At 40.0% G+C, this 60,948-nt stretch overlaps 6 protein-coding genes across 11 annotated transcripts; 2 read left to right on the plus strand and 4 right to left on the minus strand.

The window, feature by feature from the left end:
* Positions 1 to 12,794: 12,794 nt before the first annotated feature.
* Positions 12,795 to 18,462, plus strand: ABC4 (UbiA prenyltransferase family protein). 2 transcript variants are annotated; one of them, XM_088246321.1, is made up of 12 exons: positions 12,795 to 12,992; positions 13,351 to 13,443; positions 13,725 to 13,971; positions 14,921 to 15,024; positions 15,538 to 15,609; positions 15,730 to 15,868; positions 16,958 to 17,064; positions 17,145 to 17,244; positions 17,338 to 17,376; positions 17,473 to 17,583; positions 17,716 to 17,781; positions 18,163 to 18,462. In XM_088246321.1, the coding sequence occupies exons 2-12, from the start codon at positions 13,358 to 13,360 to the stop codon at positions 18,295 to 18,297; spliced, it is 1,206 nt and encodes a 401-aa protein (XP_088102447.1). In that variant the 5' UTR covers positions 12,795 to 12,992; positions 13,351 to 13,357; the 3' UTR covers positions 18,298 to 18,462. The 2 variants fall into 2 exon arrangements, with proteins under 2 accessions (XP_088102447.1, XP_088102448.1); XM_088246322.1 differs by having other exon boundaries at positions 13,358 to 13,443.
* A 17,559-nt stretch (positions 18,463 to 36,021) lies between these two features.
* LOC148292339 (uncharacterized) lies at positions 36,022 to 36,552 on the minus strand. Its single transcript, XM_088245782.1, has one exon. It carries the CDS (start codon positions 36,550 to 36,552, stop codon positions 36,022 to 36,024), a length of 531 nt encoding a protein of 176 aa, XP_088101908.1.
* A 1,835-nt stretch (positions 36,553 to 38,387) lies between these two features.
* On the plus strand, positions 38,388 to 41,069 carry LOC110774226 (14-3-3-like protein 16R). Its single transcript, XM_021978764.2, has 4 exons — positions 38,388 to 38,972; positions 39,563 to 39,685; positions 40,569 to 40,685; positions 40,803 to 41,069. Exons 1-4 carry the CDS (start codon positions 38,487 to 38,489, stop codon positions 40,863 to 40,865), a joined length of 789 nt encoding a protein of 262 aa, XP_021834456.1. The 5' UTR covers positions 38,388 to 38,486; the 3' UTR covers positions 40,866 to 41,069.
* A 1,036-nt stretch (positions 41,070 to 42,105) lies between these two features.
* On the minus strand, positions 42,106 to 44,405 carry LOC110774223 (putative H/ACA ribonucleoprotein complex subunit 1-like protein 1). Its single transcript, XM_021978762.2, has 4 exons — positions 44,157 to 44,405; positions 43,535 to 43,686; positions 43,327 to 43,442; positions 42,106 to 42,432 (listed from the first exon to the last, which is right to left on the minus strand). Exons 1-4 carry the CDS (start codon positions 44,293 to 44,295, stop codon positions 42,255 to 42,257), a joined length of 585 nt encoding a protein of 194 aa, XP_021834454.1. The 5' UTR covers positions 44,296 to 44,405; the 3' UTR covers positions 42,106 to 42,254.
* A 7,958-nt stretch (positions 44,406 to 52,363) lies between these two features.
* LOC110747419 (uncharacterized) lies at positions 52,364 to 54,600 on the minus strand. Of its 5 annotated transcripts, none has more exons than XM_088245079.1 (3): positions 54,397 to 54,600; positions 52,850 to 53,047; positions 52,364 to 52,744 (listed from the first exon to the last, which is right to left on the minus strand). In XM_088245079.1, the coding sequence occupies exons 2-3, from the start codon at positions 53,033 to 53,035 to the stop codon at positions 52,652 to 52,654; spliced, it is 279 nt and encodes a 92-aa protein (XP_088101205.1). In that variant the 5' UTR covers positions 53,036 to 53,047; positions 54,397 to 54,600; the 3' UTR covers positions 52,364 to 52,651. The 5 variants fall into 5 exon arrangements, with proteins under 5 accessions (XP_088101205.1, XP_021803291.1, XP_088101204.1 ...); XM_021947599.2 differs by having other exon boundaries at positions 52,850 to 53,036; positions 54,400 to 54,599; XM_088245078.1 differs by having other exon boundaries at positions 52,850 to 53,065; positions 54,397 to 54,599.
* Positions 54,601 to 56,293: 1,693 nt separating this feature from the next.
* LOC110747420 (splicing factor) lies at positions 56,294 to 60,531 on the minus strand. Its single transcript, XM_088245496.1, has one exon. It carries the CDS (start codon positions 60,277 to 60,279, stop codon positions 56,473 to 56,475), a length of 3,807 nt encoding a protein of 1,268 aa, XP_088101622.1. The 5' UTR covers positions 60,280 to 60,531; the 3' UTR covers positions 56,294 to 56,472.
* Between the last annotated feature and the right edge of the window lie 417 nt (positions 60,532 to 60,948).

Genomic DNA, 60,948 nt, shown 5'->3' on the forward strand with positions numbered 1-60,948 from the left:
TGCCCTGCCAATCGAAACGTCGGCCACCATGTCTCTGTCATAATTTCGCGTGCTCTGAGTGCGCTATCAGGCCGTTTCATCTTTCGAGATCATACCTCTGTTTGAACTCCAGCGCCAGTATAAAACCCAAACTCCTTCACATTTTCCTTCACACTCCCAAGATCTCTGAGTTTAATTTCTTCGAAGGTTCATACTGACCTTCCCCAGTTTTCTTAACCCTCGCTCCTCAAACTTAAAATTATTATCCAGCGAACTTCCTTCTTGCTTCAATCGCTCTGGAACCCTTCTTTGATTCCTGGGCTTCGCCCTTCTCTTATTTCCAACTGCCCTAATGATCTTTATTGCAGCTTCCTCAAAACCAGGAAACCAAACCTGCTAAGTCGCATGACTTGGCAATTTGGCCTGGTCCAGATGACTTGGCAGTTTGATGAGGGCGAGAAGATCTGGGATGATGACCTCGACGTGGCCGAATTTATGCGGCCGAATACTCGGGTCACATCCATGGCCGGAGTGACGGCCTTCACCAAGGCTGAAGTGATGGCTCCTACCATAACCGGAATGACGACCGCTTACCATGTCCAGAGTGATGGCCGCTACCACGGCCTGAACGACGGCCGCTGCCACTGCAGGAATGGCGACTGCTTACCACGGCTAGAGTGGCAGTGGCCTTCCGTGTCCGGAGTGACGGCCCTTGCGCTTTCCACGGCCTGGAGTGAGGCCCTGGGTTTAGGCTGGCCGTGGCTGATGGCGATATAGGGTGCGAAGGTCCTGCCTCGGGGGAAGGCATCTGATTGTCTTGCAAGAAGACCAAGGAGCCGAAGCGCGTAAGTTTAGGATGTGATTTTTCTTATGTGTGTTTGTACTCGGCCAGGACCTGGCCGTCTCCTTATAAACGCACCCCCCTTTTCAACCCAAATGAATAAAATGAAGTATGATTTCCTTTAGTTTGTCTTTGTTATGTTGCATACTCCACTTTGATATTTGCAAATCTCATAACCTCTCTGCGGCCGTCTCCCACAATGACGGGATATATCTCTTCAAATATTGGCCGTTGATCGGCAAGTAATGCCATTCCCCATCTCTATCTTTTAACTGAAATGCACCTCGGCCAAGAATTCGTTCGATAATGAACGGTCCTTCCCAGTTGGGCGAGAATTTGCCGAACCGAGGGTCTTTTGTCCCGATAGGAAGCACGGCTCGCCATACAAGGTCGCCTTCGGTGAAAGCCTTTTGCTTAACCCTTTTGTTGTAAGCCCTCGCCGCGATTTGCTTTTGTGCCTGCATCAGGTTATAGGCATCGAGTCTAGATTGTTCCAAATCTTCCAACTCCTGAGCCATGGCTTGTGCATAACCCCCCCCCCCCTTCACGCTCAGGCTGCTCGGCCACACGGAGAGACTGAACCTTTAACTCCATCGGGACGATGGCGTCGTGACCGTAGGTTAAGGCGTAAGGAGATGTGCCCGTGGCCGACCGCTTTGAGGTTCGGTAAGCCCAAAGAGCTTCGGGGAGTAAGTCGTGCTACGCCCTAGGTTTTTCCTCGATCATCTTCTCTAGGATGCCCTTGATTACTTTGTTACTTGCCTCGGCCTGTCCGTTAGATTGAGGGTAGTAAGGTGTCGAGTGGATCAATTTGATCCCCATTTTTTCGGTGTACTCCCGTGTCTCGGCCGATGCGAATACCAGGCCGTTGTCGGCCGTGATAGTTTCTGGAATACCGAACCGATGAACGATGTGATTGTCAAAGAATTTGACCACCTGTGCGCTGGATATCGACCGATAGGACTCGGCCTCGACCCATTTGGTGAAATAGTCGGTTGCCACCAAAATCCAAGCGTGTTGGTTGGATGCGGCCGGATGAATTTTGCCGATGATATCCACGGCCCACCCTCTGAATGGCCATGGTTTGGTAACCGGGTGAAAGGCTTCAGCCGGTACCCTTTGTATGGGGCCGTAGATTTGACACTTGATACATCCCTTCGCATACTCTATGCAATCTTTCAAAATGGTCGGCCAGTAATAGCCGTGCCTCCGAACCAACCACCTCATCTTGACCCCAGACTGGTGAGCACCACAAATCCCCTCGTGAGATTCATTCATGATGACCTTGATGTCCTCGGTGCTGGGACATGGGAGTAATAAACCATCTGATCCCTTTCGGTACAGGTCATTCTGATAAATCAAATAACACCGAGCTTGGAACCGTGTAGTCCTTTCATGGCTGCCAGAAGGGTTACGCAGATACTTCACTATGGGGTAGCGCTAGTCGGCTTCGGCCGTGTCGATCTCGTCGGTGATGTCGACCGAAAACACTTGCGCTGTCATTCCTCGCTCGGCCAAGGCTGGCAAGGTACGCCTCTCGATTCTTATCACGCGATCATGGTCGGTGCTTGGGATGTTTACGCCAGACCCTACCTGGGCCATCTCATTGGCCTCGCCGTTTTCGGTGCGCGGTATATGAACAAAGGAAATTCAAGAAAATTCATCGGCCGTGTTGAGGGCCGTCACATAATACACGGCCAAATTCTCCCTCATGCATTTGTATTCCCCAGTTAACTGGTTAATCACCAGCTGAGAGTCGCCGTAGACCAAAACACGGGTTGCCTTCATTTCTTTCAAAATCTCGAGACCAATGATGAGCGCTTCGTACTCAGCTTGATTATTAGTGCATTTGAAATCGAGTTGGAAAGCGAACTGCCACTTCTGCCCTTGAGGAGATTCAATCACAACTCCGGCTCCTGACCTGGCCTCGGTGCTGGAGCCGTCAAAGTACATGGTCCAAAAATTCTTTTCCATGTGGGACATACCGATCTCGACCTCCAACTCCTCTTCTTGTCCCTGGGCCGGGTGATGAGCCAGAAAATCAGCCAAAGCCTGACCCTTGACCGATTTCTGAGCCCCGTATGATCGGCCGGGTAAGCATATATTTGATGAGATCGGTCTTAGAGATGATTTGAACAACCGAAGGAAGCATATAAATGTTGTGTAGATACAGCTGCACCAAAATGGATTCAGTTGCATCCTCAACTTGTGATACTCGCAAGTGCACGAGCCGTTCGGTAGTATAGCGTATGTAAGTGCGAGGTCGATCCCACGAGGATTGGTGATTGAATGATCCAATTCATTTCTCCTACACAAAACAGAAATAAAAACAAAGAACATGAAAGAAGGAAGAAAATAAGAAAGTAACTCAAGCAAATAAGTTCCCAAGTTCAATTAGATTAACGGATTGATTCTAGCTAAAGTATGATTAAGCCATGGTGTTTGGTCATAACCTTGTGTTCCTAATTCCCTAATTTGATCATTTGTTGTCTAAGCTAAAATTAAGCATTAGGAACCCATTAAGCATAGAAGAACAATTTAAACAACCAAGCATGTATCTAATCCCTGTTGTCGAATGTCCATACATACTCTTCCTATTCATAGTTCAATTCGAATTAAAGCATGGTGTCTACTCTTAATTCAAACCAAGATAGCTAACATGCAAGCCTAAATGGTGATCAATCATTCAAACCAGCATATTAACTTATAAGCATAATGAATAAGAACAAAAATCATAATTGAAACTTGGAAACTAATCAAACTTGAAACTAAAGAAAAGAATTTACATAACAATGAAAATTAAGTAGAACTTGGAAAAACTTAAGGAGAATTTCAGCACAAAGATCTCATTATAACAATTGAAAACTAGAAAGAGAAACTAAGAGAATTTGAGGGAGAGAAGGGAAGGGAGCTCTAGAGAAGTGTTTGAGAGCTCCCCCCCTTGGGGTGTGTTTACAAGCTTAGAGAACTTCCCTATTTATAGGCCTAGGGGAAGTGAAAATCTGAATTCAATATGGCTAATGCATACAACACTTGTTTTATAAAATCTGAAATGGTTGATGCACTTGTATTAGAAAATCTAAATTGGGTGATGCACTTGTATTAGAAAATCTTGAATTGGTTGATGCACTTCACCAATAGATCCCACCAGCAGCCCTAGCTCATCTTCATGTCACCATGACCAAGCTTCCAACCAGAAATGATAGCTCATACCTAGCTCACCATGACCAAGCATCCAACCAGCACAAGCTGAGGTCAGCATGACCAGCAACTTCAAGGGCTTACAACTTGGGCTTCTCTTAATCAAATTAGGACTTTAAGCACTCGAAATTGAAGTTCGGAATGTCTTCTTTCCAGCCATATGTTATTTGGGCCAATCCAAGGTCGGAGGAAGAAGTTAAGGCCGAAACAAATTGCTAACTCATTTTCCGCGCTGATAAGATCCATCCTGAGCATGGTTCTGTGTTTGCTAGGTAACGGACTCCAGATTTATCCAATGGGGCTTAATTTTGGATATGTTATAGTACACACCAATTTAAACAACTTTCATGAAGAATGTGGCCTCATTCGAGCTATGTAGGTTGTTGAAACAAAGCTTGCAATATGACCTACGGAACTGGACTGGCAAGGGGCTGTAGCCAAAATGAGTTTGTCTTTAAGCTCTTCATCCATTCATCCAAATTAGGCCTTAACATGCTTGAATTGCATGAATTATGCTCTCTAAAGCCATCATTATTACCTAAAGCTCAATGAACTGAAAGATAAACACAAAAAGGATTAAAAGCACAAGTTTAACTCAAAAACATAACCAAATCATAAGCTAGAAGGGTACAAAATGATATACAATTATGAACCGATCAATAATGCCGCAACTTGGTAGCCGCGAAATAAAGGGCTAGGCATAGTTTTTCGATCGGTGAATAGTTCAATTCGGCCGTGTTGAGGGTGCGGCTTGGATAGTACACTGCTTGTTCGCGCCCAGACTCGTTGTTCTGAGCCAGCAGACAGCCGATAGAGCCCTCTGAAGCCGAAATGTAAAGCCTCAATGGTTTCCCCCTTTTCGGCGGCATAAGGACCGGCGGTTGGGACAAATATTTCTTGATGTCGTCGAGGGCCGCCTGATGCTCTGCTCCCCATACGAACCGTTCAGTGTCTTTGAGTTTGAGCAAGGGAGACAACGACCGAATTTTTCCCGCCAGATTGGATATGAAACGCCGTAAAAAGTTCACCTTACCGAGGAAGGACTGGAGCTCCTTCTTAGTCCTCGACGGAGGGGCCGCCATAATGGCCGTAGCCTTATTTTTATCTACCTCGATTCCTCGTTGGTGAACCAAGAAACCGAGGAAATTCCCGGCGGTGACACCAAAAGCACATTTCTTCGGGTTCATTTTTAGGCCGTGCGCTCGCATCCGGTCAAAAGCCTGTCGAAGATGTCCTACGTGGTCGGCTCTGGACGGGGACTTTACAACCACATCGTCGATGTAGACTTCAACGGTTCGGCCTATAAGGTCGTGAAAAATAAGGTTCATGGCTCTCTGGTATGTCGCGCCGGCATTTTTCAGCCCGAACGGCATGACCACCCACTCATAGGTTCCGATTGCTCCTGGACATCTGAACGCCGTTTTGTGAACATCTTCCTCGGCCACAAAAATCTGGTTGTAACCCGCATGGCCGTCCATGAAAGACAGGAGTTCGTGCTTTGCGGCTCCGTCCACCAGGAGATCTGACATAGGCATGGGATATTCGTCTTTGGGGGTCGCGAGGTTCAGATTTCGGTAATCGAGGCAAACCCTCAAAGCCCCAGACCTCTTCAAAACTGGTACAATGTTGGCCAGCCATTCAACGTACCGGGCCGATCGTATGAAGCCGGCTTTAAGGAGCCGTTCAATCTCCTCCTTGACCCTAAGCTGTACCTCGGTCGAGAAACGCCTTGGCGGCTGTTGGAAAGGCTTGAACCCCTCCTTGATTCTTAATTCGTGCTCGACCAAACTTCTTGGCAACCTAGGCATCTCATGATAATCCCAAGCAAAACAATCCTTATATTCATGGAGCAAGCCGATAACCTCGGCTGCTAACTTCGGATCCAACAGATGGCTTACAAAAAGAGGCCGTGGTTCGGCCTCGGACCCTACATTAATTTCTAACAAAGGGTCTTGGATTTTAGGGTAGTCATCCTCCATTTCGGCGGGCGCCGTTTCTAGGTCGTCCAAAGTCAATGCGTCCGTTTCGTCCGCTTCGTGGAGGAATTCGATCAGGTTGATTGGTGAATTTGGCCGTAAGGATTCCGCCGCCCAGTGTTCCAGCAGACGCTCTACCCAATCCCTCACGGCCGCTGACCCCTCTTCTTTAGTGGCCTTGTCTGTCATTTAAAGACTGATGAGGTCGATCAACACTTCGCGCGCCGAATCCTGTCGGATATTCTCGGCGCCTAACTCCAGCACTTTCTGGGCCGTCGTTCTGGTTGGTCGGCCGTTTGCATCGTGGCCGGTGAGGACAACCCATCCAACATCGTCGTCGTAAATCCGAGCTTGCACGGCGTTGGCCTCGAAAGGTTTTTCGTCGGTCGGGTGTATAGACACCTTTTGGCCGTCCCAGAAGAATAACAATTGGAAAAGGGAAGACGGTATACACCCAGATTGATGGATCCAATCACGGCCGAGTAATATGTTGTAGTCGACGCTTGATTCGACCACGTAGAAGGCTGCGACCCTCGTCTGATCGGCCACGGTAATCTTTAAGGGCAATACGCCAATGGTTTTTGACTTATCGCCGACAAAATTACTCATGACCACGTCGCTGGGGATGAGGTCCTCCTTCGACTTGTCCAGCTTTCTCATCAAGGAATAGAGAAGGATGTTGACCGTCGCCCCACAGTCAACGAAAACCTTGGATATGGGCACACCCTCTATGTGAGCCGAGATATACAACGGCTTCAAGTGCCGGTATTTGTTCGGCTCGTCTCTTGGTATTACTTCGTTAAACGCGGCCAGCAATTCCTCCTTAGTTTTTAGTCTCTGATCAAATTGCTCCTCGGGCACGTCATCCTCTAAGCCGCTGGTCTGTCCTCCTGGGGCTGAAAACTCGAATGGCAGCACCAGGACCATGTTGATGCCGACTTCCTCCGGCTCCTGCGGGTTTCCCCTACCGGCTTCTTCTTCGGTCTCATAGCCATCTTTGGCGAGAGCCGTTTCCTCGACCATCTCGAGGATTCCCTCATATTCTTCATCGGAGATTCCTATTGTGGGGCCGTCCTCGGCTTCATGCCCGAAGAGAGGATCTCCGAAACCCTCGTCCATAAGCCTCACGGCCCTCGGACTATCGGTTGTGGACGCTTTGACCTCAGGGGGTTCTGAGGTTTCGACCTCCTTTTTGAGGGCCCGTCTAGCCTCTGCCAATGCGTCCCTGGCTGCTAGGTAATCGTCTAGGCGGCTTACTCGGCCCTTTTCCTCAGTCGTCAAACCAAAGAACGTGTCCGCCGGCGTCACAACAAAGTACCAGCGGAGATATTCCAAATCGCCCCTGCTGAAGGGGATTTTAGCCTCTAATCCGCCGAGGTTGGGCTCGTAACTTGGCAGGCCTCTTGCTCTGGACTCCTTGTTCACCTGGTATACGGCCTTAATGGCCGAGTCAGAACCGCTGGTGATGACGAGCGCTTCTGCCTTTGTGTTCTTGAGGGCCAATTCTACGATTTCTCGGCTCTCAGGGGTCATACCGTACAGATCCAAGGCCGAATGGTCCTTATGGAATTCTCTGAGGAAGGACAGACCGTTGGCCGAAAAAGGGGGATCCCTCCCGTGGTAGATGTCGACGACACCTTCGTCCGTTCTTTCCATGACCGCGGCCTTTGGCTGGGCTGAATTGGTTGACGAACCAAGGGGACTTTCGTCTTGCCTAGGGCGCCACGCCCTCAGAGGCTTGGTGCTGGCTGCTCTCACGGCCGGGGAGACAACTGGTTTGGATGACAGCCCGTCAGCAGTTGCCACTTTCTTTTGGCGTTTGAAGCCCTCGACCTCGGTTGTCTGCATCCTGGCCTGCTGAACCTGCCTCTGCATTCTTCTCAGCTGGGTTTTCGTCAGTGGTTCGGCCCTGCCCCCAGGCCGTGCATGGTACCAACGGTCATCCTTTATGACTGGTGGTTTGAAAGTTTTTATCGACCTTGGGGCGGCCTCTTCTTCATGGCTGGCCGAGGCGCTGGGGTTTTGTGGCCCTAGTCGGCTGAAAACAGCTCTGTTGGTCTGCTGTCGACCGTACTAACCACCGAATCTTTTTACGGTCGTTCGAGATGGCTCGGCGGCCTTCTTCTTGTTCTCCTGCGGCCCGGGCTGACCGATCTTACACTTGCATCATTCGCAAAGGACCGGCTCAAATTCAGCCAAAGGCTCCTTTCCTTTCGCCGAACTGCGAACTTCTCTATCCCCGACCGGGAGTTGGGCGTCAACCATGTTAACGACAGGTGGAGGGAACGGCTTGAAGTCGACTTGCATGGCCGCCTTCTCCGGAAACTGGAGCTTCTTCTCATCTATCAATTTCTGGATAACGTCTCGCAAGACAACACCGTTGTTGGTGTTATGAGACCAAGAACTGTGGTACTTGCAAAACGTTTTCCCTTTGAGCTCTTCGGGCTTTGGAGTCTTATGGCCGAAGGACAATTTTACCTTCTTCTCGGCCACCAGCAGGTCGAAGATAGCCTCGGCCCTTGTTAAATCAAAAGTGTATGCCTTCGTTTCCCGGATCGCGAACTTGGCGTCGGGGACCTTTGTGCGGCTATTGTCAGTTTTAACAAGCCCTCTGCAAATGAAGGGTTTGTCTATGCTGACTTCGGCCGAACTCATCTCGACCTCATCGCCCTCGGCCTCTGCGGAGCCGTCTGCTTCGGCGTAGCTGACGATGGGATTCCTGTAGTAGGTCCCCTTTGAGGCCGTCTTCTTCTGCATCTCCTCTTTCAACAAGGACGCATATCTGTCCACCTTGTTGGTCAAGTCATGCATGTCCCAAAATTCGATTCCCTGGAATTTCTTCCGGTATTCGAATTCCAATCCTTCCTCGGCCATCTTGACGAACTCCCTCTCTGGTAGGTTCGTGCGGCACCAATTCCTACATGTTTTGAACCGTTGTAGGTAATCGCGAGGTGATTCGTCCGATGCTTAGCTCATTATTGCCAACTCGGCGACCGTTATCTCTGGGTTGGTCTGATAGAAATGTTCGTGGAACACCCGTTCCATATCAGACCAATCCCTTATTGAATTCGGTGGAAGGTTTATGAACCATGAGAACGCCGCGTCGGTCAAAGAATGAACAAATAGTCAGAGTCTCTGAGCGTCCGAATCGGCCTCTCCCCGCTGGGCCGTGAAACGGCCGATGTGTTCAATGGAGGAGGTCTGCCCATCCCCAGAAAAAAGCATGAACTCTGGCAATCGATAGTTCCGGGGGAGGAGGATCCGGTCAATTTATGGCGGGTACGGCCTCGTGTATCTTGGCATGTCCGGCCGCCTCTGAGCTAGGCCGTCTTCGATCATCCGCCGGACATCTTCGAGCCGGATCCCTTGAGGTGGTGCCTCCTGTTGGGCTGCATACGGCCGCGTGGCCTGTAGCACCTCGTTCTGAGGCCTTGCCTGCTGGGCCATTTGAACAAAGGGCTCGGCCGGGATGACCGAGCTGGTTGATGCCAGATGAGCACCGTGGGTTTGACCAAGGTGCGAATGCGTTGTTGCTGGAACGGCCGACTCATAGTGAAGGTGAGAGCCCAACAGACACGACGACGCCTGCAAAGGTGGTGAGACGGTCAGGCTGCCCTGACCGTACTATTGTGATGATACGGCGGACGCGTTGCTTGGGCCAGGATGGGTGTGGACGGCGGCAGTATGAACTGAGCCGAGTGGGTGGATCGAAGGATGCGTGAAGCTGCCGTGCCCTAGTGATACGGCCAAAGCATGGAGCGGTCCGCGCGCTGTCTCCGCCGAGTAGGTTGGTCCAGAATTCATCCACACGGGCTGGGATTGCCCCGAGCTGTTTGTCGGTGGCAAAGAATGCTGGCCGTAGCCTAATGCTTGGTTGTGGGCCGAGACGCCGAGGCTGCTGCTTTCGCCGTAAGGCTCGATTCTGTCGCGCTCTTGGCTCCTCGGTCCGGCTCTGGGAGGTGTTGCGGGCGAGGCCACCGGCATCCTCTCCTGAAAGAGCGTTCGCAGTTCTGAGGAGAACCTGTCCATCGCGGCCATGAAGGATGTTTCTATCCTGTAGGCCTGCTTGGACATCAGTTCCTCCACCACTGCCTGTTCCTGCATGGATTCGGCCGTGCGATCCGTCGTTACTGGAGCGCCGGCCGAGATCCCAACCGTATGTTCGGTCTCGATACTTGTGATTGGTGAGGTGGACTCAGGAGTCTCAGAAGTCATTTCGACTGCTTTATTTTTGAGCTTTGCCTGTGCCCTAGTTTCCACCATAAGTATTTGACAAGAGTCCCACTGGGCGTGCCAAAAGTGTCTGCCGCGCAAATCTCACGGCCTGGATTTCCGGGCCGAGGGGATGTGCGTTAACACGCGGTTTCCTGCTTTTGGGTGCGGTGCGGTTGTGCGCGGGCGTGCCCGCACGGTCTACCATGCGTCGATGTGTTGATGAGTGTTGGATGAATAAGTGGTGCGCCTGTTTGAACTCGTCTTCCTAATCAAACGATTGTAGCCGAGAGAGGAACTGGTCTCGGCTGTTAGGTTCACGGCCTGAACTACAAGGCCGTTGAGTGATGGTGTTGGTGGTGGGTTTTGGGCGGTGCTCCGGCGCGCTGCTCAGGGAGCGACGGTCGTGTGATATATGGGGTGAGTGAACGAACAATAAGGATGGTACTCCGGCGCCTTGAAAATCAAGGGTCGTATGATATATTGATGAATAGATTTTCCTTACAATCTAACACTACTCCTAGGAAAGCAAGTAAAGATATTGAAAGTGCATTACAGGAAAAAATAAGTTGCTCCGTGGGAGGCTTTGTTTTGGTGTTGAACCCTTTGAATGTAGCTCGAGTCTTGTATTTATAGGAAGAGTCATTGGATGAGTAATCGAGGCTGAATTTACGCATAGTGGAGTCTGATTAGCGCAAGTGGGTGTCCAATCGACATTTAGGATCGTGAAGTATGGTGGTGTGACCCCAGAAATCCCGGTGAATCTCGACCGCCGCTCTTGATCGTGGGTTCTGAGCTTCTGGCCGTGGAGACGCATTTATGGCCTGGATAGCTGTTGAACCAATATCTCAGGCTGTTAGAATTTTTGTGAGAATGTCCACGTCTAATCACTATGATTCTCATCACCAAATCCTGACTTCAGTCACTTCCCACCTTCCCTCATGCATTAAATGCTTCTTTGTGGCCAATAGGTTTGCTGCATTAAATAGGCACTACTTCATTAAATGAAGCCTGGGACCCTGCTGTCACGTGACGATTTGCCTTTAATGCCTTGACCGAGATTTTGTTCGGCCTCGGCCTAGGCCTGCGCTTGAGGCCGAGATGATCATGCCCTGGCATTTCTTTTTTTATCTTTAGGAAGGCGAAGTACCCTGGCGAAACACTGCGTTTCAGTTTTTACGAACAAGTGTCAGGGCCGAGAGAAGGGGCTCCTTCGGCCAGCTTATGGCCGTGATTTATCAGGCACAAACAGGAAGTACATCCACTCTAGCCAACTTGACTAAGCCCATATCTTCTAAAGTTCCTAAAAACTTAACTGATAAGTAAACAATAAAATCCTACACTTTATAAGAACAAATATATTTTATCAGGAAAATAATATCCTACAAACCTATTTATTTCATAATAAAATAAAATAAATATAAATATTGCCAACAATTTACTTGAAAGCTGCTGATATAACATGAAAATCCCAATGATCAGCTTTTTCTTTTTTCTAGCACAAGACTTGACGCTTAAACATAATATTTTCATTTGACAAAAAAAAAAGCATAATATTTCGAAATGACTGGGCACGATCTGGTTCTTCATTAGAATCAAAACCTGAACCAAAAAAGAGCATCGGTCCAATTTAGGTCAAAAATCACTGGGAGAACTGAACCAATCCGGACCTGCCCGGTTCTGATTTGATTCTTGCCATTTTCTAGTTTGGGCCTTAGCCCAAAATTTTATTCAGTAAAACATACTGGAGCCCACTTCATTTCACTTTCTCCTATTTTTCAGCCTTATCTTGAGCCCATTAAAATTAATTTTTCCTAACACAACTTTTCAACCTTCATTCTCTAATAGGCCCAAGCCCAAAGTCATTATCCAGCGAAATTTTTAACACAACAAAAATAAATAAAAAAATGCAACCAAATTACAATCCAACACAGTATAACATAAATAATTACAATCCATCTTCAGAACTACAATCCTCCATCATAACAAATTATAATCCTGCCACATGTATTAAATATACAAATATAATACATAAAAATATATATATAAATATATCGGTCTAGTTTCTGGAGGTGGAAAATCGAAATTGGACCCATTTTTGTGCCGATTTTGACACGGTTTTTTCCAGCTCGATTTAGTTTTATTTTGTGGTTCCAATGCCCACCTCTAATATTTTCTTCTTTTGTGATATATTGCTAACTTTGATCCCTTTTTAATTTCATTTTGTCACTTAAATTGACAAATATCTTGTCCTTCATCATAACGAGAGGATTGCATCACTCACGGAGAGGACGGAGCGGTGTTGATGCCCAGCATATAAGGGTGTTTCTATTTTATTTTATTTTATAAAAAGTTTATACAAGCGTTAAAATTATTTACGAGACTAGAACTGAGTGGAAGAGAACGAACTCACTACCATAGACAACTGGCTCAACCCACGCCCTGCCAATGTATCAATTTTAGAATTTTTTTTTCTTTTTCTTAAGTTTTGTTTTTAGGGCAAAATTGGTTTTTTTCTTTTTCAATAAAGATTTTCCCTTTAAAAGAAACATAAAATCCAGCTATAATTATCTGATGTGGCATTTGGACAAACCAGACAGACAGATACTACAGTTATCTTATCCCATGCTAAGATTTTGTTGGCGACTCAGCGATGGTGAGTCTAAAAGACTCTGAAGTGAACTCTCAGGTAAATGAAGGAAGCTACTGAATCAAAAATAAGAACCCAAATATGATGCTGCAGTTGCTGCTTCTACAGCCTTGACCCCCCAGCTACAACCAAGGTCTTCGCTCCTACTTTTTCCTTGTTCTAGCAGAAGAGCTGTCTTCCTTTGTATTTGATCTTTTTTCTTTCTGTTGAGATTTTTCTATGTTTTAAACTATTTTATAGGAGAACGTTTGCTTACATTTTTTTAGTGTTCCAGCTCTAATCTATGCTTTTTTTAAAACTAGTTTTAAGTGAAAAGGCTTGAATGGGGTTGTGGGTTGGCTTCAAATTCTCTTCTTGGAATACAGAACACCAAAGTCTAAGCTTGCACTAGTCAGTTTGATGTATTTGTAGGCTGCTTTGGGTTATTTTGATGATTTAGTCATATACATATGTTTGTATAAGAATTACAATTATCTTTCCCTTGATTGTAGATAACAGATGGCAACCACATTCTGCAATCTTAACACTGGGTCTGGTCTGACAAAACTAAATGAGTACCACCTGAAGCAGATAGTCTCCAAAAGGCAAGTTCCAATATAATTAATTTTCTTCAATTTGGGTGCTTGGTTTTTGTGATTTCTTAGTCTGGATGAAAAGATAATGAGCTTTTTGTGAATCTGTTTTCCCTTTTTCTTGCTATGTGGTTAAGATTTTTGTCTTTAAGAAGTTGATATTATAATTTGCTTATTAGTTTCTTTTGAACCTAACTGCAAATAGCAATTCAGCTTAATTTGGATGTAATACGAATCGCTGACGTGTCTGATGTTACCCCGTTATCCAATTACTGACATTTCTCATATCTCAGGTCTTATGGAGGCTATGGAAGATTATCCTGTTTCTCCTGTAATGCTCAAAGAGTTTTCCATAGGGTTTGTAGAAGAGAATTAGAGGCCAGACAGTGGCAATATTATGGACAGGCTTTTGTCAACAATAAGGCGGACTATTCTAACACTATCCGTGAAGAGAATAAAGAAGAGGATATTTCTAAAGCAACCTTGATATGGAGGGCAATAAAGTTACCAATATACTCCGTTGCATTGGTTCCTCTCACTGTGAGTCCTTTTAATGCATAGAGCTCTGTTTCTACTAAGATTCATAAAGAGCATGATTGTCAGATTGATATGATGCATTCTTGATCAAGGGCACTACATTGAGATTCTGGCTGCTAAAGGGACAGTATAAAGTTAAAGTGAATAGATTTCGTAATTGGAAAATGGAACTCTTGTTCATTGTTTGGTAGTCCAAATTCTGATAAGATAGCCAGTGCTCTTTGTGAAGGATTTCTATGAAAGAAAAAAGGGTAAATAAATACTGACTTTTTTTCTCTTGTTTTATATAGTATTCATCGATACAGTCTTACTGTGTTTGCCAAATAGAAGGCCAGTCTAATACTTCTTGCAGATGTTGAGAAACACTTCATGAAAATTTGGAAAGCCTATCAATATAGGGAAAATATTGTGACTTAAGAAATCCTATTCAAAGAAGATGAACTCTTGAACATTGGTTTGGGAGTGAATCCAAATTTTCAGTTGTCAGCCGTAGAACTAGCGAAAAAGGAAAACAGATCATTTAAGAATTATCTGGAACGGATGTATATATCATAACTTCTTTTCTTTTCTTTTTTCTGTGGCTGAGACATCCAATGAGCATGTACGTGTATGATAACAGCACATAAGGGACTCAGTTCCACAAGAATGTGTCATTCTATGAGCATAAATTACAATTTTTCAGGTTTAACTCATGAATATATTGTGTCCTCTCTTTCATCACTTCCTCTTAAGTTTGAAGTATAGTACTCCTTGGGGTGCTTAGTGGCATAGCTCCTTCTCTCTTGAGTCTCTTACAGACACGTATAACCTTCGACATACAATTTTGTTTCCATTGCTTTTAATATAATGCAGTCATTTCTATTACACTTTTCGCTTTCTTCAATATGCTCTGAATGATATACACTTCCTTGCCTCGTGCTGACTATCTTCACCGACTTGCTTTCTTAAATAGGTAGGTAGTGCAGCTGCTTATTTGCAGACAGGCATGTTTTCAGCTTGGCATTATTCTGTTCTTTTGGTTTCCTCGGTTCTTATCATCACATGGCTCAACCTAAGGTATACATAGTAAATATTTCCCAGAGTAAGTTTGAGTATAACTTGAATCTAAGCAAGCTTGACCATAGATCTGAAATTGACAAATTATATTTCATGAGTTAGTTTTTTTGTGATGGACCAAATTTTCCTGCATCAACCACACAAGCATACTATGTTTTGGGGATGCATACTTACATGGCAGGTTAATGTAGTGGAAAGGCCATACAGAGTCCATTTCACAAAATGCATATGTTCATATAAGCTTTCTTGAGACATTGTAGATATTATATCCCTAGCATGATAACTTGCCACCCTACGGCCTAGATGGGTAGATATCGTATCCTTAGCATGAAAAGTGTGTTGGCCTAAAAAATGAAGATCAGTAACTAGACGCTCAGGTTATGAGTTTCTCCATATGATTTTGTTACACTCTAAGATGTCCACCATTGGCAGACTGCTCATTATCTTGATATCATAAATGTGTTTACTCCTTTCTTCTGGACTCTTAAAATTCTCGTATTCGTCAACTTGCAGCAACGATGTTTACGATTTCGATACAGGAGCTGATAAAGATAAGAAAGAATCAGTTGTAAATCTGGTGGGCAGGTAAATTTTATTTTTCTGCCCTCTATATTAGTGAATTTAGTTTGTCTGTTTTTCCCCCCAATCTTGTGTTGTCATGTCCAATATTAATTGCCTATTTTGTTTGGTAATGTGCTCCGTAAGCCGTACAGGCACTCTTGTTGCTGCCTACTTGTTACTTGCTCTTGGCTTTTTGGGGCTTGCTTGGGTATCTTTTGAGGCAGGAAATATGCGTGCAATATTATTACTCGCTTGTGCAATCATGTGTGGTTATATATATCAGGTATGTAGATTGATGCCTAAGAGATGAATTAAATTAATCTGAAAAAAAAAATTATGTATCTTTGATGATCTACTTTAGCAGACAAAATATTCAAGTCAATCTTGGATAGTGATGCAACACTCACAGCAGCATAATACATAGGAGTAATCTTTGGCTGTATGTGGAGTCTCACTATTCTTGGTATTTCCCCAATTTTTTGTTGCTTTGTAGTTATTTAAGATCTGGAGTTGTTAGTGTTTGTTCTATTATGAAAAAATTATGTTGTCGTTTGGAGGCAATCTTTCGGAAATTAACAATTTAAAGGGGAGAGTTCTCTTCAGGCCAAAAAATGGCAGAGAGAGTTCTCTTATATTGCTCTTGCAATTTGAGATCCTCATTTTGGTAGCTATGGAAACAACAAAAGCTTAGATGATACCAAAAGGATCTGATTAAGGACTGATCACTTTTTACCTTAACCGATCGGGGGCTCCAACGCTTGACAATGTGGCTAGAAAAGCACCCTCCTTATAAAACTGATCATAGGGGGATCATGCGAGCATGCACTCACGCACACGCATAAGAAAAAAAAGGAAAGGAAAAAGATCGACCCCTCGAGTCATAGTTGAATTAATTGCTGTGTTGATGAGGCTATGCATTGTTTCTGTGTCAAATTAAGTTCTGTGATTAATAGCAACTTAACCATAGAAGCTAATTTATTTAGTGCATTATTGATAGCAGGCTGAATTTCTGAGCATGTTTGGTAATGTTAAAGAAATGCATGTTATATTTGTGTGATTAAACACAAAAAAATGTAGTCAAAATATAAAGTGATCTACATTTTTTTTCTCGTGCTGAATGCTTGTTGAATGTTTATGCAACCAAATGTTGGCAATGTGACCAATTTCAACATTGGTACTAGTACCACTTCCAAGTTATTATCTTATTGATGTCGAACGTTTTCTCTTTTTTTGTTGTCTATATTTTTCTTTTCAATCATTCAATGCAAAATGAATTTGATTGTTCATAATGGCTTGCTTCGTGGCCAGTCATAACTTCCCAACTATGCATCGGAAACACCTTTTTACATCTTGTTCTAATGCTGAGTTGCAGTGTCCACCATTTCGGTTAAGTTACCAAGGATTGGGAGAGCCGTTGTGCTTTGCAGCATTTGGTCCATTCGCTACTACAGCTTTTTATTTATTGCAGGGAAGCACAAGGTTAAATAACTTGACCAAATTGCCGTGGTTTTGAATTTAAGTTTTGCGAGTTAGATAATTAATATTGGTTGTCTTGGCAGGGAAATGATCCATCTTCCCTTTACTGGTTCAATTCTTTCTGCATCAGTCCTTATTGGCATAACAACAGCCTTAATCCTGTTCTGTAGTCACTTTCATCAGGTAGTTTTCATTTTCCTATTTCGAGAAATCTTTGGGCTCTCCAGGCTTATTGTATTTCAGATACATAGCTGACATGAACGTCATGCCACTCAGATTGAAGGAGACAGGGCTGTAGGAAAAATGTCCCCTCTGGTACATACACTTAACTGAGCCCTCATATGTTTAAACCTTAATGAGATCATGTACCGTCGGTCTGATTGTTTTATTTGTATTTGCATTGGTATACAGGTTAGGCTTGGCACGAAAAGAGGATTAGTGGTAGTGAAGTTGGCAATTATAGGACTCTATGTTCTCACTTTCACCTTTGGTCTAAGCAGCGCTCTCCCTTTTACTTGTATTGTAAGTTATATGTAACTATTAAATTATATGCTTATTGGTGGGGACTGAAATTGAGATTTCTTACTGTCATTTCTGCCTAGTAGTTGTTTCTATTCTATATATCCGTCTGAGTTTGAGGATGGCTTCTTTCAGTTTCTATGTGCCCTGACCTTGCCAATTGCAAGACTGGTGGTCAGCTATGTTGAAGAAAACCACAATGTAAGTACTAAACTTGTGTAGAACAATGGCAAAAAGAAAATTTGTCGGACATATGCGTAGAATTTAAATTGCTCTTCATTCTGTTCTCACTGGTATATGATTCCTACTGCATACAAAGGTGCATGAAGATGCAGTTAACTGAAAAATAGGGTACAGTGTCATTCGTGTTACTTCACTCGTCTCCGAAACTACAGGAATGACACAATATGTTTGTTTTGCACCATGATTAGTAGGAAACTGGACCTGTTTGAACAGTGCACCGACGAGCTTGGGGCTGGCGAAAATATGACCTTAAATCTGAAATTAAGGAATACATACATCTTACAACTTCCCCTTAAACTGATTTCACATTTGCTTACATGAATTTCCTTTTTCTTGCAGGACAAACATAAAATATTCATGGCAAAGTATTACTGTGTGAGGTTGCATTCTTTATTTGGAGCTGCATTGGCTGCTGGACTCGTGTTACCGAGAATGGTCCCTAAAATAAATATCGCAAGGTTGGGATTCTCATAGAGTGTTTCAATTTCTCTGAATGTGTAGACGTAGGGACGATATGCCAAGTTTTTTGGCTTCAGAGACAGAGTTATGGCTCTAGGCAATATGCCTGTATTGTATGCACATCTTTTTTTTTCAAGTTTCCCATGCTATAGAAGAAACTGTGGCAATGGCAGCAGCAAACACTGAAAACACACTGGATAAAATTATGCACCTTGGTTCCATATTAAAATATTTCCCTCCTGAAATGTCAAGTTTAACGCCAAGAAAAATAGCTTTTAAAAGAACACTTTTAAGACTAATGGATTTAGCAAAGGACTCATTAGTGTAGTGATTTGGAGTAATTGCTCATTCAAGCAAGGTTCTGGGTTCGAGTCTTAGCATCCGTGTTATGTATGTGAGTTTAGTGTATAATCGCCCCTCTTAATAGGAAATATCCTAAAATAAAATAAAATAAAAGACTAATGGATTTGAAAAGGCAATTACATGACTAAAGCAATTTTTTTCTTCTTTTCTAGCCACAAATTAAAGCAATTAAATTAGCCCTATGAGATCGAGGTTGACTGAGAGACGTTGTGTCTAAATATTTGTTTCTAAGTGATGCTGTCGTACGTTGTTCCCCTTCTCTCTCAAGGGTCAAATTGCTTGGTGATCAAGTCATGTCTTTACTTATACGCCTTTTGTTTTGTCTGCATCATTATTGACCATATCAACTGTCACATCACATGGTCAGTTTTGTTCGTTCAATTCAAATAAAATTAAATATTTTTTAAATAACACATATAATTGGTAGCAAATAATATACAAATTAAATCTGTTACACGTGACATGCTAGGTTCCTTTTCCTACATGGTTTAGGATTAGGGTTATTTCTAGGGAAACTAGGGTTGAGATGCTTTATTTGATAGTTTCCTACGCCGTTTAGGATTGTTGGGGGATTGCATATAAATAAAGTGTCAAAGCCTGCAAATACGTACCAGTACTAATTGTTGGTGTGTTTTGAACAGAGAAGAGAGAAGATTGAGTTTTTGAGTGTGAGGAAATTAAGGAGCACTGCATATGGCGGAGGCAAAATCATCAACCTTGGATTCAGAATGGCCCCCAAGCCACGTTCTACATTTGATACTAGAAAAGTTGATATCAACCTCCGACAATATCCGGTTTGGCACAGTTTGCAAGCATTGGCGATCCGTAGCTTTGGATCAGAAGCCGCGACCCCTCAAATCATGTCACAAACAGCTTCCTATATGTACTGATCATCACCGAAGACGAAGACAACCGCGACGCCAACGGCGGAACTAGCAATAAGGCTTCTATAGATTGCGGAGGAGTCAGAATTCAGAGTCTCGTTGAAGTTGTTTATTAAACTATATGTAATCAGGGTAGGAATGGTATTGATTCCCTATAAGTTGTTTATTAAATTCCGTGTGAATTGGAATTGAAACCAATTTTATTATTAAAATGCCCTTGTTCTAGATAAATTATTTTATAGAAAATTCTTGTTGGGTTTTATTGGATGGAAAATTTGGAATTTTAAAAATTGTGTGGGATATATTGAGTAAAAAAGATGAATTCCTGATGAGTTCATTCTCCAAGAATTATAATACTACCTCCCACCAAGAGTCTCATTCCTCCAAAATCAGGTGTGGGCCTGCTTGTATTTTCATTCCTTCATGTGGAGAAAAACATAGTTGCGACGGGGTCCCTTATTTTGTTATCACCGGCCAATAATGTTATGTCACGTAGAAGTGTTATCATGAGTGTGTAGCGTTATTGGTTGGGATGGCAAAATAAAATAGTGATATCCTCGTTTCATGGAAGTATTTCTCCTTCATGCAAAGTAAATCATGACCACTATTTTTTTTTTTAGAAAGAGAATTCATTCATAGAACCAAAGACGTACAAAGAACGACAGGATACAGTGGCCTCGTTAAAACCTTCCTAGGACAACCTGATAAGTGTATTATTTCCTATATTTTTATACCTCTTTTATTTGGTTTTTGTAGGGAAAGTTAATTAAAAAGAGCATTATTACCTTACTTTCCTTATTTTCAGCTATTCTACGCTCTTGGAAGGATTTCGACTAAAAATCGACTTTTCGAATGAATTTTAGCGCAAGGCCAATTGGAGAAGAAAGCTAAGACATTGAAGATCATTGTATCAAATTTTCATAATGTTCTACTAAGCCAAATGCTCCAGACTTGCAAGTCAAAACAGCCTAAGTTGAAATCCCGTCAGAACTGCACTGCTGTGGAAGATTGAAGATTTGAAGACCTTTCCGATTTTTCCTAGTGGCGTGTAATATATGCTTGGAAAGCTTAGAGATAAAGCTACATTTCTCATATTTTTCCAGAATTTTCTAGGAAGTGGAACGACCCTAAAACGTGCGTGCAAGTTGGCTGACATGTTTCCAAGTCAAAGAAGGATTCTTTCCTAGTTTGTTTCCTTAATTGTTTGGGAATTTGTTTAGCTTTAGGAGAGTTTTTCCAGACCTTTTAAGAGTAGGGTTTAGTTGTTTTACACTATATAAGATCACCCTAAGGATCTCTTCATACCATCATCTTCCCATATACAACTTTCATACACCAACAAATATATCATAGCGAGAGCCAAGAGTTTGCTGTCCCAGTGCTTTCGGAGCTTACAAAGGGTTGCTGTGGAGAATCCAGAGATCAAGTCCATCGGCCAAATTGGTTTTATGACAACAATTCTCTTGTTTATCTTTTCTTTTGTCATGAACTAATTTTCCTTGCTAGGGCTACGATGTAGCCTAACCATGAATACTTAATTTTTATAGTTATATTAATTTCTTATTACTATTCCGTGTTGAGTATTTGTTACTGTTCTTAATGCTTTGAATATCTGGCCAATATTTAATTGATTTGATGATCCAAGCGGAGACCGAGAGGAGATGTTTGGTGTTTGCTTCTCGTAACAAATACCATGTCTTGAATGAGTGCCCGAGAGGGACTAACATGACTCATGCAGTTTTCTTGCAGGTTCTCATAGAACTTAATGGGTTCTTGATTTTCTAAATCCGTTGCTCGAGAGAGAATGGGTTGTTAATTAAGAATACTTTTGGTTGAGCCCGAGAGGGGATATCGAATGAATTAGAAGAAACCAACTGTCAACATGGGTAGTAATTAGGGTTAATTGGCTATAAGAATTAAGTGGAATTGGTTATGGTGAAATCGGATGCTCTAGTGTCTCATCATCTTGATTTTCTATCATTAATTAAATTGCTATTTTTCATAATTGCTTTAGTTTACTTAAATAAATCAATCTCCTTAATCAACTGTTCAAATAAACTTTTGAATTAATCATAATTGGTAATTAATAGGAAATTACAGTCTTCGTGGGAACGACACTCTACTTATTTCTATATTACTTGTGCGAATTGTGCGCTTGCAATAATTTCACAACACAATTTCATGGGACAAACCCTGGGAGAGGAAAGAGTACCACACATGTCATGGACTAACAAGAGAGTCCGATTCAGGTCACTTTGGACCATTACAACAAAAGAACAAATCAAAAACGAAAACTAACACATAGACCTCCGACGAGAACCGCAACTATAGACCAACACAGTAGACACACATGAGAAGACCGCAAATCATCCCAACTGTCAAAAGAGGCCTTCTATGAGCAAAATAATAGTCCTTTGACACCCACACAAACTACAAGGCATACCATAGCAAAAACCAGGAGAGAACATGCAAGAGGAACACATAAACAATAGTAAAAAGACCCCTAAGAAGCACTCCACATCAACTTAGAACCGGACAAAGAAAACCTCTTATAACCAAGCATAGTTCTTTGGTCGGCGCAGAGTAGAGAAGAGCATCACATCCCAATAACTACAACCAGGGTCGCTGCTGCTGCCGCCGTTGAAACAGAGACAAAACATCAGCCACCAACATCACTACTATCACCGCCGTCAAGATAAAGACAACACCAGCCACCTAGAACACTGCAAAAACAATCAAACAAAACAAACAGACAAATAGACCTATATCCAAACAGATCTAGACTATCTGGGGAGGGGAAGGGGAGGAGAAGAGGGGATAAGAGGAAGGGAAAATATGGGAGAAAAAGAAGGGGAGATGAGGAGAGGAAGGGGAAGATAGGCGGAGGGTAGGAGGGGCAAGCTTCCTTGCGGTTGGTTGTTGGCAAGGAGAAAGGGGACCAGAGTGCGGCTAGGTTTGTTTTTATTTGGCATGTTACCACCCTAAATACATGACCACTATGAATTAATAAATATGTCAACAATATTAAAATTCGATAAACTTCAAAGCAGCAAAGCAAAAATTAAACAAAAAAGTCGTGTTCGAGTAATTTAACAATAATAAAAAGCACCACACTAATGGGGTGTTAGTAGGATTGGCATAGACCTTTGGCATGCTCCCAAGTGGTCGTATAAGAATGGCACAAATCCCCGTCGGGTTAAGTCCCCGACCCTAAAGGGAGAAATTTATGGGGAAAATCAGGGGGCAAGTACAGGGATCCCAAAATTTTAAAAATCATCGGTCAGGGATGGGGATAGTATTGTTATCCCCATCTTCATATCCAGCATGATAAGTAACATATGTATTTTTATTTATATATAAAATAGTCATGTATGGTTATGATATAATCTAATATTTCTTTAATTTTGTTAAATTGAATTGAGATTATTTTGAATTGTTGAATTGAATTTTATAATTCAATTGAATGATAATTTAAGATGAAATTTAAGTGTTATAATGTAGGATAAATATTTTTTAAATGAAAAACCAAGCAGAGGATTTGGGAGGTGGCCCCCAACGGGGATCAGAATTCCTCAAAATCTTTTTATCGAGGATAGGGGTAGAGATAGGAAGCGAGGACGAGGCTAATATTGTCATACCTGGCCCCAAACTGACCCAATTGCCATCCCTAAGTCCTGAATTTAATGACTTAAATGGTCCCCCAACTATTGCCCCAGTATCATTTTGGTCCACCAACTAAAATTTTCATTTGAACCGTCCTTAAACTCTTTATTTTGTACCAAGATGGTCCATCCGTCAAAGTCTGTGTATTATTCCGTGAATTCGAGGGACAAAATCGTATTTTTAGGTGAGTACCCTCCTAAAAAACGATGAAACCAATGTTCATAAGCATTCCCTCCCATTTATGTTAGAAGCTCCATCAAAACCCCCAAATTAGAACCCTAGGTTTGCAATGTCAACGACCTCAAGAGGCACAAGTCGGTATTTGTTGCGTAGATACAGCTGCACCAAAATGGATTCAGTTGCATCCTCAACTTGCTCGCAAGTGCACGAGCCGTTTGGTAGTATAGCATATGTAAGTGCGAGGTCGATCCCACGAGGATTGGTGATTGAATGATCCAATTCATTTCCCTACACAAAACAGAAATGAAAAAGAAAGGAAATAAATAAAACAAGAAAAAAAGAAAATAACTAACTCAAGTAGATAAGTTCCCAAGTTCAATTAGATTAACGGATTGATTCTAGCTAATGTATGATTAAGCCATGGTGTTTGGTCATAACCTTGTGTTCCTAATTCCCTAATTTGATCATTTGTTGTCTAACCTAAAATTAAGCATTAGGAACCCATTAAGCATAGAAGAACAATTTAAACAACCAAGCATGTATCTAATCCCTGTTGTCGAATGTCCATACATACTCTTCTTATTCATAGTTCAATTCGAATTAAAGCATGGTGTATACTCTTAATTCAAACCAAGATAGCTAACATGCAAGCCTAAATGGTGATCAATCATTCAAACAAGCATATTAACTTATAAGCATAATGAATAAGAACAAAAACCATAATTGAAACTTGGAAACTAATCAAACTTGAAACTAAAGAAAAGAATTTACATAACAATGAAAATTAAAGTAGAACTTGGAAAGACTTAAAGGAAAATTTAGTAAAAGGATTTTTGTTACAATCAATTGAGAACTAGAAAGGAAAACTAAGAGAATTTGAGGGAGAGAAGGGAAGGGAGCTCTAGAGAAGTGTTTGAGAGCTCCCCCCTTTGGGGTGTGTTTACAAGCTTGGGAAACCTCACTATATATAGGCCTAAGGAAGCTGAAAATCTGAATTAAGTATGGCTAATGCATACAACACTTTGTTTTATAAAATCTGAAATGGTTGATGCACTTCACTAATGCATACAACACTTCCATTATAAAATCTGAAATGGTTGATGCACTTCACTAATAAATCCCACCAGCAGCCCTAGCTCATCTTCATGTCACCATGACCAAGCTTCCAACCAGAAATAATAGCTCATCCTGAGGTCAGCATGACCAGCAACTTCAAGGGCTTACGAATTGGGCTTCCCTTAAGCAAATTAAGACTTTAAGCACTCAAACTTGAAGTTCAGAATGTCTTCTTTCCAGCCATATATCATTTGGGCCAATCCAAGGTCGGAGGAGGAAGTTAAGGCCAAAACAAATTGCTAACTCATTTTGCGCGCTGATAAAATCCATCCTGAGCATGGCTCTGTGTTTGCTAGGTAACAGACTCCATATTTATCCAATGGGGCTGAATTTTGGATATGTTATATTACACACCCATTGGAACAACTTTCATGAAGAATGTGGCCTCATCCGAGCTATGTAGGTTGCTGAAACAAAGCTTGCAATATGACCTACGAAACTGGGCTGGCAGGGGACTGTAGCCAAAATTGAGTTTGTCTTTAAGCTCTTCATCCATTCATCCAAATTAGGCCCTAACATGCATGGATTGCATCATTTACTATCCAAAGCCCTCATTATTACCTAAAGCTCAATGAACTGAAAGATAAACACAAAAAGGATTAAAAGCACAAGTTTAACTCAAAAACATAACCAAATCATAAGCTAGAAGGGTACAAAATGATATGTAAATATGCACCGATCAAATACCCCCAAACCTAGATTTTGCTAGTCCTCGAGCAAAACAAAAGGAAAACAAAGATAAAAACAAACAAGAAGTTAACTAGACCACTTTCGTAGGTAACTCGATTGCATTGAGCATATGCAACAAGCCTTTAAACCTCTAGGCATCCCTAGTAGGAGGAGTTGTGTCTCCTGAGGGTTTAACAGATACGATACCCACAAACGTTTTACTGACTCTGTAAAACAAGGTAATTAGAAAACTTAAAAGATTGTTAGTCCTTAAGCAAAATAAAAAACAAAAACAAAAATAAAAAATAAAAAATAATTACATTAACAAAAACAGAACAAAACAAAACAAAAAAAAAATTACAAAAATAAAAAGAACTCAAAACAATCTTTCCGAACATTTTCTGAAGAGAAATGACTCATGCACATGACTCAAAAGTTTTAACAATAAAAGCTCAATTTTAAACATTATTCACAAAGCGGCAAAGTTCAAAACATAATATGCTCAAAGTGTGGTAGTGTGATAGCCAAATGCAACAAATTCCCCAATCTTAGTTTTCACACAATTTCAAAAATCATACAAAGCACAAGTTCAACTTCAAATCTCACCAAAGTTGTCCTCTCACAAATGAATCACTCGGAAGAAGGCTACAATGCAATACTCAGTTATAAACATGAGGTTAGAGTTAAACCATAAGGACTTAACTCGAAATAAAAAGATGAAGGACTTGCATTAATATGATCTCAAGAAGGATGCCAAACACTTAAAAGTAGAAAAATGAATGCAATTCAACCACATGACATTTAAGATCAATTTAGGTCTTTAACATAGGTTGTAATGGGGCCAAGGGTGTAAGGTGAGTAAGAAATGAAGGGTATGGATAAAACAAAGTCCAAGAAACTCAAAATATAAGAGCATAAAACAATTGTTTACAAGACTTCGAATCATCACGATTAGATTTTTTCTTTTACACGATCAAAACTCCTTATACCTTCATTTACAATGATTCATACTCCTTTCCTTGAATTGAACAAACACCAATTTATTTTGAAGGCCCAAAAATGAAACCCAAAAATGAAATTTCATTCAACCACCACTTAATCACAACTTTTCTCGTTTCTTTCACCAATTGTGTGATTTTTTTTTTCAAAATGTAACACCAATTCCCAAACTTAGTATGAAAAACACATCCCAATTAAAGCTCATGAGTTCCTTAGAAAGGTAAATATTTGTTTTTCAGGCTAAGGCGAGGAAATATAATTGGTAAAATGAAAGAAAAGGTTTACATGTAGGCTCAAAATGGTTAACAATGGAAAGTCATGCTTAAACATGCATAAGGTTAGCTTGAAAGGCACAAACGATCCAAAGAGGGCCTTAATATCATTTCTTAAATGTCATGAGATCAAATTGCAAAAGAATGAATGACTTTTAAGTGTTCAACCAAATCAATGAATAATGAGATCAAACAACAACTTAGATGACAAGAAATTAAGAGTATGTGTATATAACACTCATGAAATGAAGTACAAGGCTCAAAAGCTCACATTATATGGTTATATAAGTCTAATTTATGATTCATACAATTCTTTAGATCATGCAAATCCTTTAATTGGAAAATTATGAAACAAATGGCAAGTGCAAAGAAGGTTTCGAACATGTCATGCTAGAACGATGCCAAATTAATTAATTAATTAATTATTATTTTTTACAATAAAAATTTACAAGGAAAAAAAAAATAAATAAAATTCAATTTTTTATTTAAGTCATGCAACATTTATCACAATCTCATCAAATGTGTTCGGAAAGTGACTAAACAAAACAAGATTCAAAACAAGAACGAAATTTAAATTTTTTTTTTATTTATTTATAATTTTAAGAAAAACCAAGTTTACTTGCTAAACTCCAATACCCCCAAACCTAGAAATGAGCATTGTCCTCAATGTTTAAAAATTAGCCACAAACAATGTCATAACAACAAATGAAAGGTATTAAAGCAAAAAAAAAAAAAAAAATCACAAAATCACAAAAGAAAACAAAAACAAAATAATTATAAAATAAAAATTACAACACAAACAAACAAACAAAAATGAAACAGTAAACCCTAATCACACAATTCTGAAACCCAAAAAAAATTTTGAAGCCCAAAGCCCACAATTTTGAAACACAAACCACGGTGAATTTAACCCACTTTGAAACCCAAACTAAAGTGAAACCCGACCCACAATTTGTTTTCATTTCCGGCTTTTTATTATTATTTAGTTTTGTAAAAACAAACTATCGAACCGTGATTAGCAACACAAAGAGCGGGATTTTAACATGGGTCATGATGTCTCGGTTCAGTGTAAGGGACCAACAGACAGGGCGAGACACGTGTCGACGCATAGAGGCGCCGCAGATTCCACAAGCAAAAATTACGGGCTCATGGAAAGGCGCGAAGACTTTACTGAACGCGTTCGTTCAGAAAAGACACGTCGTGATAAATGAGTTGGGTATGGTTGGAAGGCGAGAAGGTTGTGGGACTCAAGGAATGCTGGAGATTCAGAAAATGCTCAGATGCTGTAATGGCTAGGGTTTGTCAAAGACTAAGTCTATAAGAAAGGGTGAAAAAAAAAAAACGCAAACTCAGAAACACACAAAAGAGAAAAGAAAGAAAGAAGAAAAGAGAGTGAGAAATCAAATGGCCTCTAACTACCCATTTTCGTTGGATCTCAACCTAGCTCCACCGACTCAGACACGAGGCCAAGCAGCGGCACCAGTATGGATGCCCTACTTTGCTTCCGCACGGGGGCCTGTGACAGTAACTGACTCAATACTCCTGGACAACGATGTTGCCATTGGAGTGGCTAGAAATCTGGTGACTCCTAAAGATATACGTGTTCTGGGGACAAGGGATGACAACCGGGTCGTGAGCGATGCCCTGGCACTGAGCGTGCAGAGTACGGCAACAGTCGCAAGTTTGGGTCATCGCCTACTTGCGAAGTCCCATGAGGTAGAGGTGCTGAAAGGTCAGTTGGCGGCAGAGCGAAGTATGGTTGAGGAGTGTCAGACTGCTATAAAAAGCTTGAAAAGGGAGAGGTCAAGGATAGTGGAGGTGAATCGACACCAGCTAGAAGTATTGCGGGACGAGAATAAAAACCTATCAAAAATGGTAGAGTTGTACTCTCGCGACATGCGAAAACAGCTGGAAGACCTAGACCGACCGGGTAAACGCAAACAAGCAGATCGCGAGAGTAGTTACGCTCAAGCTAAGATTGCGATCTTTGGGAGCTCAAGTGGTGAGCCCCAAGAGGCTGTGCATGAAGCCCAGGAAGAGGACAGCCAGAGGGCCAAACTCAAAGCTCCAATGGTCGAGACACCGAGCACTGTGAAGAAATGACTTCTACTGCATTATTGTTGTTTTTATTTTATTTTGTTGTTTTTGTATTTTCGTTATTTTGTTTCGGAAATAAAAGAGTAAATTTGCAGAAGGAAAAAGAAAACGGAAAAGAAAGCACACTTTCCAAACTTAAATCAAACGAAGACGACAAACGGAAATGGAAGCACAGTTCCCTAACTAAAATAAAATAAAGATGATAGCCGAAAGGGAAAGGCAAAAACACAAAGCTCTAGAAAATGAAAGTAACGGGCAAAACAATAAAACACCAGAAAACACGGAAAAAAGAAAAGTAAAGTGAAAGTAAAGGTGCTCCCCCTTGAAGCGATTAGGTCGAGCATGCCCGGGAAATCCGAAATGGTGTTGGCACCTTCATCAGCATATGTCTATTTAAAGCACGCCTCTACAAGCGGATGATACCCAGCATTTCTTCCTGCAAACTCAAGGAAAAACATCAAAAAATCCAGAAACAAAAAAATGGCATCCTCATGCACTCACCTTGATGATCTCGACCTTGAGCTGTCCCTTGCACCTCCGAATGCCCAGATAAGGGCTCCTCCAAACCGTGTCTTCCCAAACTCCATATATCATCACGGTACGGCCTCAAACTTTGCTGAGGCAATACCGAACTTTTCTGAGGCACTGCCGAACAGAGCAGTGCTGCTAGGAGGCATGATTAGCAGCAAGCTCACTCCGACAGATCATCTGCATGTGGCACAGAGGTCTGACAAGGCAGCGGTAGAGGAGTCCCACAATTTAACTGTGCTCCACGCGGTCTCCGCTACCAATTTGGGCATGCGCCTACTAGCGAGGACAAGGGAGTGTGCCGCGATGAGCGAGGAAATAGCTTCCTTGAAGGCTATGGTGGCGGACTTGCAGAAGCGGCTCTACTGTGCCAATCAGCACGTGGAAGCACTGCAAAGAAAAAATGAGGACCATGTGGAGCTGCTGCAGATTCTACAAGTGCGAGAAAATAGAGGCAAGCCATGATGATGAAGAAGATGAAGAATATTTCTTTTTTTTGTTTTTTTGTTTTTTGTTTTTTTTATTGTTTTTGTTTTTATTTTGTTTTTGTTGTTTTGTTGTTTTTTTTATGTTTTTTTTTTTATGCAATGTTTGAAATAAAAATGTGTTTTAACACTCAGAAATAAACTAACCAACCAAACCACGTAAATAAAAACATAAACTAACTTAACGAAACAAAAACAAAAACAAATCAAAAACAATGACTCAACAGAAAAGAAAACAAAGAAAATAAAAATAAACTTAATTTAAAAACACACGAATGTACAAGCAACTCACGGATGACCAGTTAAGGGCCTCAGAAAACACAGCCAGGGGATCCGGGAAGGTTGGAGGGGTCACAATGGTCCCGCTTAAAACCCAAACTTCTTAGACACCGAAGGTGTCGCCTATAGAACTCCTAGACACTGTATTGACGGAAGTGCTCACTGGAGTTACCATAAGTCAGCTCATATGAAAAATCTTTTTAAAATTTTTAAGATAAGAAACAAAAACAAATTAAGATAAAATGGAACAACAAACCATAAACGAAAATGAACTAAGTACTCTAAACAAATTCAAACAAACAACATAAATTGTTGTACTAAAAGAAACAAACCAATAAACCAAAGAAAAACACAAACAGCACTTTCTATCACCCGTTTATCACCATTTGGACAGATTCGTTTCTCTGTTTTTCAGCTTCGACCTGTGTTCAGTTTTTAGGCTATAACTTTCCAACCGTAAGTCCAAATTTCACGTTCTTTATATGGTTGGATTCAGCACAGAAAAACAAAGAACTCATCGCGGACCAAAAGGTAAAAACAATGACGTAAATAAACATAATTCAAAGAAGAGAAAGGATTGAAATGCTCCCCCTTGAAGCGATTAGGTCGAATGTGATGCACTTGGAGGTCGCGACTTCTCCCATTGCTCCACACTTCCCATTCTTATGATTGAGGTTGCCATCTCTCTCCATTTTTATTAAGCTATCATAAATTGCTAAAACAAACACACAAACTTGAAATGGAATTAAAAGGATTAGGAAATAAAAACTAAAATGAAAAGGAAAATCAACACACATCCAATTCCATGCTTCAAAGCAACAAGCACCAATGGTTTTTGTAAGCTGGGACTTAAACCCAGTTCTCTTGCTTGTTGGGCAATTGTCCTTTTCTGTTGGACTACAAACACAACTTGTCCATTAACGTCATTAACTTTAAAACTTGAAATTATCTAGAAAAACTTGAAAATGAAAAATAAAAATAAAACAAGTAGGGAAAAGGAATAGAACCAAACTATGTTGCCAATCCCCGGCAACGGCGCCAAAAACTTGTTGCGTAGATACAGCTGCACCAAAATGGATTCAGTTGCATCCTCAACTTGTGATACTCGCAAGTGCACGAGCCGTTTGGTAGTATAGCATATGTAAGTGCGAGGTCGATCCCACGAGGATTGGTGATTGAATGATCCAATTCATTTCCCTACACAAAACAGAAATGAAAAAGAAAGGAAATAAATAAAACAAGAAAAAAAGAAAATAACTAACTCAAGTAGATAAGTTCCCAAGTTCAATTAGATTAACGGATTGATTCTAGCTAATGTATGATTAAGCCATGGTGTTTGGTCATAACCTTGTGTTCCTAATTCCCTAATTTGATCATTTGTTGTCTAACCTAAAATTAAGCATTAGGAACCCATTAAGCATAGAAGAACAATTTAAACAACCAAGCATGTATCTAATCCCTGTTGTCGAATGTCCATACATACTCTTCTTATTCATAGTTCAATTCGAATTAAAGCATGGTGTATACTCTTAATTCAAACCAAGATAGCTAACATGCAAGCCTAAATGGTGATCAATCATTCAAACAAGCATATTAACTTATAAGCATAATGAATAAGAACAAAAACCATAATTGAAACTTGGAAACTAATCAAACTTGAAACTAAAGAAAAGAATTTACATAACAATGAAAATTAAAGTAGAACTTGGAAAGACTTAAAGGAAAATTTAGTAAAAGGATTTTTGTTACAATCAATTGAGAACTAGAAAGGAAAACTAAGAGAATTTGAGGGAGAGAAGGGAAGGGAGCTCTAGAGAAGTGTTTGAGAGCTCCCCCCTTTGGGGTGTGTTTACAAGCTTGGGAAACCTCACTATATATAGGCCTAAGGAAGCTGAAAATCTGAATTAAGTATGGCTAATGCATACAACACTTTGTTTTATAAAATCTGAAATGGTTGATGCACTTCACTAATGCATACAACACTTCCATTATAAAATCTGAAATGGTTGATGCACTTCACTAATAAATCCCACCAGCAGCCCTAGCTCATCTTCATGTCACCATGACCAAGCTTCCAACCAGAAATAATAGCTCATCCTGAGGTCAGCATGACCAGCAACTTCAAGGGCTTACGAATTGGGCTTCCCTTAAGCAAATTAAGACTTTAAGCACTCAAACTTGAAGTTCAGAATGTCTTCTTTCCAGCCATATATCATTTGGGCCAATCCAAGGTCGGAGGAGGAAGTTAAGGCCAAAACAAATTGCTAACTCATTTTGCGCGCTGATAAAATCCATCCTGAGCATGGCTCTGTGTTTGCTAGGTAACAGACTCCATATTTATCCAATGGGGCTGCATTTTGGATATGTTATATTACACACCCATTGGAACAACTTTCATGAAGAATGTGGCCTCATCCGAGCTATGTAGGTTGCTGAAACAAAGCTTGCAATATGACCTACGAAACTGGGCTGGCAGGGGACTGTAGCCAAAATTGAGTTTGTCTTTAAGCTCTTCATCCATTCATCCAAATTAGGCCCTAACATGCATGGATTGCATCATTTACTATCCAAAGCCCTCATTATTACCTAAAGCTCAATGAACTGAAAGATAAACACAAAAAGGATTAAAAGCACAAGTTTAACTCAAAAACATAACCAAATCATAAGCTAGAAGGGTACAAAATGATATGTAAATATGCACCGATCAGTATTGCGCCTGTGGGACAAAGATAATTCGTCGGACTTCATGAAAAGATTTGAACCTGAGAAGAAGGTTCGATGCTTGTGATAAAAATTCGGTAAGTTATTATTTAGGTTGCAAAAGTTGTTCTTTTCCATTTGTAATTGCTTGGTGAGGTCTGAAATTGGGTCAGATTTGATTTCCAGAATAGCAGAAGAGGTATGCATTTTTTCGAGTGGGTGGATAATGAAACTTGTCCAAGAGGAAAACAAGTGGTCCCTGGTTTGCTTAGAAGACTTAGAGCAATGAAGGAGGAAGGTAGAGCAAAGGAAGAACAATTGAGATCTATGGAAACAAAAAAGAAAGAACTGTAACAGAAATTGAAAGAAATGGTTCCAAAAAAAAGGGTTTTGGAATGGGCTCATGGGCAAAGACAATTGATAGTGTGGGTTTCCTTGATTTTTTTTCTTGGGGTTTGTTTATAACATTTGTGATGAGTGGGAAGTTTTAATTGTTATGGGATTTGTTTCTTTGAATGTAATGGTGAAGACTTCTGTTTCAATTGTAATGGTGAAGACTTTGTTTCAATTGTAGAATGAATGTCCATTAGTATTCTCAAATTGTCTTGAATTGGGGTTATTTGAATATATGGGAGATGCACATAACTTAATATTCCACTAAGTATAACAAATTAAAAGCCATTCCATTCTTGACCACACGGGCAATTTACAAAATGAACATCCATATAAACATTTCAATTACAGAGTTTGAGCCCTTCAAAATCAAGACCAGTTAGACAAAGGACACAAAATTCACCTGCCTAAAAAAGTACATAACCCAAAATAGACAACCAATTACACAGTTTGAGCCCTTCTAGCTCAAAACCAATTAGACAAAGTACACAAGATCCTCTTGCCCAGAAAAGTACCTAACCCAAAATAGGCGAGCAATTACACAGTTTTAGCCCTTCAAACTCAAAACCAATTACACAATCCAAACATTGTCTCAGAACCAATTACACAAAATCCCCCTGCATAGAAAAGTACATATCCCAAAATACACAGCATATGACACCCTTGGCAATAATTTCCCCTATTTTCAAGCCATGTTATTATCATGGGAAATGTTGTCCAAATCTGGTCCTCCTTGTCCCCTTCATCTTGCCACCTAAACAATGTAGTAATGTCAGGTGTGTAATAGTTAAAAAATTGTTAATTAGTGAAATGAGTAAGAATTGAACTAAACGACAAAAACTTACACTTGGCTGTGAAGATGGTAAGCCTTTTCCTCTACTTATGCCTCTTCCTCTAATTGCACTTAGCTTTGAAGATGGTAAACCTTTTCCCAATAAAAAATTGAATGGTTGAGAAAATAAAGCTTACACTTTGTTGTGAATTTGGGTAAACAGTGGCTTGAGCAACATTGCCTCTTCCTCTATTTATGCCTCTGCCCCCTTGTCAATTACCTTTTGCCATCTAAAAAAAATTAATGATTTCAATTGTCTAATGACTTATGCAATTTAAAACCATAAGAGCAACCAAAGCTTACACTTTGTTGTGAATTTGGGTAAGCAGTAGCTTGAGCAACATTTCCTATGAGTCCACTTACGCCTCTTCCTCTACTTATGCCTCTCCCTCTGATTGTGCTAGATCCTGGTTGTGAAGAAGCTTGTACTGGTTGTGAAGAAGAACTTTGCTTCATTTGGGTTGAAGATGCTGATCGGTGCATATTTACATATCATTTTGTACCCTTCTAGCTTATGATTTGGTTATGTTTTTGAGTTAAACTTGTGCTTTTAATCCTTTTTGTGTTTATCTTTCAGTTCATTGAGCTTTAGGTAATAATGAGGGCTTTGGATAGTAAATGATGCAATCCATGCATGTTAGGGCCTAATTTGGATGAATGGATGAAGAGCTTAAAGACAAACTCAATTTTGGCTACAGTCCCCTGCCAGCCCAGTTTCGTAGGTCATATTGCAAGCTTTGTTTCAGCAACCTAAATAGCTCGGATGAGGCCACATTCTTCATGCAAGTTGTTCCAATGGGTGTGTAATATAACATATCCAAAATTCAGCCCCATTGGATAAATATGGAGTCTGTTACCTAGCAAACACAGAGCCATGCTCAGGATGGATTTTATCAGCGCGCAAAATGAGTTAGCAATTTGTTTTGGCCTTAACTTCCTCCTCCGACCTTGGATTGGCCCAAATGATATATGGCTGGAAAGAAGACATTCTGAACTTCAAGTTTGAGTGCTTAAAGTCTTAATTTGCTTAAGGGAAGCCCAATTAGTAAGCCCTTGAAGTTGCTGGTCATGCTGACCTCAGGATGAGCTATTATTTCTGGTTGGAAGCTTGGTCATGGTGACATGAAGATGAGCTAGGGCTGCTGGTGGGATTTATTAGTGAAGTGCATCAACCATTTCAGATTTTATAATGGAAGTGTTGTATGCATTAGTGAAGTGCATCAACCATTTCAGATTTTATAAAACAAGTGTTGTATGCATTAGCCATACTTAATTCAGATTTTCAGCTTCCTTAGGCCTATATATAGTGAGGTTTCCCAAGCTTGTAAACACACCCCAAGGGGGGGAGCTCTCAAACACTTCTCTAGAGCTCCCTTCCCTTCTCTCCCTCAAATTCTCTTAGTTTCATTTTCTAGTTTTCAATTGTTGTAATGAAATATTTATGCTGAAATTCTCCTTAAGTTTTTCTTAGTTCCACTTTACTTTTATTTGTAATGTACATTCTTTCTTAAGTTTTCAAGTTTAATTAGTTTCCAAGTTTCAATTATGGTTTTTGTTCTTATTCATTATGCTTATAAGTTAATATGCTAGTTTGAATGATTGATCACCATTTAGGCTTGCATGTTAGCTATCTTGGTTTGAATTAAGAGTATACACCATGCTTTAATTCGAATTGAACTATGAATAGGAAGAGTATGTATGGACATTCGACAACAGGGATTAGATACATGCTTGGTTGTTTAAATTGTTCTTCTATGCTTAATGGGTTCCTAATGCTTAATTTTAGGTTAGACAACAAATGATCAAATTAGGGAATTAGGAACACAAGGTTATGACCACACACCATGGCTTAATCATACTTTAGCTATAATCAATCCATTAATCTAATTGAACTTGGGAACTTATTTGCTTGAGTTACTTATTTCTTTCTTCCTTGTTTTATGTTCTTTGTTTTTGTTTCTATTTTGTGTAGGGAAACTAAATTGGATCATTCAATCACCAATCCCTGTGGAATCGACCTCGCACTTACATATGTTATACTACCAAACGGCTCGTGCACTTGCGAGTATCACAAGTTGAGGATGCAGCTGAATCCATGTTGGTGCAGCTGAATCGACGCAACAGATGCATTAACCTGCAAATGTATAAGAAAATTATTAATGTAAGTACGCCATAACATTTCTAAATAAAGGTGTCTAACAGTCATACCTGTTGGTTTTCATTGTTTTGTCTGTCACATGTTTCTCTATTATGGCATCTTTGACCGCATCCACGACATCTTATTTGAATGAAAACCCTTCTAAGCTTGGCGGGGCAATATAATTTGGAGGCCTAGCGTTTGGTGGGATGGGGGCTGGTATTTCAACCTCACAAGGCTCCTTTTTCCTAACTCTTTTAGGCATATCCGGTTGTTGCTTGTAAAGTGGAGGTTTAATTGGAGGAAGGCCACATTTACTCCATTGATCCATTGAAGGGATGGGGTGAATCACTGGTTCATAAGCCTTCATATAAGTCTCGGGCTTATAACAATCATCCACATAAGCAATTGGGTTTTCACATCTTTGAAATATTCCTGAGATTGCATGGGGACATGGTATTCCACATAAATTCCACATCCTACAAGAGCATGTCTTTGCTCTAAGGTCTACAACAAATTCTCCATTATAAATGTGGCTCACATAATACAATTTCTCACCAGCCAATCTAGGAATGCATTGTGATGAACCTAGCTTGTTTTTCTCAATTATCTTGAAGATCCTAGGTCCAACAGAGTATCTCCAATTCTTACATGCAAACCTCCTATTAGCCATCCTAAGCATCACACGGCCTCTATCAATAGTTTTTTGTTTGCAAATTTCATTCCAAATCTAAACTCATGATTTTTCAAATCCACATCTCTTCCATACTGCTTAAACCTTTGGCAGTTTTTTCTTTTTTCTACCATTACCCTCATCTTCAGTCTCACTTCCAGTGTCAAATTCTGATGTGTTAGCACCATCTGATGACACCTCTCTTGGAGCCCCATGACTAGTCCCCTCATCTGCTACATTTTCTCCAACAGTTGGCCTGACCTTTGCCTCATTTTCACTGAACTCATAATCACTGTCTTTAATTTCTGAATCCTCATCTTCATCTTCATTTGGCAATTCTGCCCCTTCATCATGAATTGTCACATTTGCCCCTACATCTTCATTTGGTAATTCTGCCCCTGCATCTTCATTTGGTACCTCTTTGACCGCATCTTCATTTGCCACTTTTGTCCCAACATTCTCAAAAGTCTCCTCATCTTCAATATAAGCCACCTCTTTCACTTGGTAATTCTAAGTCACATTCTTATCACAATTCTCTACATCTGCATCATACTCATAGTCTTGAATCTCACTATAATATAACATAATAATCTTATTGGATGGTATGTGACCAACCATTTCAACCACTGTAGCATCTGATGTAACAAGCTCTAGTCCACCCTCAACATTTCTACACCTAATTTCCAAACATTGCTCAACTTGAGAAATGTCAACATCATACCCAAGACCTCTCCCAATTTTCAGTAAATCTAACAAGGACAGAAAATCGTCTACAATATTGTTCAAATAACATACCTTACCATTTTTATAAACCTCAGTTTCAAACTAGCCCCATGATGTAATTCTAGAGTGCACATTCCATTGGTAGCTGCAAAATTGAAACAACAATATGTTATTCTCAAGTCATAGTTTTGTTGTTAATGTTAAGGACAACAATTACTGAATTGGGTGTGAAGCAAACAACAAAGGGACCACAGACGTTTAAAAAAAAACCATATTCAACATTTCACACAAAATAAAGCTTACACTCTGCAGTCAATGTAGCAAAAGCCAAATCCACATACAGGAAAACGATTCCTTTACCCTTACTTTAAACATAAAACAACCAAAAAGCCGAACACAAACACATAAAAAGGAATCTTTTATGCATAAAGAAACCACAGTTCCAGACAAGGACAACTCATCCATTTCCAAACAAAATCAACATAAAATGCATTACAGAAGCCCTTACCATATTTGGGAGTCTTTCCACCCGAAAGGAATTCGAACTCCATTATCAGCTAGTAGTGAATTTCCCAAAATCTCCCAAATCAAACCCTAACGCAAACTCCCAAATTCAAACTCCAAAATTAACACTAATATTATACACTAATTTCACTAATTCAACGACTTGCACACTACTACAGCATCGACCAATTCAGCAACTCGCATTAAAATCCCTTTCAGTCCATGTAATCGCGTAAAATGAGAGAAACACCCACCAAACTGTAGGTATTTTGGTTCTAAACGATAGAACATCTCAAAAAGTCGCATATACCCTTCAAAACTCAGTCGCGTGGCCATCGTGTGATCAGAAGTGACAGAATCTGTCACAGATGGATCATCTTGGTATAAAATAAAGAGTTTAAGGACGGTTCAAATGAAAATTTTAGTTGATGAACCAAAATGATAGTAGAGCAATAGTTGGGACCATTTAAGTCATTAACCCCCCTATGATACATGTGTCTACCCTTCTTGTTCTTGATTCAAATAAAAGTACCTCAAGCCCAAAAAAAAAATGAAAAGAAAAGAAAAAAAATAAATATATATTATAATACGCACCTATATAACCGAGTCTCGTCTACCTTCCCTTCTCGCTCTTCTCGTCCTCTCTCTCCTTCAAAATCCCCAAATCCCCAAATCCAGTTTCTGAATTCCATTTTCGAACCCCATCAATGGCGACCCCATCCCCACGCGAAGAGAACGTGTACGTGGCGAAGCTGGCCGAGCAAGCCGAGCGCTACGAGGAGATGGTGGAGTTCATGGAGAAGGTCGTCTCCTCCGTCCCCGAAGGCGAAGAACCCACAGTCGAAGAGCGCAACCTCCTCTCCGTCGCCTATAAGAACGTAATCGGCGCTCGCCGTGCCTCGTGGCGCATCGTGTCGTCGATCGAGCAGAAGGAGGAGAGCCGCGGCAACAGCGATCACGTGGCCACCATCAAGGAATACAGGACTCGGATCGAGAACGAGCTCTCTAACATCTGCGGTGGGATTCTCAAGCTTCTTGACTCCAAGCTCGTGCCTTCGGCCAACGTCGGCGATTCCAAAGTGTTTTATCTGAAGATGAAGGGAGATTACCATAGGTATTTGGCTGAATTCAAGACTGGAAATGAGCGTAAGGAGGCTGCTGAGAATACCCTCAATGCCTATAAGGCTGCTCAGGTTTGGCTTGATTTTGATTTCATTTGGTTGCTCTTTGTGGTTATTTATAATATAGATTGTAGATTTTTCTTTTCTTCAAATTTGAATACTTTTGTAAATATGGTTGTAGATTATGCATCCCTTTGTTTGGTTGTTTCTGATGAATGTATTAGATCGAATTTTCATTTGTTTGGGTGGGAATAGTTGAATATTGGGTACCAAGGCTTGATTTGGTTGAGGATATGTTCACTGCTTGCTTATCAGCGCTGGTTTTCAGAGATCATTTCTGCAATCTTTTGGTGTGCATGATTTTGGAATTGATTATTTGTTTGGTAAATGATTCTATTGGTAATGGTTTTTCTTTGTGACCATGGGAATGGGGAAATCAAGTGATATTTCTTTGTCATGTGCTTAATTCCAAATGGTATTAGTTAAGGTCAACCTGTAGAAATCTGTTTCTTCTAGTTAATTTTGAATCACATGATTTTTCTCGTCAATTAAAGATATATGTTACTTTGTCATTCATGCTTTGAGGTTACAACATTTTAAATTCATTCTGTTCATCTGATGATATGATATTTCCCGTGTTTGTTATAACACTCTGTTTGCAGGATATCGCGAACTCTGAGCTGGCTCCAACTCATCCCATCCGTTTAGGATTGGCTTTGAACTTCTCTGTGTTTTACTATGAGATTTTAAATTCTCCCGATCGGGCTTGCAATCTTGCCAAGCAGGTGAGGAAATTCTTTTTGAATAAGTGCTAAGAATCCTACTTCTGAATCATATGTTTGACTCTGTTGGTATATTTCTATTTCCCCCCAATAGAGTAATGTTGTGTTTGATATTATGTTGTTGGGGTGAATGTAATGAATCTCTGGAATTTAAATGCACAAAAAGAAACTGGGCCTTGTGATGATGCCTCCAAAATGTGTTTTATTTTTCTCACGTGTTTTGACTTGCCTACTTCTTCTAAGAAAACAAATGCTTGCCACAAAAAGATAAGGCTCTGTATTTTTGCCTTCTCAGAGCTCACAAATTTGCAGTTCTAGCTCATCCCTCCTTTGACATCTCTTCTCTCTTCCCTCTCTCTTTCACGCACACAACAAACTCAGAAATGTGTTTTTTTTCCCCTCATTGTTAAGAGTTGTAGCCAATCTCGTGATGCTGACTAAAACACAATATTAGGGTGAACTTCAAAGAATGACCACGGGCATTCTATTTGTAATTTAATCACAAATCTTATCAAGTTTAAGTTTATATATGCAGAGACCATTATCTGCTTGCCAAATATTCAATTCATGTCAGCATGCTTATTAGTAATTTGATTATGTTCGTAATGTTTAATACTTCAAACCTCGTGGATAAGATAAAGGGATTTAGGACTGTTTATTTCATCTTTATCTTTATTGCCTGCTATTTTGTGCATCAAAGTGATTATTCATCTTTATTGCCATTTTATTTTCAAGAATTTGTTTCTGCTGATCTGGATTATCAGTTATATATATTTTCTTGTAGAACAATTGATTATATGTTCTTTCCTGTGCTTTCTTAATAGATTTCTCATTTTGGTTTTGTGTTTTCTAAATATTTTTTGTTTCCTTTTTATGTTTCAACTAGGCTTTTGATGAAGCCATTGCAGAGCTGGATACACTGGGAGAGGATTCGTACAAGGATAGCACTTTGATAATGCAACTTCTTCGTGATAATCTCACATTGTGGACTTCAGATATGCAGGTTGGTCCCTATATGTCAATCGGTCTACACCCACAAATACACGTGTGTTCATGCTTTTGTACTTTTTATTTATTTAAATGGTGATTATTTATGAGTCTTTTGTTTGCATGCGTTTAGGATGAAGGAGAAAATGAGATCAAAGAAGCAGCACCCAAGCCTCAGGCTGAACAGCAGCAGTGAAGTTAATCGTCCTCCTTGGTGTTATGTCTCCAGGCACCATGAGCCTCAAGGAATTCATACCCTGAATTATGAAATTTTGAGGCACTGCTAGAACTCTTGTGTGTTTCATTTTTCTTTTTTCTCTTTATGGGTTTTTTTTTAGTGTTCAAGTACTCAGTTTCGATAAATGATTGCTTGAGAATGAAAGTTCTGATTCTTCATCTATTCCCATTGCTTAATTCTTCGCGGTTTCATTCTTTTAAATGAAATGGTGAATCTGTATATGTGAGTCGGTCCTGTTCGCATTTTAGAGCTCCTGTTAATGGTGCATGAAAAATTCAACCTATTTTTTAACCAATGAGTTACATGGCAAGGTGTACAATTGGTCATGGGCTCTTGCGGTAAAAATGAGACAAGGGACAAGATTGTATATGCTTGAATATACATATAAATTTGAGTAAGGTTAATTCCTGTGTTTGTTGGTTAGTCTGGTTTGATGGCTTGCTTTAAAAGTTGGTTCTCATAGTTTTTGGGATCATCATATTCCATCCCTTTTAGGCTAGATGGTGATCTACCTCTTTAGCCTGTGCCATTATTGATTCCATTTATTTTCAACCAAACAATTGATAATTAAACAAACATCCCATGAATTTTGATTTCCTTCCCATTCCACCAATCTAATACCACCTTAAGATTTTACATTACATGTAGGGTTAAGTTGGTATTTCTTTATGTCTCACAAAAAAGCACTTTGTATTTCATCTCATAGTTTTAAGGGATGAGTAAATTTGTAAAAGCATAATGGCCATAAACCAGGAAAAACGAAAGTTAACTGAAACCTAAGGATTGAAGCCAATCTCGAATACTCGATTACGAAATGGTGACGAAAAAAATACCAAAACAAACACCTTCCGTAGACGATGGTTTGACTATGATTGTCAAACTTTAACCAATATTAGTAGAGGCCTAGAAGCGATACCAATGGAGGTTAAATATAAGAAGCAAAGAAATTAAACTCTTACACTGGCTTTGTAGAGTTCAAAAGCTCGATGGAAATTACTAGAGAAGACGTTGGTCCTTCGGGTATTTGATGTTGGAAGACAGACAATACTCAATGAGGATTGAGGATTTCACAACATAACAAATGGTACCAAGGCCTGGATGAGATCCATTATCCAGGCACATTTTCAAAACAGATTTTATAAATTCAGAATAAACATCTATGATTAACTCTCCACTCAAGTCCAGATTGCAGCTAGGATAAAACTAAAATACGCAGTAAAATAAATAATCCATTAACCACATGTCAACACCAAAATCAGCATATAATGGTGATTTTTGTGAGCCCCAAGTACGCATCCTGAAATGACAACGCAAAATGGGGCACTAGAAATATTACAAAATGCTATTCTAAAATCTCCCTCTGCCCCTGAAGCCACCACCACGGCTACCACCCCTTGGGGGGCCTCTGCCACCCCTTGGAGCACCCCTTCCACGAAAACCACCACCTCCACGGCCACCACCACGAAAACCACCACCTCTGCCTCCACCACGGCCTCCACCTCGAGAAAAAGCTGGTTTCTGTCCCCTGCAACAAAACCATCCATTTAAATTCTTTGAATGAAAAAGACATGTTTTAATATACTTCAAGTGTCACTCACAAGCATAGATTCATGCATCAAGAGAATAATATGACAACTAATGTAGACGAGGATTGGAAGAAGACCTTTTTTTATGCTACTAAATACAAATGACAACACAAAACCACTCACTGGTAGACCGAGGATTTACTTTTGGGGGAGAGAACTAATGACAATAACTGATAAGATCAAAAAATAATTAAAACCAGATCACTAAAATCAACAATGAAGCTAACCCGCAAAGGGAATCGATAAGAGCGACCAAAATGAGCCATGGATCAGAAATAAAATTAGCTTCTAGATCAACCGTATAAAAATCATGAATATTTTGTGATAAAACACATTTTATCAACCAGCTCCTGCTTTTATCAAACAGAACAGTTGAAGATAGGCCAAAAAATAAAGAGTTCATTGAGAAGGTGCCCAAGGAACCCATGGAACATCTCTAACAAGTAGTTCTTGGTCCAGCTATTTGACCAGGATTAAGCTAGAGATATTAGCTTTTTCTTGTCCTATTAGCTTGAAACCAAAGCCTGACCTCAAGTTGACAGTATAGAAGACTGACTTTGTCATCCTAATCAAAGCACGAATCATGCTGTCACACTAAAATGAAAACTTAGGACATCAAACTTGAGATTAAATTAGCATAAATCCTCATCCCCTGCCAACTTCTTGATAATAACCACATTAGAATAAGGGCAGGCAGTGATATGGAATGATATAGGCTTTACAGTTGTTCATCACAAGGCACGTGTTGTAGAGTAGAGCAAACAAATGAACCTTATCATTATTTCAACTCAAATATGACAATGCAATCTAAATAATGCAGAAGTAAAGCATACTTTGGCTGTGGAAGAAATCTTTCAAGAGGAAGAAGCTTTGCTGGGTCAATATAGAACTTATCGCCCTGTGAATATGAAGTTGCCACAATGCCTTCCATCACTTTAATCGAGAATAGCTACAATTGCAACACAAAACATCATCGTACGTGTCAGTACTAAACACAAGCTAGAAGGAGTTGGCATCATAAAGGCACACAAGAGGACTCACAGATTCATTGATTGGACCAAATATTTCATCAACCTTCCCTATCTGAGTCATGTTCTGCAGATAGATAGGGGCATTAAAATAGGGCACCTTCTTCGCATTTGTGAGCTTTGTGACTGCGTCACCTTCACACGCATGAAGAAATGTCGAAACCTCTGCACACCCAAAAGGTATCATCACAACAAGTCTCAACAATCAACAAATCATCTAGTAAGAGAAAGAAACAGATTTTCTAACATATCTCTATTTGCTTTCCGAATAAAAACCAGGAAGACAAATATAAATCAGAGATCTAACATGTTAATTAGTGACTTGAAAAGCAAAAATAACTATATTGACACCCTAATAATACTCGAACTGTAGCACCAAACCAATTTTTTTTTTCTTTTACAGTAACTGAAACATATTTCCACCAACTAAAGTTCCTAACTAACAGATTATTTCTCAACAAACTTGACAGCCATAAAACCAAAATATATGATAAAGAAAAACAAAGTTGAAACCTTCAGGGAAAGCCTAAATCCCCATTAAACAGAAGAAACAGAAACAATTACCAAATGGGATTTTTCCTTTCATCGAAAACCCAACAAGGTGAAGAAAAGCTGAGAAAGAATAATGAACTAACCTACGACTTCAGAAGGAGGACCCTCATCACGGTAGCCACGGCCACCTCCACCACGGCCGCCTCCTCCGCGGCCTCCTCTAAAGCCGCCGCCACCACCGCGGCTGCCCCTAAACCCACCGCCGCCTCTTGGAGGACGCATGATTTTTTGCTGATGAAGGAATGAGGAGCTCTGAGTGTCGCTTTTGGGGGAAGGGTGGCTTTCCAATACAACGAATGGCTTAGGGTTTTAGAGTGTTTAGGGTTTTGATGCTCACTGGGGCCTGCACTTGCCTAAGCCATCAAATTACTAAAGTACCACTGCGTCCGCTCATTTACAAGAAATATATAAATAAATAAATAAAATAATCCCTTTTTTCTTTTTTCTTTTTCCCATTTCCTAACCACAATTTAATAAAAAAAAATTAGGCAAAAAGTCATTTGTTCCCTTTAGTTTGTCTGTTTTACCACTTAGGTCCCTGTAGTTTCAATTTTTGCTTATTTATCCTTGTAGTTGTCAATTTTATCAATTTTATCCTTACAGTTTTCAATTCAAAGCAATTTAAGGACACATTTTAATTTTGGTAAGTTCTGAACTTTTGATCACGTGCCACTCACGTAGAGGGGTATTTTGGTCAACTTGGGTCAAATTTCTTCCAAATTCCTTCCAATTTGCCCAAATTTCAACCCATGTATGTAAATTTTTTTGGGAACACCTCCAGGTTGTGTTTTATTGTTAAATGGCTCGAGTGAACCTCCTCGTGAGGGGTACGTGGTCAAAACTTAATGAAATTTGGAGGAATTTGATAGAAATTGAAACGTGTCCTTGAATTTACTACAAAAGTAAATAAACACAGCACAACATAACAAATTACAAAATTTGGGGAACATGGACAACTAACTTGTGAGAGCACCGCGACCTAGCAAAACTTGGGCTCTCCAAATCCAGCATCGCATCTCCTCCTTGTGGGGGAGGAGGTCTCTACCCCTCCCCCCATCTCTCTTCCCTGGTTTTGATTTTCTTTCACGGTTCGTGCTCAAGCTTCCTGCTCATTTTTGGGGCTTCATGCCTCTGGGCTTCTTGGCTCTTTGCTAGGGCTTTATGCCTCCTTGCTGGGGCTTTATGCCTCTCTGTTGGGGCTTCATGCCTCCTATCTTTATTGTTCCCCCAAATCTCTACCATTCCATTCTGATCAGTGTTATCCCTTGGTTGTTCTCCAATCGGTTCCTGCTTTCCTTTGTTGTGTAGCAGATAACTCGCAAAGTGATTTCTCGCGATTATCTTGGAAGGTGTGTAGAGCCACGGCACTGCTACGGCTCGGGTGCTTGCACCACCTTCTTTCTGTCCTGATGGTTCTGTTTGTTTTGCCTTGGGGTTGCCTTGCGTGTTGCTGGTTTATGGTGGTGCTTGTGCTTTTCTGTGGTTTTTGTTGCTATGTTGTTTTTAATTTTGTTAGTTTTTATCAATTTTTAGTTTTGTTTATTTGTTGATATCATTATCTCGGGTAGTATGTTGCTCATGTTCATCTGATATTGCAAATTAGATTTGTGCTTCCTTGTATTGCTGTATTTGTACCATCCTCTTGGGTGAGTTTTTCATAATGAAATTTCATCCTTTGACTAAAAGAAAAGAAACTACAAAATTAAAATTGACAAAATTGAAAATACAGGGACCAAAAGTAAACTTTTGCCAAAAAATTAATAACTGCTTTATCCACTCACCATTCCACACCCACTAAATCCTAAGTTCATCTTCTCTTCATCTTTTACATTATAGTTTGATGCTTCGAACTATTTTGCAAACAATGGTAATGTCTATGCTTTGGTAGTGTGTGCGCTTGAAGTGGCACCCCAAAAAGGGGAAGGAAAAACAATGACTACATGAGTCGAAAAGGCCAAGAACATAGTACAACAAGCACAAGGAAGATTAAACTAAAACCAATACAGTCTAGCACAATAAATCTTCCTGTCACGCCCCAATCCATGGATTTACGTAATCTTGGATTAAGACGTGATTCACACCTTAACTATAGAATTTAATAAAAGCTATAAGTAAAATGTGAAGAACATTTAAATAAATAAATAAATATTTCACATAGAATATTCAGCGAAAATGACAACATCCGAAATCTTACATTTTTATATTTATTTTACAAGTTAGAATTACTCAAGAGTTCACTAAAAGAGTAGTTCATTATTCAACCGCAAGCTATGTACACAATACACCCTATAGACATGTCACTATCATCACAAGTCCTAGATTTCAGGTTCAGTACCAGCAAAATCTGTTAGAGGGTGAGTGAAACCACAGCTTAGTAGGGACATAAACCTTTTCACGGTAAATTGATATAACTAAATTAAGTGACATACAATCACACATCCAAATATCACATTATTAATAATAATGCATTAATGAGCTTCAATTCTACTCCCGTTAATTCATATAACTAGACAAGCATACCTGCATATCCCAAACCATGCTTATACCACTTGGTCCCAAATGCCTATTTAAATGAACTAATCCCCATCTCAATCATCCCATAAATCCCTTTTTGTTAGTCATCTTGTCTAACTCCCTATCTCCAGTCCCGTATCACCCAATAAAAATCATGTGCACTGTGGGATTCTTGAGATCTAGTATCTGCCAAGAATTAGACTCAACTACACAAAAGATCATTTCCATTACCCTTTTTTCTATCATTATTTTCTCAACCCAACAATTCCAACCAATTTCCATGACATAATACAATTATGCCTTTCACATATCCTATATATCTCACAACAATGTAACTATTTAAAACATCACCAATATATATGTATATATATATATATATATATATATATATATAATTATGCCAACATTGTTCAAATAATTAAGAATACGTAAACACCCAATAACAAGGAATGTCAACCAAGCTATAATACCATGCATAATATAATGCTTCCAAAATTTAATTAAATCAATCTCTGTAAAAAGCCCCCAAGAAACCCCCTACCTCTTTTTCAAAGCTAATTCCAAATTAAGAAAAACACCCACAAGCTACGTATGGGCCCTAACTCCTCCTAAGAATTTTATCACTACTCTCTCTCTCTCTCTACGTTTTTCTTTCTCTTTGCATGAACTTTCATGCAAGGTTAGGTACTTTAAAAAACAAAGGAAAAAGGTCCTATTTATAGTAATACTCAGGGAAGAACCAATTAGTTCTAATTGGTGGGGAGGTGATGACCACGTGAGAATCTTGGGCTCCAAGATTAGGATAACTATTACTAGATTGCCAACACCTCATGCTAAAATAGAGCTTAGTCACCTAGGTATAATGACACTTGTGAGTCTAAAGTGTGTTTGTAAAAAGATTTAGATAACAACTAGATTATTGAACTTAGCCAAAAAGTAACAAAGAGATAAAGAGATAAAACAAAACATATACTTATTATAATATTACTATTTTTAATAATTAATAAGGAAAAAAATTCTGAAAATATAACATATATATATATATATATATATATATATATATATATATATAATATGGGGTTTCACACTTCCCCATCACAAAATAAATTTAAAAAAACAAAAACAAAAACAAAGCCACCATTGCCGCTAAGGGAATGGGGACTGCACCAAAATGGCCACAAAAGAGGAGATACACATCCTCCACACAAGTCAACATTGCTGCACACAACGGTGGTCCTACGTTTTAGAGGCCTTAGGCGAACAACCTAAATGGGGCCTTCTACTTTATATGTATATCTATGTGATTTTTTCTCGGCATGTTAAAAAAAATATTATATGAACTCAAATTGTATCATAAAAGAAACAAACAAAATGTAATTTACACAACAACTTTATAAAATGCATCAAGATTCAAAACATCACTTAAATATCACTCGCCTTACATTTTTCAATGCAAAAGTATCAGTTAACTTAACATAATATTTATATAATATAATTTATTTAAAATAACATAGTATATATAGGGGTTTATACAAATTAGGGCCCTCCCAATTTGAGGGCCCTAGGCGGCCGCCTCCCCTAGCTGCACATAAAGACCCACAGATCATCTGTCAAGGAAAAAAATTACCCAAAACACATAAATACATCAGCACACGAACAACATCCAAGAGTCACCTTCTCCACCGCACTCGAATCTACCTATGGACCTAAGAGAAAATAACAACCCATCACAACAACACCATGATATATACCAACAGATTGACACAAAGAGAGTGGAAAGTAGCGGTATAAGCACCACAGCTAGAACCGTAGCAAGAGCTTGTTAAGCTCATAATTTCATACATTAATGCCCTATTTACTTAGTCATTAATTTTGCTTAGTTTCTTACAATTCTAAGCCATTTACCTCTCTTTGTGTGTTTTGTAAGTCAATAGAGCAAGAGAGCATAATTCATGCAATTCAAGCATGTTAAGGGCTGATTTGGATGAATGGAAGAAGAGCTTAAAGACAAAACCAATTTGGGCTACACTACCTTGTCAGTCTAGCTTTGTAGATCACATTGCAAGCCCAATTTTAGCAAGCTACACAACTCGGATGAGGCAATATCCTTCATGGAAGTTGTTCCAATGGGTGTCTATTATAACATATCCAAAATGTAGCCCTATTGGATAAATATGGAGTCTGTCACCCATCAAACACAGAACCATGCTCAGGGTGAATTTTGTGTGCGCTACCAAATGAGTTAGCAATTTGTTTTGGCCTTAACTTTTTCTTACAACCTTGGATTGGCCCAAATGACATATAGTTAGAAAGATGACATTTTGAACTTCAAGATGGAGGGCTCAAAGGCTTCATTTGCTTAAGCCAAACCCAATTTGTAAGCCCATGAAGTTGCTGATCAAGCTAACCTAAGGATGAGCTAAGTGTGCTTGGTCATTCTGACTTAAGCATGAGGTCATTTTTGGTGGTGGGGAAGTTAGGTGAGCTGATTCAAGTGGAGATTTCCAGCATCCACAAGAAATATAGAAGATGAAGTGGGTGTTGTTGGTGAACTAATTTTCAATTGCATTGGTGTGTTAGGTGAAGTAGGTGTGCTTGGAGATGAAGCTTTTCCATCTCTAGCACATCTACTTCACCTAACACACCAATGCAATTGAAAATTAGTTCACCAACAACACCAACAACACCCACTTCATCTTCTTTATTTCTTATGGCTGCTGGAAATCTCCACTTGAATCAGCTCACCTAACTTTCCCACCACCATAAATCACCTCATGCTTTGGTCAGAATGACCAAGCACACTTAGCTCATCCTTAGGTCAACATGACTAAAAACTTCATGGGCTTACAGATTAGGTTTCCCTTAAGCAAATGAAGCCTTTGAGCTATCCATCTTGAATTTCAGACTGTCATCTTTCTAACCATATGCCATTTGGGCCAATCCAAGGTTGAAGGAAGAAGTTAAGGCCAAAATAAATTGCTAACTCATTTGGCAGCGCACACAAAATTTCTCCTGAGCATGGTTCTGTGTTTGATGGGTGATGGACTCCAGATTTATCCAATGGGGCTGAATTTTGGATATGTTATAATAGACACCCATTGGAACAACTTCCATGAAGAATGTTGCCTCATCAAAGTTGTGTAGGTTGCTGAAATAAGGCCTACAATGTGACCTACGAAACTGGACTGACAAGGAAGTGTAGCCCAAATTGGTTTTGTCTTTAAGCTTTTCTTCCATTCATCCAAATTATGCCTTAACATGCTTGAATTGCATGAATTATGCTCTCTTTCTCTGTTGACTTACAAAACACACGAAGAGAGGTAAATGACTCAGAATTGTAAGAAACTAAGCAAAAGGACTAAGTAAATAGGGCATGTATATGTATGAAATTATGAGCTTAACACAATCTTTCAAAACCACTCTTTTTGTGACTCTCAACTCTCCCTCTCTTTGTGTACAATGTGATGGAATATGAATGAATGATGAATTCTTCCCCCTTCAGCTCTTTGGAGACTCTCTATTTGTAGGCACAAGAGTTAGGTGAAATCAGATTATACAATTGAGTCCACCAAGCACACCTAGTTCACCTAATACACCAATGCAATTGAAAATTAGTTCACCAACAACACCAACAACACCCACTTCATCTTCTTTAATTCTTGTGGCTGCTGGAAATCTCCACTTGAATCAGCTCACCTAACTTCCCCACCACCAAAAATCACCTCATGCTTAGGTCAAAATGACCAAGCACACTTAGCTCATCCTTAAGTCAGCATGACCAGCACCTACATGGGTTTATAGATTAGGTTTCCCTTAAGCAAATGAAGCCTTTGAGCCCTCCATCTTGAAGTTCAGATTGTCATCTTTCTAACCATATGTCATTTGGGCCAATCCAAGGTCGAAGGAAAAAGTTAAGGTTGAAACAAATTGCTAACTCATTTGGCAGCGCACACAAAATTCATCCTGAGCATGGTTCTGTGTTTGATGGGTGACAGACTCCATATTTATCTAATGGGGCTGAATTTTGGATATGTTATAATAGACACCCATTGGAACAACGTCCATGAAGAATGTTGCCTCATCCGAGCTGTGTAGGTTGTTGAAATAGGGCCTGCAATGTGACCTACGAAACTGGACTGACAAGGGAGTGTAGCCCACATTGGTTGTCAAGCTCTTCTTCCATTCATCCAAATCAGCCCTTAACATGCTTGAATTGCATGAATTATGCTCTCTTGCTCTATTGACCTACAAAACACACAAAGAGAGGTAAATGACTCAGAATTGTAAGAAACTAAGCAAAAGGACTAAGTAAATATGACATGTATATGTATGAAATTATGAGCTTAACAGAGCTCTATACACATTCCAAGAAAGACGAGAAAAAACGCATATAGAGGTAGTTATTGTAACCCAATGGAGAGGCCAAATCCAAAATGAAGAGAAGGCAAAAAGAGGAGGGGATGTGAAGGAAGAAGTAAATCTTGTTGTATAGGGTATTTGGCGAAGAACAAGGGACACAAAATCGGTGTGAGACATTAAATCTCATAACTGAGCCCAAGGCTCAAGCAGTCACCACCAGAGGGAGAAGCAAACAAACTCTCAAAAAGAACCACATGCACAGCCAAAACAGGCTCAAACCGAAAGTATGTCCAGTCCCACCAAAAGAAACCAAGGCAGGGGAGATAAGGAGATAGCATCACGAAAGAGGAGTGGGGAGGAGGGACAAACCTCCTCCACCCCAAATAGGGCAGTGCGGCTCTTGGAAGAGAAGAGGAAGGCCTTAGGGTTTTAGAGAGAGATAAAGTTAAGGTTATTTTGTGCACTTGAAGGGATAGTGTACTATATTGTAGGTTTTTTTTTTGGGCTTGGATTGATAGTATGGTAGTGTACTATATTGATTTGATGATTAAAAGTATGCTAGCGCTTTTCAAAAAAAAAATTAATAATAAAAAAAGATTTTCTATTTAAACCCCACACTTCTCTTAGTTCACCCCATGTTCTAAGTTCACCCCATCTTTTAATTTAAATTTTCACAATTTCTAAGAAAACCCCACTATCTTCCCAAACTACCCTTAAATACACCCCAAATTGAAAAAAAATAAGAAATAAAAGAGATTTTCTATTTAAACCCCACAATTTTCTTTGTTCCAAGCAAAAAAAAACACAAACAAATGGAACCTCAAACCCGAAATTTAATACTTTTGGGTATTGTTGAGGTGACAATCAACAAGCCTTTCCATCAACTCCCACACATATTTAAGGAGGTAGGCTCGTCAATATTCTACATCTTTAAAAGAGAAGAGTAATCTTGCAATAGGATGTAGATGAGTTTGTATTTTTCTAAAACTTAATATGAAGAGTGGTGGGGTGTGTGGGGTCTGTATAGATGTAATAGGATTAATTATTAAGTTGGATGACATTTTTTGTCTTTTTACACAATAAAGAGAAGTGTGGGGTTTAATTAGAAAATCTCATTAAAAAAACCGTTTGCACTAAGTGCAGCACTTCATTGAACAAAATACAGTGTTCATCCTTTTGTTTATACGCAAAGAGACAAGCAAATGGTTAAAAACAATTACCCATACACCCAAAACTATATGTGTGAATCTCCCTCCCCATATATCGAAAAACAAAGTATTCCTTTTGTTTATGCGGTTTTTGGGCAACGGCCTTGCATGGAAGTGAACATTGGAGATGGGTCTTTTACTCAGAAGGTAAGAGAAAAAAGCTTATCATGTGTACATAAGCAATGGGAATAAGAAACAAGGGCATAGGATAAACAAGAAATGAAAATCAGATCAACGACCTCCTCTTAGTTGATATGATTCCTAGTTTTTGGGTATTTGATTAAGGATTTTGAGCTGAAAAAGTTATCAAATACAAGCTGGGCCTATGCTAAGGTTTGGACACTAGCCAAATTGCAGTCGAAGTAACACAATCTGAACAAACCATACATCACTACGTAGCCAGAATAAGGTTCTATATCACCAAAATTTGTTTGACGCCAGAAAATTTTGGTTACAGGGGTAGATCAAACTATCACCAAAATATACGGGAACAAATTCTAGTCTGCCACTGTTGTTCTAAGAGGCAAAGAACTTTCAACTTCCTTGGGGCCCGAACTCCTCTCAGCAACAATCTTTGACATTCCAAACATCTGAAAATGGAAGCAAAATTATTCAATCAGCAGAAGAAAGCAAATGAATTCTACAACGAAAACGTTTTGGACAGAGCATTTTTTAAACTTTAAGTGGTAACAAACCTTCTGCATAGTCTTCTTGAAACAAGTTTTGTGTTCATCCATAGATGCATTGACAAATTCATCAATATGGTCCTTTAAATCCTCCAAGAAGTTGGCATCATCCTTCTTCTTTCTTCGACATGAAGTGATCGGTGGGGTTGCCGCAGAAGACGAGGGCTTGTTTTCATGTTGATTGGGTGATTCCATCCTAAATACCACCTGATACAGTAGTTATTCCTTAAAACACAAAGATACCAACATTTCTTGTTCAGTGACACCAATGGCTTTGAATATTGAAAATTAGTCGCTTTAAACTACAACATAGGCTTAGCCACAACAAATTCACCTATTTCATGCACGACAGGAGATTAATGCAGGAAATCAACATATCCCTCACTTCTTAATGCTCAAAAATACACCACAAATGAAATAAACCATTACATGAAGAAGCATAAACAAATTATGAAGTGACTATAAACAAGGTTTTGATAGAGAAAATTCATTCAAGATCATTTTATAAGCTACTTGACAGAACCATATAAAGACAATCTGATATACTATCTTGATGTTCTAACACAGAAATTTGGCAAATATACTGATGTCTTTTGGGTTCACAGAACCAGACTAGTAGAAGTAGTCCAAAGCTTTAGATCTCAGCTAAGCTGGTTTGCTTCCCTCCACCTGACATGATGGCATTGCGACACCAGACGAGTGAGCTACAACACTTACACTATGCTTTCTTTGGTTTCACTATAATACACTACAACTAAAATCAAAGCGCAAGCTTCCTTTTATTCTCTCACGCTTCCCTTTTATGAGGGTATTTTCTACTCTTTAAAAGTAACAACCTTTTCCTCCACTGAAGAAAATTTTCAACTTCTCCAGCAATATTGGGCTTTCAACACATAAATGAACTGTTCAACATCTTACAAGAAGTGGGAAGTCATGATTAAAATTTTATTTTAGGAACCATCAAGCACAGTCCAATTTTTTCCCTCATCACAACCAAAAAGCTTCATATTCTATTGAATTATAAGCATATGACACACCTGAATAATTTTTTCGCTACTTCTCATAATTATAATCTCATGCCATCCGAAACTCCTTCGAAACCATGAGAGTTCAGATACTGTTGCAAATTGCCTTTCATAATTTATTCAAGTCCAATTAACAACAATATCTATATAATGGCACATCTGTTTATACGGATTTGCAGACAATAAACTTCACCAATTATCCATATAGTATTCGTATAACAACTGTTCGAATAAATGTCACAGTGACTGTGTAATGCGTACACAATGCTATTCAGCACCAGTATTTGAACAACCAAAGACAGATATTTATACTCTCTCACCAAATTATGATTTCGAATTAACAAGCATTCATTCATTCAGAAAAAAGAAAAAGAAAAAGAAAAAGAGGCTCTGAGATCAAAACAAAAGCATCCAATAGTAGCTGATAAAAGTTTAATAAGAATTGACAGAATCCAGAAAGATTGTCAATTTCAGAAAGCCAACACAAATGAACAAAAGAAAGGATTGTATGAGAGAGAAGAGAGCTACAACTACCTTAAATTATGTGGACAGGTGAAATTGATCGGCAGAAGGATTGAGAAACTGAAATGCCTAATTTGATAGAGTCAGATTTTGAGCGTTGGAATTGGGGGGTTGTCGGTGAGTTTCAGAATTAACCCACCGTCTCTTGTCCCTGTGCTAATCTATGTGGACAAAAGCGGTGCAAAGTGTCAGAGCACAATTCGGTTCGGTTCAGTTCGGTTCGCAAGTCGTTGTGTTTGGAATTTGATAGCTTTTCTTCTCGACTTTTAAGCAAAGATTTTTCAATTTCTCATATTAAGGGTTTTTTTTATAATTATTATTTATAGAAATCAATGTTGTATATTCTAGCTATTAGAGACTTTTTCACAAATCACAATGAATATTGATTGAGATAAAAAAAGGAAAATAATGTAACAAAAAGAAATGGGGTGTATAAGATATGAGAGAGAAAATGAGTGGGAGAGTTGAGAGGGGATAGGAAAATAGATATAACGGTGTCAATTTATAGAAAAAGAAAATTAACTTACTGTAGGCGATGTGGCATATTTATAAACATTGGATTAATTGTATAGTCTAAATCAATATATATAAAGCAAAAGGCAGAGAATGGTGAAACATTCAAAATATCAGAAAATGCCCTTGGGTAATGCAAATATTAAGAATTGAAATTATTAATTAAATGAGAATAATATGGTAAATTCACACTTTTTCATATTTAAAAAAAATAAAATTAAAAGAAAAATCAGATAATAGATCCTATTTTTATGGAACACAACTACCCATTATCTTTTTTAATTCTAAAATAAATTTAAACTTTTTTAAAAAAAAGCCTCTCGCAGGCATGGAAGTGCATGCAGAGAGGCTAGTTTTAATTATGCATAACAATTTAATTTGGTTAATTCATTTTAAATACAAGCGATAGTGTAAACCACTCTAATTTTTTTGATACAAATAAACTACTCTAATTTGGTTAATTCATGTAATGCCATATATTTATATTCCCATTATATCCAATTCAATTTACTATCTTAATTTATTCATTTTCAGTTTTGACCCTTAAACTTCTATATAAATTAAATAAATAAATAAATAAAAACCTTTTCACAAAAGAAATTATGTGAACAACTACACTCTTGCGACATTGAGCTGCTACAACAAACCATTTGTTTGAGAGTACGAAGACCACTCGTGATGAATTGGAATTCTGAAAGGTCTGAAAGACCACGTCCAATTTAAATCTAACTTCTAAATTAATCTTATTTTATTTTTTTAGTACAAACAATTGGGAAAGGAGATTTACATAAATCTATATACATAAAGCAAAAGGTAGAGAATTGTAAAACATTCAAAATACCTTAAAATGCCCTTGATTAATGCAAACATTAAGAATTGAAATTATTAATTAAATGAGGATAAAATGGTAAATTCACACTTTTTTATATTAAAAAAAATTAATTAAAAAAAATCAGATAATTGATTCTATTTTTATAGAACACAACAACCCATTATCTTTTATAATTCTAAAATAAATTAAATTTTTTTAAAAAAAAACCTATCAGCGCAGAAACGCGTGCAGAAAGACTAGTATTCATTAAGTATAGGGGTTTTGAACCGCTACCCACATAGGCGGTCGTGAAAGACCACTGGCAAATAGTTTCTAAGTCCACTCTACTAAGCAACATTTTCATTTGAAAAAAGAAAAAGCAAAATCGAAAGAGGAGACCAATGAACCACAGGTCCAAATTCGACCCATAAGAAGAGGCAAATATTGCAACACTAACAATCACTTTCCCAATTGACCAAAAAAAAGAAAGAAAAAAGAAACAAGATTATGCTTCCCCAATGGACCATTCATTTGGGTCCAAGTGATGTCTAGGGAAAGGAAGAACAAAGCAAGCTATGAGGATTATGCAATGGAGCTCATGGAATAAAGAAAGCATAGTGAAGTACAAATAATTTGGGTTTACAATACTGATTTAGAAAAACTACAGCAACCAAATCACATAATACCTAAACATTGTTCTTTAAAACTGTCTATTACCGATTTATGCTCCTTGTCTAAATACGAAAGCTGCTGCGGCAGCTTCATACAAACATCATTAGCTCAGGCCGAGTATATACGTTATGATCCTCATCCTCCAGCAAAGGGTAGGATGCTACAAGGGCATCTTGAGCTCCAATATACAGCGAGTTGTAAATCTTCCAGTACACCTCCCTAACCTTCCTAGCAGGATGGAACAGCCCCTGCAGACAGTAGTTGAGCACAACAGCAGCACCCAAAGCCACTCTCATCCCTTCAATCGCTTCCATGACAGCATTTATAACGTGCGGGGATGTCTCAAATATGTTTGGCCAGACATAGTTCAACAAGTGGACTAACGCATCCTCGCAGCCCAATCCAGCTACTCCCAAAGCCATGTGCTTGACAGCAGAAGCTGCAGTTTGCCTGTGAACCAGATCTCTGTCCATGAGGGCATCCTCGAGCAATGGGGTCACTGCATAGATATAGTCTTTCCCCATTTCACCAATGTACTCAAACAGGAAAGAGAGGGATTTCAAAACACCATTCTGCACATTAAGTTCTGGAACACGATACTCATTCATCAGTGCTGGCAAAACCGTAAAAGGAGAACAGGTTTCAGCTACTATTGCAATTGCCACAGTGGTGCAAACACGGTTCTGACGCTCCTGCACTTTGAGATTGTTCAGTAGAGTTGCCAGGACATCTTGTGGACCAATGGCTTTAGCAATGTACCCAAAAGTGTTCACAGTAGCACGCCGGATACCCTTCTTATGAGCCTTCAGCATCTCAAGAAGCTCAAAACAGATCCTCATCCATTCCCTTGCTGGAACAAACTCAGCACCGCGATCAGCAATACGACCAACAAGGTCAATACAGTTCTCCTGGACTTTTTCATGCCTATTCTTCAAAATTGGAGTCAACCTGGGAAGCAAATCCTTTATAGGAGGCGTCATCTTTGTCATACCAATAACATTCACAATTGCCTTTAGTGCTCCCAGAATTGATCCCAGAACTTCTGGGTATTCTTCTCCCAAATATTCATACAAGACAACACCAAGATGACCCATCAATTGTTCCTCTTGGCACTGCTTCATGACAACAGCAATCCTCGAAATAAGATCTGCAGCTTGCTGCCTGACCTTTGCACTCTTGTTATTCAAGCGCCACTTAATGGTACCACAAATCTGGGGAAGGTAAGGTTTCACCCTCTGCCCCAGAGAGTTCACAACTGCACCAAAACCATTAAGCATCACATTTGCATCATCACTGGTCTGCTCTTGGAAGGCATAAAGGATACCATCAATGAGAAGCTCCTCCAACCGAGCATCAATATCTGAGGCACCCAAATTCACCACCACCTTCTCAATTGTCTCCATAACCATTCGCCTATATGGTTCACTCTCATCTTTGAGATCCTCAACAATTCTCCCCACTATATCAGCAACACCCACTTTGTTTGCTATCTCCACAGTTGTTTCCACCAGTTGCCTGTAGTTCCTCCTATCCAAAGCCATCCTTCTAACCCAGAAGTTCCTGAAGAACTCAGGAAGAATATCACTTCTTATATACTCAGGCTCTACACCTTCGGTACTCACACACTGTTTCACCACTTTGAGCACAATTTTTTTCATTTCTTCATCAGGAGACTGGAATTCTCTAATCAAAATAACCATCACTTCCTTGGTATAGTAACTAGCATACATTGCATCCATAAGAGGAATGATAAAACCAATTGCCTTCAAGAAGGCAGCCAAAACCTTACCACGGTGAGACCTAATACCCTTCCACAATGGCTTCAAGACTGAGTCAAAGCTTTCAATACCATATGGGGCAGAAGCCTCGGCAAGAGCAGCAAGTGATAGCGCAGTAATTGTCCGAACCTTCTGATTTTCATCACTCAGACCATTCTCTATAATTTCCACAAGGGACCTCAAGTGGGGAAGAACAGCACACCCGATCAAAATGGCAATCTGCTGAACAATCTTGATTCCAGTGTGCCGTGCTTGCCATGATTTCTTGCTCTGACACACAGCTTTCAAAAATGGCAACAGTGCAGGAATACCAAGAGCAGAAGCAACAACACTGAAAGCTCTCGCAGTAGTATTCCTAACATACTCATCAATGTTATCAATATCAGGACGCATAGCAGCAATCATAGTAGCCAAACCAGCTGCTTTACTAAGATTAGAAATAATTTCTCTCCCTTCAACACGCGCATAATAGTCTTCATCAATCAATAAAGGCTCAATCACAACAAGAATCTTATGCACATAAGGACGTACCAGTTCATCCAATTTATAAAGCACTCTATCAATTACCTTCACCAAAAGATGCCTCTCTTGGTCTTCCAAAGTGGGTTGCATAAGCAAAGGCAGGATACGGTTAAACAAGGGGCCAGCACCAAACTCCCGAGCCTTATCAGTAAGCTGCCTCAACGCTGTCTTCCTCTGCTGTGGCGTACCATTCTTAACCTTAAGCAAAAGCTTCATAATCTTCCGCTCTTTCTGCTCATCAGGGGACAACTCCTCCTCCTCGTCTTCATTCAACAACGCCCCAAAGTACTGGTAATCCTCAGGCTTCATAAATGGCAACCCACCCGGCAACTCCTTGGGCACATCAAACTGCTGCCCGCGATTCTCTTCTGGAATAGAATACCCAGGAGTCCCCATAGGAGTTGGGGTAGCCAGCAGCTTTCTTGCCGGAGTCCTAATCGGCACATAAGAAGCTGGTGGATCCAAAACCTTATACCCCTCTTGAGGAAACATAGCATCCAGCTCTTCATCAGTCAATGGCCTATTCCTGTCCTCAATATCCTTCTCCCACCTCAACAGATTATACTGTTCCGGTGTAATTGCACCACGCAGATTAATAGCCCCGGGCGTGGGAGTAGCCAGCTCAACTCCACCAACAGGAGTCACACCAGGTGTATAGGCCGCAGCAGGGGTTGCCCCAGCCATTGGGGTTGCACTGCCCATTGTGGCAGGGGTCTCATCCCACCTTGACCTCTGCCGTTTCGGAGTGGGCGTGGCCATCCCTGGAAGCTTCGGAGTAGCATCCCAAGCCATCCCAGCAGGGGTGGCACCGGGAGTGGCACCACCAGACGGAGTGGCATCCGAATCCACCAACCGCCCCGGCGTCGGTGTCTCGTCCCACCGGTTCCTCCTCCCCAAGGACGGAGTCGAATCTGCAACCCTTCCTGGCGTCGGAGTCGCATCCCACTTTCCTGGAGCGCTATCCGGCAAGTCCCAATCCGAAGTTTTGGCCTTCTTGGCCCCACCTTCATCCTGAGACTGGTCCCACCTGTTCCTCCTCTTCTGAGGCACCGCCGCAGCCGCCTTATCCCCTTTCTCAGGCGCTGCCTTGGCCGCCTCCTCCTCCTCCTTCTTCTTCTTGGCAATAAGCCTCAAAGTGTCCTCCTTCTCCCTCTTCAACGCCTCCTCTCTCATGATATCGCCATAAGTCCTCACCGACGGGTCAGGAGTCTTCTCACCCGCCGCAAACGCATCGTGGCGGTCGGGCGAGAGGACCTGATTAAGCCTCCGCCGTCTATACTCATCCTCGCGATCGTAAATCCTCTGTGTCTTCTTGAACCCTAAATCCTCATCTTCGTCGCCGCCTCTCGGCATCTCCTTCGTGATGGACTTGGGGGCCGTGTACGACGGCATCCGAGCCGCCTCATTGCTCATGGCCTCCATGTTCTCTTCGTCTTCATTGACAGGGATGGAGGAGACGTAGGAATTCTTGTCAGTGCCGCCGTAAAGGTCTGTATCGAAGGTGACGGAGGTGAGCGCGGCCAATTGCTTCTCCATCCTCTTCCTCTCTTCCTGTGTCTTCTCTATATCCGATTTATCGTCATCGATAGGCGCCATTGTTAGGGTTTTGGGGTTTTGTCTGGGAAAAAAACCCTAGAGACTGAGAGATAGATACCAGGGTTTGAGTGGAGATTGAGCTTCAATTCAGAAATTGGGGTTTCTTGGGCACAACCACTGAATCGCTATCTAGAAGGTAGATCGGAACAGATAAATTAGGGCTTATGGAGCGTACCCTGGTTTTTGGTATAGTATTTGCGAATGCTATGGGCTTGGATATAAGTTAACCCCGTCCCAATATGCCTATGAAGTCGGTTAGCCCTTATACACACGACTTATGAAGTCGGTTGGCCCTGGGGTGGTGGGCATGTAAGGGATTAGTTCAGTTTTTTTTTTTTTGGCCAAGGGATTAATTCAGTTTCACTTCAAAATTGTGGCCAAATAATTATAATAATGAACTGGTTTGGTTTGGTTCGATTTTAACAAACATTACATAATAAGTCAAATCAATTTAAGATGGTTTGATTCGATCGGTTTAGGTCTAAACCTAATTCTCTTTTATTTTGCATTTTTTCAACATTATCAGCCCACTTATAATAAAAAGGCTTATTTATTGTAGTACTCCATGAAATTTCGGTTAAATCTTACTTTATCCCCTCAAAGTTAAAGTGGCTCACTTAACCCTCTTGATCGTGGTTTTGTGTTCCACTTTACCCTCCAACCATTAAC

This window comes from Prunus avium, chromosome 8 (genome assembly GCF_965620075.1).
Source record: "Prunus avium chromosome 8, drPruAviu1.hap1.1, whole genome shotgun sequence".
Classification (NCBI taxonomy): domain Eukaryota; kingdom Viridiplantae; phylum Streptophyta; class Magnoliopsida; order Rosales; family Rosaceae; genus Prunus; species Prunus avium.

What these genes read in the sequence shown, in the direction of transcription:
- ABC4 (XM_088246321.1), top strand. Translation starts at nt 13,358, where the DNA reads ATGGCAACCACATTCTGCAATCTTAACACTGGGTCTGGTCTGACAAAA. An exon ending in TTGCATTGGTTCCTCTCACT is followed by an intron (nt 13,972 to 14,920) that starts GTGAGTCCTTTT and finishes TTTCTTAAATAG; the next exon opens with GTAGGTAGTGCAGCTGCTTA. An exon ending in ATGTTGAAGAAAACCACAAT is followed by an intron (nt 17,782 to 18,162) that starts GTAAGTACTAAA and finishes TTTTTCTTGCAG; the next exon opens with GACAAACATAAAATATTCAT.
- LOC148292339 (XM_088245782.1), bottom strand. Translation starts at nt 36,552, where the DNA reads ATGGCTAATAGGAGGTTTGCATGTAAGAATTGGAGATACTCTGTTGGA.
- LOC110774226 (XM_021978764.2), top strand. Translation starts at nt 38,487, where the DNA reads ATGGCGACCCCATCCCCACGCGAAGAGAACGTGTACGTGGCGAAGCTG. An exon ending in CTTGCAATCTTGCCAAGCAG is followed by an intron (nt 39,686 to 40,568) that starts GTGAGGAAATTC and finishes TGTTTCAACTAG; the next exon opens with GCTTTTGATGAAGCCATTGC. An exon ending in TGTGGACTTCAGATATGCAG is followed by an intron (nt 40,686 to 40,802) that starts GTTGGTCCCTAT and finishes GCATGCGTTTAG; the next exon opens with GATGAAGGAGAAAATGAGAT.
- LOC110774223 (XM_021978762.2), bottom strand. Translation starts at nt 44,295, where the DNA reads ATGCGTCCTCCAAGAGGCGGCGGTGGGTTTAGGGGCAGCCGCGGTGGT. An exon ending in TTGGTCCAATCAATGAATCT is followed by an intron (nt 43,443 to 43,534) that starts GTGAGTCCTCTT and finishes TTGCAATTGTAG; the next exon opens with CTATTCTCGATTAAAGTGAT. An exon ending in AGATTTCTTCCACAGCCAAA is followed by an intron (nt 42,433 to 43,326) that starts GTATGCTTTACT and finishes GTTTTGTTGCAG; the next exon opens with GGGACAGAAACCAGCTTTTT.
- LOC110747419 (XM_088245079.1), bottom strand. Translation starts at nt 53,035, where the DNA reads ATGGAATCACCCAATCAACATGAAAACAAGCCCTCGTCTTCTGCGGCA. An exon ending in TCAAGAAGACTATGCAGAAG is followed by an intron (nt 52,745 to 52,849) that starts GTTTGTTACCAC and finishes TTCCATTTTCAG; the next exon opens with ATGTTTGGAATGTCAAAGAT.
- LOC110747420 (XM_088245496.1), bottom strand. Translation starts at nt 60,279, where the DNA reads ATGGCGCCTATCGATGACGATAAATCGGATATAGAGAAGACACAGGAA.